Source organism: Microtus oregoni, unplaced genomic scaffold (assembly GCF_018167655.1).
Source record: "Microtus oregoni isolate MIOR12 unplaced genomic scaffold, Mior012 000002F_ref0000024, whole genome shotgun sequence".
In the NCBI taxonomy this organism is placed as follows: domain Eukaryota; kingdom Metazoa; phylum Chordata; class Mammalia; order Rodentia; family Cricetidae; genus Microtus; species Microtus oregoni.
This window is the reverse complement of record NW_024543061.1, coordinates 68,366,906-68,438,994: the sequence shown is the minus strand read 5'-3', so window position 1 is coordinate 68,438,994 and position 72,089 is coordinate 68,366,906. Positions and strand designations below refer to the sequence as shown.

Sequence of the window (72,089 nt, the reverse complement as noted above, 5' to 3'; positions counted from 1 at the left end):
TTGAGTTTTCCTTCCAGTACTTTGTGAAGGGCTGGGTTTGTGACTAGATATTGGTTAAATCTGATTTTGTCATGGAATATCTTGTTTTGTCCTATGGTGAGTGAAAGTTTTACTGGGTAAAAGTAGTCTGGGCTGGCATCCATGGTCTATTAATGTCTGCATAATGCTTGACCAGGACCTCTTGCTTTCATTGTTTCCAAGGAGAAGTCAGGTGTAATTCTGATAGGTCTGCCTTTATATGTTTTTGGCCTTTTTCCTTTGCAGCTCTTAATATTCTTTCTTTATTCTGTATGTTTAGTGTTTTGATTATTATGTGGCAAGGGGACCCGTTTTTTGATACAGTCTATTTGGTGTTCTGTAAGCTTCTTGTATCTTCATAGGAATATCTTTCTTTCAGTTGAGAAAGTTTTCTTCTATGATTTTGTTAAATATATTTTCTGTGCTTTTGAGTTGCACCTCTTCTCCTTCTTCTATACCTATCATTCTTAGGTTTTGTCTTTTCATGGTGTCCCATATTTCCTGGATATTTTGTGTTAAGCTTTTCTTAGATTTAATGTTTTCTTTAACTGATGAGTCTATTGTATCTTCAGCACTTGAGATTCTCTCTTCCATTTCTTGTATTCTGCTGTTCATGCTTGCATTTGTGGTTTCTGATCATTTTCTCATGATTTCTGTTTCTATAATTCCATTGGCTTGTGTTTTCTTTAATTGTCTCTATTTTAGTTTTCAAGTCTTGAATAGTTTTTCACGTTTGATTGCTTTTTCTTGGTTTTCTTTAAGGGATTTGTTGATGTCTTCCAATTTTTTTGTTTGTCTTTTCCGCTATTTCTTTGAGGGAATTTTTTATTTCCTCTTGACGGGCCTCAAACATTCTTCTAAAGATATTTTTTTTAGGTCATTTTCTTCTGCTTCATCTATATTTGGTTGTTCAAGTCTTGCTGTTGGAGGGTCACTAGTTTTTACTGGTGTTGTGTTACTCTTTGCAGTGTTGCATGTGTTCTTACCTTGTCTACCCATCTTTTTCTCTGATTGGTGTAGTTGGGGCTGCCTGTGACTCTGGTGATCAATCTTCCAGGTGCCAGTGGATTCAAGGCTCAGATGGTTGCTCCTCATGATGCAGTCAATGCCATGGTTCCAGTCACCCTGTTGGTCACTCCGTGTCCCTGGAGGTCACTCTGCGCTCCCAGGGTTTGGTCTGATCCTGTGGAGTTTGCTGTCTCGGGCCTGATTCCCTAAATGTCCCTGGTCTGGGTCGGCTCCTGCTCCTGTGGAGTTCGCTGTCTCAGACCTGCTCTGGTCTAGGTTGCTGGCTCAGTACTGCTCCTGTAGAGTTCACTGTCTTATGCCTGCTGTGACATAGGTGTAAGAATCTTAATAAAGCCGGGCGGTGGTGGCACACGCCTTTAATCCCAGCACTTGGGAGGCAGAGGCAGGCGGATCTTTGTGAGTTCGAGACCAGCCTGGTCTACAAGAGCTAGTTCCAGAACATGCTCCAAAACCACAGAGAAACCCTGTCTCAAAAAACCAAAAAAAGTTGATCCCGAATTTCCTGAGAAACCGAAACACCGATTTCCAAAGTGGTTGCACAAGATTGCATTCCCACCAGCAAAGGATGAGGGTACCCCTTCCTCCACAGCCTCTCCAGCAAAGGCTATCCTTGGTGTTTTTTATTTTAGCCAATCTGACAGGTGTAAGATGATATCTCAAAGTTGTTTTGATTTGCATTTCCCTGATTGCTAAGGAGGTTGAGCATGACCTTAAGTGTCTTTTGGCCATTTGAACTTCCTCTGCTGAGAATTCTCTGTTCAGTTCAGTGCCCCATTTTTTAATTGGGTTAATTAGCATTTTAAAGTCCAGTTTCCTGAGTTCTCTATATATTTTGGAGATCAGTGAGGAGCAGAAGGAGGGAGAACATGAGCAAAGAAGTCAGGACCACGAGGGGAGCACCCACCCTCTGAGACAGTGGAGTTGATCTATTGGGAGCTCACCAAGGCCAGCTGGACTGTGACTGAAAAAGCATGGGATAAAACTGGACTCTCTGAGCATGGCGAACAATGAGGGCTGATGAGAACCCAAAGACAATGGCACGGGGTTTTGAACCTACGTAATGTGCTGGCTTTGTGGGAGCCCAGCCAGTTTGGATGTTTACCTTCCTAGAAATGGACAGAGGGGGTAGGACCTAGGACTTACCACAGGGCAGGGAACCCTGACTGCTCTTTGGGCTGGAGAGGGAAGGGGAAAGGAGTGGGGAGAGGGGGAGAAGGGTGGGAGGAGGGGGAGGGAAAAGGGAGGCTGGGAGGAGGAGGAAATTTGTTTTTTTTTTCTCCTTTTCTCAATAAAAAAAAGTTAAAAAAAAAAACCAAAAAAAAAAATCTTAATAAAGCTGCAGGATCGCTGCTTTACTCCCAAAGAATAACGCCTAGAGTTCTAGAAGTGAAACCTTTTGTGGAAAAGTCATATAGAAACTTACTATTTTATGGACTAATTAAAAATATACTTATAAATCAGGCGGTGGTGGCACATGCCTTTAATCCCAGCACTCAGGAGGCAGAGGCAGGCGGATCTCTGTGAGGTAGAGGCCAGCCTGGTCTACAGGAGCTAGTTCCAGGATAGGCTCCAAAAGCTACAGAGAAACCCTGTATATATGTGAGATTGGAATGGAGGAACCCTGCATTACCCAGAGTCGTGATTTTTAAAATTAAAATCCCATTGTCATATGCAAGACACCACCCTGCGAATTGTTGGCCTCAGGGGGTCCTCAAATAATACCAGCTAGTGTCCTGACTCTTGATTGGCCCCCAGAATTAGATGGTAGTCCCTGTTGCTGAAGATACCAAATACTTTGGTTACAGGCTACAGAGAAATCTACCTGGAACAAACCTAGAAACTCCTTCCCTTCCAGTGACTATACATCGTGCCAGAAGGTACTGCGCAGACTCCTACTGGAAAAGCAGCCTCATGATGATCTTACCCAGCTGTAGACACAGCGTGATACAATATTGACTTGCCAGGCAAGAAATGTCCACTGGTGCGATAAGGACATGAGTGTTTCGGGGATAAGCAACTGCTCTCCAATTGGATTTGAGGCCTCCACACGGGAAAGCACACAGGCATTGTTAGTATCCAGGCAACTGCACTGGCCTGCCCTTGGGGTCCTCACAGGATAGCCCTCAGCTGCAGCCACTGAGAGCACCTGCTGTGCACATTCCCTCTGTTCCCTTTAAAAGGGCCCTGCCCACCTCATCCCTCTCTCTTTCTCTCTGTTGGTCTGCTTCTGTGTGTGTGTGTGTGTGTGTGTGTGTGTGTGTGTGTGTGTGTGTGCGTGTGCGCGCTCCTCTGATATCTTTCTGTCTCTCCCCCTTCTCTCTCTCTCTCTCTCTCCCTCTCTCTTCTGCTACTCCTGTCCCCAGGGACTGGTCTTCCCCCTCCCCTCCCCTCTTTTTATGTTCCCTTTCCTCCTAATAGAAAACCCCTCCATGTGAGCTCTGTCGCCTGGCGTCCTTCTCTCATGGAGCTTGTTTTAAAATCACAACATGCATGATACTGTTAGCCTTGCCAAAATGGTAAACAGATATATTGTCAAACTGCCTTCTGTTATACCCATAGACTGGTGTAGCTTTCAGCCTTGAGAGAGGATTTCCTTTTTGCAGCAGGCAATGACTCTTGCAGAAGCTTGTTATCTGGCCAAAGTATTGAGAATAAGTGACAGCTGCATGCTCAGCTGTAATAGGGCAACACAGAAGAAAAAAGCAGGCTGTGGGAACTGGGGTGTGAGCGGACTGCTGTAACCCTGCCATCTGGTTACGCCAGGGCTGTGTTGCTCATGACCTAGCTGCAGCCAAGGGTGACTGCGCAAGATTAGGCCCTTGAACATCCATCATACATGGGGGAGGTGCCATGAGGCCCCACCCTTTTGTGAGGAGTGAATGGCTGCCATCAGAGAGGGTGTCATTTTCTCCAGTGGTGTAACCCTGTAAGTTGCCCAGGCTCCTACAAACAACCCCCTATCCACTGTCTTACAAGCAACCTTAACAAACTTAGTGGGTCAAAGAAAGGAAAAGAAAAAAAGGAGGCACAAAAATAGAAAAATAGAGGGGAAATTAATTAGGTGGAAGATGTAATTCAGAGGAATAAATGATAAGAGAGGGTAATGAAGAGGTACTTGGTCCAAAGATACTTTTGGCTGTCTAATATTAGATATTTTTACACAGTTGGCAAACCATCTTATTGTTTTACTAGTTCATCCTACCAGTCAACTCAGAACAAAATAGTTCTATCTGATGATATTTAGGATGGAGAGTTCTTTTATTATTTCCTTATTCTTTGACAGTTTCATAATACAATATTTTATGATTATATTTAACCCATTTTATTCACTGAAATGCTTAATATTTATTATTTCTAGTGACTCAGGATTGACATTTTGTTGTTTTGAATGAGTAAGAGATGGTGTTGAGGGTCATGAAAAATTGAGTATGTTGTGTTTAGTGTGTAATTCCAGTTAGTGGGGATAATTATTAAGCCAAGAATATGGTTGGAGAGCCATACTCCCATTACAGAATATGAACAAAATGTAATATAAGAGTATTCTGTAACTATAACATAAAGAATATTTGAAAACTAGTGCATATTGACAGTGTTATACTCTTCTTTATTTATTTCATTTGGGTTTTTGAGACAGGGTTGTTCTGTATAGCCTTGGCTGTCCTTGAACCTGTTCTGGAGAGCAGGCTGGCTCAGAGATCTGCCTACCTCTGTCTCCTGAGTGCTGAAATGAAAGGCATCCTCCACCACCACCCTTGGAACACATCTCATATTCTTGGTGTTTAAATTTAATCTAATCTGAAAAGAACAAAGGAAAAACAAGCCCCAAATCATTGTGGGTTCTGCCAAAAGTCAATATGCCCCCTCTTCTCTTTTTTTTCAAAGGAAATATTGACCTAACATGATGAGACTTGTTACAGATACTTCAAAACTATACACAAACTCAGGGTAAAATTATGTTTGGACTTTTGGCTAGAGTTATATTTGATCATGCATTAAAACACTTGAGAAATTTCCAGGGAATCTGCTTTATCCTAAAGTACATAAGCCTTAATTTTATGTGTTTTTAGGATAAATACAGTGGTGGCTATTGATTTAAATTCTTACAAGACCCTGACTGGCTCTGGTTGGCTAATGCTCAGTAACTATATGGCAATAATGCCCAACTACCTCAAATTCATTTTTTTTTCAGAAAGAAAAAAAATGTATTGCTTGTACTGCAAGAGTGTTTCCTAGACTGCTACCTAGAGCCTAAGGCAGTAGGTCTTGTTTTTATGTATTTATTTACTATTGATACCAAGGCTTGAGTAGAAAAGGTTGCTCAGACTCACTGTATAGCCGGAAATAACCCTGAACTCCCCATCCTTCTCCCACCTCCTCAGTGCTGTGCACTGGGGGATCAGGTGTGTTCCGCCATGCCTGGAGAATCCATATCTTCAGGTTTCATGCCTTCGCGACATGTTAGAACAATCCATTCAATTGCCTAGTTGGCTTTGCTATATAATATTTTAAAGGGTGTTTTTATTTTATGCATAATGTGAATAAAGTAAGATTCTTAATAATTGGCTCATTAACATGCCATCATATTCATTCAGCACCACAGTCAAGAACAAAGGACTAATTCCGTACTCCTGACCTTTCTTCCAGAGGACCTGAGTTCAGTTGCCAGCATCCATATATCAGCTCACAACCATCTATCTGTGTGATGCCTAGTCTTGCTTGTTAACTTGATTACATCTGGAAAGAACTACAATCCAGAAATGGAAGGCACACCTGTGAGAGATTTTTTGGCTTGGTTTGAAGTGGGTGAATCTACTTCTAGTCCAGACCTTAGAGGTAGGAAGATACATGCTTTTAATCCAGATCCTGGGGCAGGAAGACACATGTTTATTCTGGGCCACGCCTTCTGCTGGAAGTCTATATAAGTACATAAAACAGGAAGCTTTTGCTCTTTGCCTGTTTACCTGCGCTCACGTTGCTAGCACATCTGTTCCTTCACTGGCATGAGAGCCTACTTCTTCGGACTCCAGCATATACTAAAGACCAGTTGAGACATCCAGCTTTGTGGACTGAGCAACTTCTGGATTCTTGGATTTTCCATTCACAGCCAGCCATTGCTGGATTAGCTGGACTGCAGCCTGTAAGTCATTCCAAAAAAAAAAAATCCCCTTAATATAATTAGAGAATGATTCATTCTATACATTCTGTTACTGTAGAGAACCCTGGCTAATGCAATCTGTAACTCCAATCCCACAGCATCTGACGCCATCTTCTGGTCTCCATGGGCATTGCAAGCATGTGGTACACAGACATACATACATACATATATATATATATATATGAACATCATAAAAATACAATTAAAAAGGATTTAAAAGCTGTTTTTACTAAAGTAAAGTGGTTACTTTAAAGATAAACTTTAATCATAGCTAGTAATTGAATAATTCACATTTGGTCAGTTTCTCCATAATATTAATATAAATAGCCATTTGTGTAAAAATGCATACCGAGCAATTGTCCTATGCTTAGAAACAGAAACAGAAGCAGAAAAAGACAGGTTTTGCTCTCTGCTATTAAATAGAAAAAAACAAATAATGAATTAGCAATGTCAAAAGCAATGTAGATGAAAACAAAACAACAAACAGCAACAATAATAATAACAAACACATTTTTGTTAAAAGACAATTAAGTGGAATTCCATTTACACACCTCTGGCTCACACTTTTGCTTGAGTACTGAATGACACAACCAATGCCAATTCTGAATTGATCAGGGCTGGTCAGGACTTGCTGACCCTGAATGAGGTCTGTGGAGTTAATGGAAGTCCCACTTCAGAACAAGCAGAAGGGGGCCTCGTGAGGGTCCTGAAGAGCGGGTGGTCTGCCTTCCAAGGGCTCTGTTCACATGGCTTTGGAGTAGTGCACAATTTCCATTTAAATATTTAAAGGGATCACAAGTCAGTGAAAAAAGGGAAGCTAGACACAGTTCAGATCATAAAAGGCTAACGAAGACATTAGCCTAATGTGGACTCACTAATATTTTCTAATCCCAAAATAAGAAATTCCTTATTTATACTGAAAGAAAATGCCTGGTCTTTGAAAGATCTGAATGACACGTAGACTTTGGGTTGGATGGGTTGGGGTTGTTGTAGGGGTTTTGTCTTGTTTTGTTTTTTCAGTCTCCACATCCCCCCCCTTTCAAGCTTCTGAGTCCTGGAAGAAGCGGGGGTGGGGGGGGGGGACATGGAGGCAACGCCTCTTTGTTGGGTTGGGTTGAACTAACCAAACATTGTTGTAATCGTTTGCACAGTGGCAGATCAATTAGGCAGAGTCCAGGGCCCAGCAAAATATTTATGATCCTTCTTCTTCCTGGAACAATGCTCACCACTGCCTGGCAGCCAACTAGCAACTGCTCTTCTAAGCAAACTGACCTTTTCTTTGGCTAGAAATATCAGTTAAGCTAACCATAGACTAGGCTGTCTAAACATGTATGGAACCATAGAGACAGAACATTGTGCAGTGGCCACATCCTACAGCAGCAAAAAGACCACCACGTACAAGGTTGGCTTAGGCACAAAATCTCTACCAATTCATCAGTCTTAATATTTATTGAGTTCTTGTAACAGGCCAAGCATTATCCTAAATATTTTGTCTTTAATGATTCATTCAATCTTTATTTAAAACCCATGTTGTGGGTATTGTTGCTTTTCTCATTTGACAGAAAGAAACACCAATTCTTTAAGATGTTTCAACTTGCCCAATGACACTTAGTTTTACCCCTAAAATGAGCAGCAAATATTTCTTTAAATTTCATGCTATAGCATCCTATCATCTTTTCTAGTGAATAAATACTAACAAATTTTAATTTGCAATGCGTTATACGCCCCCCCCACTTGAGACAGTTATAAAACTCCAACTTCTTATTTGAATTTTTCAAGATGACCTTCTCCACTGCCAGTACAGAAGGCCTCAATATGGTAAACTAAGGAACCCATGGAAAGGGAATATTCAGGCAGTCAGAGTCAGAGTTAGACTTGTGAAGTTATAATCTGGAAATACAATTCCCCAAACAGCAATGGAAAATATAACAGAAACTGTTGCTGTTTAAGATACAGATAGATCAATGCATGCCTAGAAAACTCAGAATACTTGCAAATACTTCAATGCAATCTAGCAGGGAGATATGGAGAGAATATTCAGATTTTGGACAGACAAGTGGAGCCTAAGCAAAATGCACTCCCTATGTCCTTTGCCTCTGTCCCCTAGAGTCCGTGTCTTCTGTGCTAGAATTCATGGACCAGGCAGACTAACTAACTCATGAAGGATAACTCAGACTAACTTGCATGAGAGATAAAAATCTGATCATTTGTAGTTTTAAGATCTATGGAAATGAGATGCCCACAGTGGCACGGCTTCCTGGATGAGAAAGACCTACCCGTGGGCCAGAGTGGGAGGCATAGGAAGACTTCCCGGTGTCTCTGGTGAAAGTTGTCACCCAGCAGTAGGTAGAAGTGCCAGGTGGTGGGGACAAAGATGCCCTCCATCGAAGGACCTGTTAGTGAGGCCAAGATGAAAGATGTACAATTGAAACCCATTTCCTAAATGGTGCCTTGGTTTTTGCTTTTCTTTCCAAACTTTGAGCAGCTTTACGATGCAGGAAAATCACTCTTAACCTTATTGATGTAGGTGGTCAGTACTGTGTGTGCGTCTATCTTAAAAAGACAATCGTTTATAAAGGCAGATCAAAGAAGTAGCATTTAAAATAAATAAATACATACATGCATATAGACATACATACATAAAATAATCCTTCAAGCACCTAGAGAAAATGACAACTGAAAACAAATCCCTTCCGTTTTTTTTCCTTCTCATATTCCCTTTTTATCCCTTTTGTGTCACTGAAAGAGAAAGAAATCTCCCTCAGTATGGGAGACATCAGAATCTGTGTGTACAGAGGGGACCTGGGGGAATCCTCCTGGAAGCAGGCAGGGTGCTGAAGCAGGGGAGAAGAGCTAGGCAGGAGCACAGTCAAGGGAGGAGGGGACCTGCAGATGGAAAGATGTAGGAACACAGTCGGGGGAGGGGACCTGCAGATGGAGATATGAGGAGCACAGTTGGGAGGAGGGGGACTTGCAGATGGAGAGATGTCTTGGGGAAGTTTGAAGATTTATCAGATCACACAAACTAAATTGTTTGAGTCAATAAATAAAGGCATTGTTGATAATGAGAGCCGTTTTAATGGGAAAAAAAAACATTTGTAAATATGTCAAGTCAGAAGTCCAGAATACTCCTAAAGTATTAGATTAGAATCAGTGTGAACCAGAGATCCAGAGAGGTATGTCCTTACCTTTACTTGCTATCCTTTGTTTTTTGAGACAGGCTGACCTAGAATTCCCCAGGCAGCCCAGGTGGACCTCAGACTCACAGCAATCCTCCTGCTTTAGTCTTTGAAGTGCTAAGATAACACGTGTGAGCTATTATACTGCATTGGCTTTTTCTTCCCCACTCCTCACTTCATCCTTTCTTTGAGTCTTTCTCTCTTTTTTCCTCTCCTTTCTTCCTTGCTCTCGTTAACCTGCCGTCCAGATAGAAACAATGGTATCCCAGCAGTCCTGACAGCATAAGTCACCCCACGGGTGACTTCCAGCTACTGTCACCTAAAGAACCAATAAACTGAGCTAGAGCACTGGCTGCTCTTCCAGAGGACCCAGGTTTTTGACTCCCAGAACCCACATGGCACTAGTAAGGCTCTGGACTAACAGATCGAGGGGATCTGAGGTCCTTTTCCAGTCTCTGAGACATCCAGCCACACAGCCAGACGCCCATGCGCTAACTTTCTTAAGTTAGCATTTATTTCACTTTTCACTCCAGAGGTTAAAAGGTTTCTTAAACACACATGCACTTCTTTATAACCCCTAGGCCAACCACCATGAAGCAGAGTGGGCAGAGAATGAACAGTGGGGAATAAACAAAAAGTGTCCCTGGCTCACGGGCCCGCATTCTTTGAGAATCACTTTTCAAATAATAACATTGACATTTACTTATTACTTCAACTAATATACACTTATTGCCATCTTATTATGTGTGAGGCATTGTGTCCTTCCCCAGCGCAATGTCCTGGTGATGAACCGTATTGGTTCTGCCCTTGGAGGAAGCACAGCACAGTGAGTAAATGATTGTATTCCAGTATAAATCTCATCAGTGTTTTCTAAAGCAAAATACGAACCTTATAATATAAGCATTGCTGATAAGATACTGGTAGGTGTTTGAAATGCCCCACCGATCCAAGATAGAACCAAGCTCGGAGTCTCTGCCCAGCAGTGGGCCACGTGTCCTTTCAGTTGTGCAGGGTCCAGAAGTAATGTGTGGAGAGCTCATGAAGTCTTGAGGAAATGTGTACAGTTGACATGGGCCCAGCCGTGTCAAGGACCCCAACACCTCAGACCCATGGGAATGGAACATGTACCAGTGTTAACAGTGTGTACAGAAACTGTGGACTACTGCTCCCTTGTCTAGGAATTTTACAGTCTGAGATGGCTCCCCTGCAGAAACCCCCACATACAAAGATTAGTTCAGCCTACCCTTCCATCAGTTGTAAGCAATAAACCCACTTCCTCCACTCAAATGTACAAAATAAGCATACTGAGTTTGTGTGTGTGTGTGTGTGTGTGTGTGTGGTGTGTGTGTGTGTGTGTGTGTGTGTGTGTGTGTGTGTGTGGTGTCTGTCTGTCTGTCTGGTCTGTCTACCCTTACTTCATCCCCTTATCATCCCAGTCAGGTCAATCCCTAAAGCCATGCAGAACAAAGCAGTAATGCCTGCAAGTGTTTCTTGGACCACAGAGAGAAAGGAACGCCACAGTCAATTTAACATGTGTCATGCAGAAAAATGAAAAGCATGGCAATGATATGCAGTAACACAAAGAAAAGCCAAATAAAATAAAATACTGGATCTGGGTTGTTTTTAATAAAGCATTTCATGTGAAAATCATTTTGAATTTTTCCATATTTATGGAATTTTTCCAAATAATCAAATTCTTAAATTGCTTCTTTAATTTTTAAAAAAAAAATTATTTAATTTTAACATGTATGAGTGTTTTACCTCCATCTACACTACATGTGTGCCTGGTGCCTTAAGAGGCCAAGAGAGATCATTGAATCCCCCGGAACTACAGTGGCAGACAGTTGTAAACCACCATGCGGGTGTTGGGACTTGAACCTAGGCCCTCTGGAAGAGCTATCAGTGCTCTTAACTAGTGAGCCCGTCTCTCCAGCTCCTGTTTCTTGAATCTTAAAGAACAAGATACCTAAAATGTCCTGAAATTTGTGATGTCTAAACAAGTTTATTTTGGTAATTTTTAGATCTTGAATTAGAAATTTTCTTTGTCTGAAAGCAGAGTCAAGGGCTGGAAGCTCTAGTAGTTTAGCTAATCAAGGTGAGCACAGAGATCAGACCTTAAATGGCCGTAGCTGTCTATCCAGTCCTTTAGTCTGTGCACAACACTTCCCCTGAAGCTCTTGGCAGATTCTGGTTTCAGAGCTGCAAAGAGGCCTGAGGCCTGAGGCAGTAAGCTTCTCACACACAGCCCAGACTGCAGATCTGGGAACTATAATTTCAATAGAGAATCTACAGCCCATCCAACTAGTAAAAATTAAATAATACTGTATAAATAATACTGTAGGGACAGTGGTCTGACTATTAGTTGATGGAGGAAGGTCATTGGTTAATTAATAAAGAAAATGCTTGGCCTCATAGGTTAAAACATAGGTGGGAGGAGTAAACAGAACAGAATGCTGGGAGGAAGAGGAAGTGAGCTCAGAGGCCATGCTCCCTTCTCCCGGGCAGACACAATGAAGCTCCGACCCAGGATGGACGTAGGCTAGAATCTTCCCGGTAAGCGCACCTTGGGGTGCTACACACATTATTAGAAATGGGTTAGTCCAGGTGCAAGAGTTAGCCGAGAAGAGGCTAGATATAATGGGCCAAGCAGTGTTTAAAAGAATACAGTTTGTGTGTTGTTATTTTGGGGCATAAGTTAGCCAGGCGACCAGGAGCTGGTGCGGCAGGAACACAGCCCGCAGCTCCTACAACAGAATGGCGCCCAACAAATGACCTTCCTCCATCAATTAGTCCTCAATACTGATCTATGGAATTAAGTCAAATAATTGATTCATTGCTAAGCACATTGAAATGTGGACAATTCGGTGAAAAGGGAGAGTTTTACAACCTCAGAGATTGATTGATTGATTGATTGATTGATTGATTGATGTGCTAGAAATGGGACTCAGGCCTTCTGCATGCTGGACAAGCACTCTGACTCTGAGCTACAACCTCAGCCTTTGGCTTTTTTGACACAGGGTCTTGCTGTGTCAAAACCTGACCTGAGAATGACAGTTACTCTGCCTCAGCTTCATGTGCTGGTGTTGCATGTAAGAGTCGCCAAGGTGGGCTAAAAATTTTAAAATCATCTATTATAGCACAAATAAATGGAATGAACATAAAAGACTTTAAAAGGTAACTGTATTCTTGCACTGAGAAAGCTTGGCTAGTAAATAATAAATAGAAATACTAGATTAAGAAACATTGACTGTGTGTGTGTGTGCGTGTGTGTGTGTGTGTGTGTGTGTGTGTGTGTGTGTGTGTGTGTGTGTTGAGGTGGGATACTAGGGCTCAAACTCTGGACCTTTGATGTGCAAGACAAACCTGGCAAGTTCTGCCTCAATTCTGGTTCAACAGTACATCACTATGTAACACAGATTGGCCTCAAACTCTGCACCTTCTGGCTTTGTCTTCCACTGGGGATGAAATAGCCTCACACATGCCAGAAAGCATTCTACCTCTTGGCTGCAGCCCTAGCCCTTGGCAGGATTACAGGTGTGTTAACCATGCCCGACCTTCATCGATGTTTCAATTACAGAAAATACAGAAATAAAAATCAATGCTAGCAGAACATTTAAAACATCAAGAAGAGAAAATAAGTGTGTTTATTATTAAATAAAAAAATAAATGAAATAAATTGACCCAAAAACTATGCCTCTTCTCTCCTGAACAAGCTATATGTTTTGGCCTCAATCTCTGAAAGAAAATATTCTTGGTGCTGGGGATGCTCAGCAGTTAAGAACACTGGTTGCTCTTCCAGAGGACCCAGGTTAATTCCTGGCATCCACGTGGTGACTCACAACTGTCTGTAACTACAGTTTCAAGGAACTGGACACCTACACAGGCAAAGCACATAAAATAAATAAATATTTAAAAGAAAAAAGAACATTTTCTTTCTTCACAAGAAGATGGACAGCAGCCTTGGCTCCATGAACCTCTTGAAGGGCATTCTCTGGGCTTCTGATGCTCACTTTTACAACCTGGCTACGTTGTTAAGACAAAGAGCCCCTCTACCCAGTCAAAGGCCCCAGACTTGTCCGTGTGTTGATAGTCACTCTGTTTTTGAAGCGTCACCTTGCTTTTGAAGCGTCTTTTGAGCTGTCTCGTGAAACCACTCTTGACCGTGAGGGATTGTTAGAGGCCTTGGGTCTGTTCTCCATGAGCAAACAAGTTTTTCCAAGGCATCAATCCAAGGAATAAGCAAATGTTTGTACAGTGAAGATACTGGAAGGAGGGAGTGGCTGCACAAACATAAGACTCGGGACAGCGAAGGTGTGGCTCAACCATCCAAGCCAAGAACCGCATTTTCATATTCTGTCCAAGTTCTTAGAGAGCTTAGATGTGGCGGCTTGACACTGGCCAGACTCCTTCATGTAACATGAACGGGGGTGGGCTTGCTTGTTTGTTGGGGTTTTTGTCCTGCCCGGTACCCCACAATGCCCTGTACCCCACAACTGTTTAGCCCCAAAGAAAATCACACATAGATCTCCATAAATTATAAGCTGATTGGCCCATTTTTCTGATCTGTTAGCCATGTGGCTCAGTACCTATTTTTAGCTGGCAGCTCCCATCCTGCTGCTTAGGTGGTCTGGGCAGGAGTGGGAGGAATCCACTTCCTCCTTCCCAGAATTTTCCTGTTCTCATTACATCATTTCTACTTCCTGTCTGGTTTTCCTGCCTATATTTCCTGCCTGGCCAATCAGCGTTTATTTATAACATGATTGACAAATTACAGACAATTCTCCCGCACCACCTTCACGTGTCTGAACGCTCTTGCCCTCGTTTCTGGGGTGCATTGGTCACCTAAAGAACTGGCACATTCTTTGCTTCAAATTATATTGTAGACTATTAGAAGCTGATACTCTAAATTTTTTAAAAGGGAAAATTTTGAACAGTATGAAGAGTATGAAAACCACAAGGTGTTCATTTACTGAGAAGATAAACTAAATTTTCCTTTTAGGTGTTCTACAGAAATTATATCACTTCATTAGTCTCACCTTAAAAGAAAATTAGTGTAATTAATTCATTGTCATTCTTTGGACACTAAATAACCCCACAGTTTTGTATACCTAAAACCCTACTGCTAGAAATGCTTTAATTTTGACTTCCATGTATTTTCAATATTTACTTATTTATGTTAAAATGCATTTAACTATCAAAGAGCTGACATGTTGGCCATTATGATCAGGTCAATTCACAAACAACTGAACGAGGACCTTTAGAGGGCTATAGAATGGAATTATGAGGTTCAAGGTCAGACACTGCTATTTCCCATTAAATCAGAAATAGCCGGGTATTTCTTTCAGCATGTAAGGGCATTTCTTTTTTGGAGCAATAGTTTTGAAATTATCTCTAAGATAATTGCATGATATAATAATATGACATAAAAGCTGGGCTATCAACAAAAGATGCCTAACTTCTAGTTTCCCCAAGTTAAGAAAAAAATCTTTTAAAGAAAAGCCAGGGAGATGGCTGAATGGGTAAAGTGCTTGTCATTGGGACACAGGGAGAGAAGATGGGACTTTCCTATAGGGGATGTGAGCTTCTGCTTCATTCTGGGTAAGGAAAAGATTTCAACTGGTAGCTAAACAAAGCCAACACTGCCTGCCTTTTGGAGGGGGAGGCCACTTGTTAGTTCCTGGCTGCTCAGCCCCAAAATAATCACACAGAAACTATATTATTTAAATCACTGCTTGGCCCATTGGCTCTAGCTTCTTATTGGCTAACTCTTACATCTTAATTTAACCCATCTCCATTAATCTGTGCATTGCCACAAGGCTGTGGCTTACGGTGTCTGTGTCCAGCGGGGCTACATGGTTTGTCTCTTACTCTGCCTCCTTCCTCCCAGCATTAAATTTAGTTTTCTCTGCCTAACTAATTTCTACCTGGCTATAGTTCAAGCCAGTTTCTTTATTAACCAATTGTGTTCACAGCATACAGAGGGAAATTCCATATCACCTGCCCCTCCCTCCATGTATGTGGGCCACATCCAATCAACTGGAGACCCAACAGAGGAAAAAGGCCAAGTTCTGCTTGACTTTTGAGCCTCGTGACACATCAGGTTGTGTCAGCTTTGCTCTTGGACCAAAGCATCACTCTCTTTGGTGCTGGAATCAGAACTGGAAACCACACCATCAGCTGCCATGCTCCTCAGGTCACTGAGCTTGAAATGGGACCCTGCACCAGTTCCCCTGGCGCTCCAGCTTTCCGGCTGCAGATCTTGACACTAACCCTCTTAGTCCTCCTTTCAAATAAGTAAAATAAATAACAGAGAAGGCGTTGCTGTCCCTCTCATACCTAAAAACCCTTTGATGGAGTCACGTTGCTATTCGTATGAAGTGAAAAGAAAGTGTCCCACCATTTGGCTTCTCTGTTTACCCACGGCATCTTGCTCAGTCTGCATGCTAGCCACTTTAGCTATTTGGATTCCTTGCACTTGAGAGACTTGCTAATCAAAATCTGTGCACTCACTCACCTCCGCTATCTTCTTCCCCTACAGCTGTCCCTGCTGGTATCAACTCACACCCACCCTGCTCCACGCCTGGCATTTTAAAATGCCTCGTGTTAGGTTGGAAAAACCTCAGTGTGGGAATAATATTTGTCCTGTCAATTAATGATTGAACATTCACTACCTTTGACAATGAATGGCAAATGACTGTACAGGAAGTATTCTGCTAGGTTTTATCCTTGCCCAGTTAATTATCTGATGGCCTTTCAAAGCAATATGTATGTGATAGGTATTGACAAGAAGCCAAAGACAAGAGGAATGAGTGACAGTGTTATCAGGACTTCATGATCAACAACAAAAGGGTTGTAGAGCCAATGAGAATGATTGCAAATCATGTCATATCTTACACTGCACACTGTCCCAACGGTCTGTCTGAAGATATTTGGTATTTACCGTCACAGGAAAAATGTCAGAATCGGGTGGATCAGGCTGAGCGAGAGAGTGTGTCCCCCTACACACACTGTGCCACAGTGGCATGACACGGAGTGGCAGAAAGTGTGGTGAGTTCAACACAAGTCACAGTTAAACATAACCTTCCAAATATCACTGCAGAAATCGCAGTGAACTTAGTACCCAGGCTGGACTGGTGTTCAGGCCAGTTTGTGATTGCCCAAACCTTAGTGGATAGGCCAGACCCACCCAGCTAAGAACATTTCAATTCATTTTAGTTTTTCTTTATGTAGCAGGACAAAGAAAACATATACAGAAAATAGGACACAACTTTTCAGTGCTTCTCCCGTCCTTCGAAGTATTAAAACATAGTCACATAATCGAGGAATTGATATGGAAAGAATCTAATTCAGGGGAGCTCGCTTTCATTTGATGTAGAGAGAGAAAAGCCACACCTTCTCCCTTAAAGTGACACACAGGCTTCAATGAGTTCAGCTCTTTTTTTGGCCTAACAGCTTCGTTATAGTATTTGCCTTGTTTCTACCCAATCTCAACTCCTGAAATTCCTATCTCTAAACATTTTTGAGTAAACAAATAAATCTGTGTTGAGTGGGTGGTATCAGCCGAAGGTGTGTTTTGTTGAATCTGTGTTTCCGCCAATCAAGTTTGCAGCTTCCTGTAGAAAGACGGTGGTTTGGAAGAAGAGCTGCACACTATAAATGATTCACTGTTTTTTACGGTTCATACATATCATTTCTCCAGTTTGTGTATCTCCTGCTCTAAGCTCCTGGAATTTTCTCTACTGTAAATCCGGAGTTAGAGATTCGAAATATCTCCATTGATGTATTGTTGGTCATTTTTAACAAGATTCCATTCCACGTTTGTCCATCTGCCTGGGTGGAGCAATGCTTGGGATTAGTGGATCCTTGGGTGGATTAAAAACTCAAACTTTGTTTATGACAGAAAACAGATGGCTCTGGAGCAGCCAGGTGGATGGATCATCTTGACTGCCTCAGAAGCACCCGTTTCTCCCCCAATTACCTCTGCCAATCACTCGTCCAGTTTCCCATCATGTGGAGATTTCTTGTCAGCAATGACAAAGTGACACAGGAGCTAAGTGTCTGAGAACAAAGGGGCCCCTCGACTTGTAAAACAGCTTATTGTTCAAGGAGGAAAAGACAAGTTCCCTTCCAAAGGGTTGCCACACCGGGAACTGAATAGTTCTGTTGAGTTTGAAGCATAATTAGAGACCTATAGGTTACTGGTCTTGAGTAATACTTTAGTTGTGTTGACTTTAGCATTTCATGAAGGGGAACTTGAAATTCAAGACGTTCTCAGGAATGCCAGGATAAACTTAACATTTATTTCCACCCTTAAAATGGACTATGATGAATCATACTGCTAGGAACACCAACAAATGTTTTAAAGCAGGTAATTCCAGGACCACTTTTGTGGTACGTTGCCCACATTCACGGTGGACAGGGAAACACACACATGCTGCCCCAGGCCTGCAGCTCTCACCAGTCAGCTCTCACTGGCAACGCAGACTTCCCGTTCTCTCTTCCTTTTCTGGTTGCTTTATGCAATTATATCAATGCCCGCGATGCTAGTATCACCCACATGTTATAACAATTCCTGAATTTCTGTCTACATCTCTAACTGTTCCCACGCATGTATCTTGTAATTCAAGTGGCCTATTGATAATAAATTCCCCTCCTACTTCCTATTATAAGGACCCTAAATCCTCCCTGTCTATTTTGGTACTCGTTTTGTTTCACTAACTACAGCAGCATTCAACCTCAGTGCCAGCCTGACTTTCTCCCCTCTTCTGTCCCTATCTGAACAGCTTCAATCCTAAGAAGTAGGCTGAAAACCAAGGTCTCTTGAAGGGCTACTGCCAGTGTCCAGGTTCTTGATCTTGCAAGCCAGGATTGCCTTTGAGAAGTTTCTGTGGCTTGGGTCCCTCCACCCCACCATTCCAAGTCCACCTTCCGGTTTTCTGTGGAATATAAGAATTATTACACGCAAGCCAGGCGGTGGTGGTGCATGCCTTTAATCCCAGCACTCGGGAGGCAGAGGCAGGTGGATCTCTGTGAGTTCGAGGCCAGTCTGGTCTACAAGAGCTAGTTCCAGGACAGGAACAAAAAAAAAAAAATAACCACAACTACAGAGAAACCCTGTCTCGAAAAATCCAAAAGAAAAAAAGAATTATTACACTCATGACTCTTTTTTTCTTAACGTGGTCTTGCTGTGTATCCTGGGTTGGTCTGGATTTTCTTTCCTGCCTGAAAATTTCTAATCACTCCGACATTTCCTATCCCCAAAGCACCTGCTTATTAAACTGTTTGGAAATGTTTTCCTTCACAGTGTTGCTGTGATCCCACAGAACACCGATCGTAGCTCCAAAATAAATGACTGCTTGTATCAATTGGCATTGACATCTGTGTTTGCATACGCCTCTGAATAGACAGCGAATTATTCTTGGTATTGTTCGTGGTGTTGTTACAATAACTTGGTACAGCCCTAAGATGCATTCTCTCTCACCCTGTGGTTATTTCTCAACTGCACCCCTTATACTGGCTGCAATAGGGATGCGTGTGTTTGGCTATTAAATCTTTGTCTTCCGCTTCAGTCACTCCCATTTCCCTATTCATGTCTACCACCTACCATTACACTAGCGTACATTCAATAAGAAGCACCCTGAGTAAGCACAGCCGCAAACACCAACGACCCACATGGTATGAATCTGTCAGGTGATTGATTATAGGGACAGAAATTCGTAATGCTCTCCTCACGGATAAGAGAGTCACACCCAACGCTTCTAAAACAAAACACACGCTGAGAAGAAACACACACGACAGGCTTATTGAATGAAAGCTTAATATGACATGAAAGAACTCAGAAATGGACACACAAAGGCCCTGAACTGTCCACTTTAATGCTTAGATACGATGAGCAATACACACAGACGTGTGGCTGGACCAAATGGATGACCTTGTGCCAACAGAGGCGATCACGCAGCAAGGCTGTGTTGGTTCTTTTGTTTGTTTGGTTTTTGACGCTGTGTGTGGTATTCCCAGCTCCTGAGAACAAAGCAAGATTGCTGGAATGGAATCCTTAGATTTACTACCAGTTGAGGTGAATCAGAGAACTTTCTATAGCCAAAGATTGGTCAGATTTGCATCACTACCAAAAATTACCCAAGCAGCGAATTTTATAAGGAAAAAGGGTTCATTTCGTTCTTAAGAGTCTCAAAGTCCGTTGGTTCGATCATTGGTGACAGCGTTGGATACTCAGCACACCTAGGCTGAGGTGTTTATGTGTAAAAGATCTTAGATGTTCAAACAGGAAATCAAAGAGAGAAATTGGTATTTCACAATCTCTTCTGAGGGGCATCTCCCAAAACCAGAAGGCGGGCCCACTGAGTGGTACCCAGCTAAGGTCTGCCATCTCCCAACAGCACCATCTTGAGGACCAAACATTGGTTACAATGGCCCCTTGGAAGACTGTTCACATTCAAACAAAGCAGCCCGCTCTGAAAGTATGTCTCAGGCTTCAGGGATTGCCTTTGGGGAAGAGGAGCTCTCATTTCTATGATTCCCTCAAGATACAGGAGCCCTTAGATTTTAGAGCCCTCCTTGGTGAGGAAAGGGAGCAAGAAAATGGAAGGCCACATTTGAGGGCCTGTGATGTCCGAAATGCAGTCATTCGGTACAGATTCCTGAGATTCAATGTGAATATGTGTATCTGAATTTGTTCTTTTTCTTGTATATCCCGAGGCTCAACAGAACCCACTGAGAATACAAGCATGTGGCATTTGGCCTTTCTTATGTTTATTTTAGGTATCATAAATACTTTATGTTAACTGAAAGTAAGAAGAGCTCCTGATGTTTTGATGTGGTATAAAAGGCCATTAACTCAGGAGTAAATTCCTGATGGAAATACCTCCCTAAGTCCCTCTTCTTTTGTTCCTTCCTTCCTTTCCCCCTTTCTTATTTCTTTTCACCTCCTCTTCCTCTCTCCACTCTTTCTTTTTTTCTACCTTTATTTCTTTCTTAGTATTTGCTTCATTAATGCCTTTAAGTACAGAAAATTGAACCCTACTTATAAGTGATTTTCTTTACTTTATAAGATTATAAAAGAATAGCTTAGCACATTCAGTTACCCGTAAAGTACTTCTGTCTTAAGATGTGTGATCCATGAACACATTTTCCTGTTGACACTGTACTGAGACTGTGCTTTGCAGAGCTGTTTCCTTCCGAGCGGTACTCCCTCGTAGCGCTGCGTTGCTGCTGCTGTCAGCCCCGTGTGGAGCACGAGAATAGTGTGAACGCCTGTGTGTCACACAGCTGCTTTCTTTGTTTTTTGTCTTCTTCCTGCCCAGCTTGCACTGCCGACTCCAAGCAGGCCAACACCCAGCGAACTTTAACAGGAAGTTACACATAAACCGATACCCCCTGGCGAGGTAATAGGAGAGGCAATGTAAAGGGATCAGGCTCATGATCCTTGCTCCAAAACGTAATTGATCTTCTATTCTGTGCGACTATAAAGGCAACGGCAAGGCTGACACAAAGGGAAGGAAAGAAAGCGGCGCACCTAGGTAGCTGACTTCTGGTGAGAGGAGGAGAGGGTGCTTCTTCTGAAGTTAACCGTCAAGCGCCGGGACAAAATGACACCTGCCATTTTGTTCACCTCTCTTCTGCTTCCTCTCACTCATGCTGTGACTTCAGAACCGTAAGGGAATTCTAAACTCTCTGTATCAAAATATTGGCAGTGCCACCGATTAAATGGATTCCATGTTAAAATCTGGTTGGTTCATTGTTCTATTTCAACTTCAGCCAGTGAGGGTTTGCCCTTTAAGTATTGAGAAAATATCAGGAGAATGGATGCCCTTAAGAGTATCCAGTTTATCATAGTCCTGCCTGGAAAGATGTGCAGTTTGGGAAATCTTTCCATAACTCAAGTTTGCTGTTTGTGGAGGGTTTCTAGACCTGTTGACAGAGTGCTGGTGTTCTCTTTGCACAGGCGATACATCCTGTGGGTTTCTTCGGTGGTACAGCGCTTTTCCCCAGAAAAAGCCTGTCTTCATTTTTTAAACCTCAACGAGTCTGTGTCCTTGAGCGTAATCCTGGAATACGATGGATCCAATACTACTATCTTTGACCAGTCTGTGGAGGCTGGGAACTTCTACGCTTGCACCAGTTTCCAGGTGATGCAGCAGGAGCCCAAGTGGGAACAGGAACCTCTTCTCGTAAAGCTGCTTTTCAGTAACTAATCTTGATTTGGAGTGACTTGCAAAATCTGGCCCCGGGCAGGGGGTGAGGGTGGCGTAAACTTCAAGAGAAGCAAAAAACAAAAGGAAAAATTTTAATGCATATCCTATATTGCTGCTGTCGTTGGCGATTTCCTATCATAGGAAATGATGGGACAATTGCTATTTTAGAGAGTGAACGTGTGTCATGGAGTCTAAAAGGAAAATGTAGTCTCAAGGGTGGAAGGATTTGGTTCAGAACAACACAAAAAGAAAATAGACAACAAGAAAATAGGGACCTGGATTTATTAAAAGTGAGAGAGAGAGAGAGAGAGAGAGAGAGAGAGAGAGAGAGAGAAGACCCTTATACTGAGTTGAGCAATTTCAACAGGTGATCAGGGAGTCTTTTGTCAGGCAGTGAGGGGTTTGCAAGGCTTTACCTGTCTGAACATCTAAATTAAGACTTGTGATCTTCCCCTCTCTGCTCTTCTACATAAACAGGTGTCTCAGACATCCTCGGAGCAGTTGGCCTTTGTGACCTTCCTTGCTCAGGGAAACACTCTGAAAATCTCTGAAAGGAGAGTGGTGGCCATCGCTGCTGAGGAAAACGCAACTTTTGTACAGACAGATACGCCCATCTACAAACCTGGAGACACAGGTAATTCACTGTAAAGACACAGTCTCCAAACTGACATGTAGAACTTAGGAAAGCTTGTCTTTCTTATCATTGACGACTGCATTCCCGTCATCCCTACAGCTAGGAGACGGTGTCCTTAGATCGGGAGCTGATGTCCATAAGACCCTGTCCCGTCCTTCCACTGTGTACAAATCCCCCTGACACGGCTCCATGGTGCGGTGGTTTCCAGCATAGAACGCAACGTGTAATTGTTTGATCTAAACCACTGATCCATAACATGCCTGTTTGGCAAGCTCATTAATTCTCTTTCTCAAGCCAATTATTTCATACTTGGATTAGAGATAATGAAAGTTTCTTTTGACTTTCAAGGGAGAAATGAGAGTCATTGTACAAACAGTGCCAATCACAACAAAGATCTCACCGGCAACATTGAGGGATTCTATTGTTGTATTTTTATTTTCATTGTGATAACACATGGAAATCAGATGGAGCCTTTCTGCTTTCTGCACTGTTGTCCCAAGCAGATTGTGGCAGACAGAACACCAGGCTATAAGTCAAAACAACTTGCTTTGAATCTCAGCTCTGTTAATCAATGAGAGACTTTGAACAAGTAAATTCTGATCTTCGAGATTTAATTTCTTCATTTGTAAAATTAATGGTTTTGAGATGAAACCACCTGTCCTGATTAATAGTACACATTTCTATGTTTTTTTAAGGAGCTGAAAATAGGCTTTATTCTGGCTTAAACAACAAACATTTACTCCTGGCAGTTGAGGAACCTGCCGATGTGACATGTCAGGGGTGGTTTCCTACAGCCACTCTCTGACTGATGTGGTGGAGTCGGGGGCAGGGGAGTTCCTCCAAGGAGTCTCCGCTGTGCTCTGAATGGCCAGCTTATGTAGGCTTCTTTTCATTTTTCTTCTATAATTAATTTTAAGTCATCACAAAAGACTGTGGATTCCATTATGACATTTTCACATACAATATAGCAAAGATAATTCTTTTTTTTTTTTTTTTTTTTTTTTTGGTTTTTCGAGACAGGGTTTCTCTGTGGTTTTTGGAGCCTGTCCTGGAACTAGCTCTTGTAGACCAGGCTGGTCTCGAACTCACAGAGATCCGCCTGCCTCTGCCTCCCAAGTGCTGGGATTAAAGGCGTGCGCCACCACCGCCCGGCCTAGCAAAGATAATTCTTAAAGAGAGACTTTTGTTTTCTGATTTTCCCTTTTACTGCTCCTACTAAAATATTAGAATGAGTGGCACAAAGAGCCAACATCTTTCCTTTGTAGTTCTGCTAAAAATAACTTAATTTTTCTAACATCATATTCAAAAAAAATAAATGTTTCACAGTTGTGCTCCTATGAATAATCTGTCACTAATTCTGGTTCAAGATGTCCCAGTCTTTCATCTCATGGCCAACAGGGTAAATGTTTCTAATGGTAGCTGGTGTCAGCACTGGGAACAACAGGAATCATTAACAAAGGGACGATAAATACAGTGAGAGGTTTTCCCCAATGAACTCCTAACCTCAAAGGTCAAATGAGAGCGAGGGAGAGGGGATATGGGAAAGCAATTAACTATGTATATATTAACAGTCATAGCTGTAAGGTGGGAATCACGAGAGAAACACTTTGTGACCCTGTCCCCATTCTTTCAGTTCACTTTCGCATCGTGACATTGAACGCCTGGCTCAAACCTGTCGATGACTCGGTGAGTTCACGATTCCTAACGGCACAATTTCCTAATGGTACAATGGAACTTAAATCCAGCAATCAAATCCATTGCTATACAAAGCACCTTTCGGGAATGTAAGTCAGTATACTTCAGATACCTGCACATCCATGCTTATTCTTACACTATTCACAATAGCCAAGGTGTGGAACTGGCCTTGGTGTCCATCAGCAGATGGATGCATAAAGTGTACATGGTGTGTGTATATGACTGAGTTTTATTCAGCCATAAAGAATAGAATTATGCCATTTGCACAAAAATTAATAGAACTAGAATTCATTGTGTTAGGTTAAATTAGCCAGACTCAAAAGATAAATATCATGTTTTCTTTCATGTGTATAATTATACCCAAACACACAAACACATACATGTGCACACACGCATGAACACACATGCACACACACATGGAACATGAAAATAAAAGGGATACCATGAAGGTAGAGAAACAGTTCTAAAGGGAGAAGGGACAGAGAGGGTAGTGAGAGAGAAAGAGAAAATACCATGATTTCTGTCATATGTTGGATTTAGACTTAGCTATTTATACACACACAAGCAAAGGGGGAGGTGGGGCAGACAGGAGAGGGTGATATGAAGTGAACCCAAGCATGATGCAATATGTGTGAAAATATCATAACAAAGCCCATTGTTTTATACACTCACTAAAAGAATTAATTAAAAAATAAACCTTGGGCCCGGCAGTGGTGGCACACACCTTTAATACCAGCACTTGGGAGGCAAAGACAGGTGGATCTCTGTGAGTTCAAGGCCAGCCTGGTCTCCAGAGCAAGAGCCAGGACAGGCTCCAAAGCTACACAGAGAAACCCTTGGGAGCAAAGCTATTTGGCAAAAGAATGTCTCACTAAAATGCCATTCTGTGTTTTTTCCTTCAGTACCCTTCAATCGCCGTTCAGGTAAGACATCTACTTTCCATTTCCAGTTTTAAAACATTCAGATTGGGAGTGGCATGCTTCCAGTTTTTCCATTTTATATAACTAAAATTTAAGACGATTGAAACAAATGGTTAGAAAGTAGGCTTAAGATACAAGTTTGAAAACTCTGAAGGTGCCTAGGAACAATGTTTTCTTGTCCATGAATCCCCAAGAGTATTGTGCCTGGAATTTAAAGACAGAAACATGTTTATTTTCCCCTCTGTATAATTCTAAATCTCATCATCATTGGTGACTAAACATATTTCGTTGACTTTTTTTAATAGATGTCTTGCAGTTGCCATGTAATTAGCTGGGTCTCTCAGCTTGCTCATAAATAGCGATCCGTCCCTATATTCATTTTCCCTGCACGCGGCATGTGCTCCATCATGAGCTAACCCTGGGGGTCGGGGTCTAGGCTCCTAATCCACAGTTATGGGCAAACTCACACATGCACAAACTTCCAACTGGCCTGTCTAATAGTGCGATGAGCTCTTCGTATGGGTGACTTAAGGTGACATGAATTCCAGGTGAGCCAGTCAACACTTGGCTTTCACACCTGCTGTGTTCTGCTGAGAGGAAACAAAAGCTTCGATGAGGAGACGTTCACCAGTCACAAGTCACACGGTGTCGGTGTGGGCACCCAGAGCATCACAGTGGCGTTCGCCGAGCATGGTGTTTTAGCCTCGATGCACACGACGCCTGGTTCTTTTGGAAATAGTTCACTCTGCTCTGTGACACTCACTCACATCTAAGCCAGTGTGGGCTCTCATGGTCTAGGATATCGAATACTCCAAACTTGAAAGTAGAGGAAAAGAAATCATCAAAACCTTTGAAACCACAGTTTTGCTTCCTTACACAATCTGTTCAATGAGGTCTCTTTAAAGAAGTCTTTTAAACATGACTGCTTCAATCAGAGCCAGGAAGTGTAAAATAGTTGTGGAAGTAAACGTGTGTGTGGCCACGTGCTGAAAACAAATAAAGAAGGTTGCTTTCGGATAACTGTCCCTGATTTTTATTATCACAGAAATTCCACATTGTTATTTTTGGATAATCCATGGCCAACTTAGGCAGAGACCAGGTGGAAATCTGTGTCAAAATCGTTTTCAATTTTATTCTTAATTAATTAAAAATAACACTTTAATCAAACTAATTAAAACTGAGGGTTAATAAAGTTAGTAATTAATAATATGTTGATTATTATACCTGGGTATTTTGCCTATGTCTATTGGCACCACATGCATGCAGTACCTGCAGAGGCCAGAAGATGGCGTCAAATCCCCTGGAACTGGAGTCACAGATGGTTATGAACCACCGGGAAGGTGCTGGAAATAGAACCTAGGTGTGCAATCAGTGCTTTTAACCACTGAGCCATCTCTCCAGCCCCTGTGATGATCATTTTAATCATTTTAAATGTTTGCTATGATTGGTGTCCCTTTATATACTTATTGGCTATGAGTTCACTCTGCTTTGGGGATTACTATTCTGGACTAAGTATCCTGAATTTCTATTTTTTTTAACTATATTACTTTGGAAAGATAAAAGTCAAAGGTGTCAGTTATAAATTATTTTTCATATGAATTTTAGTTTTAAGAGAAAGAAACATCAATTGAATTTGAATATGTTGGAGTAGTTACGTTGTATCAGGGACTTGAGGTCCTTAGTCAAACATTACAGTAGTTCACCCTTTGCTTCCAATAACTATGGAGAACACTCACGGTAAGGAAAACGTAATTTTCACACACAACCTCTGATCATCCTTCTTTATTCACCGTTCTCGAGGATCCCGAAAGCAATGTGATTTTCCAGTGGAAAAACGTAACCACTTTCAGAAACATCACCCAGCTGGCATTCCATCTGACTCCAGAGCCCATGTTTGGGGATTACACAATTGCCGTAAGAAAACTATCGGGAACGACAGTGGTGCACCAGTTCACTGTTAATCGGGATGGTAAGCAAGTACTGGTTGTGATTCTCCTGCCGACGAGTTCGAAGCAACACAACAAAACTTTCTAGACCCTGGGAAAAGCACTGGAGCCAGGCTGGGCCTCTGCTGTCTGCTTTTCTGTGGCCTCCCCGGTCCTCCCTTTGCCTCGCTCCCGGCCCACACCTTCCTCTGATCCTTGCCCACCCCTCCCCTCACCGAAGAAATACGTCATTTTTCTGAGATTCAGATGCTCTCCTAAAAAAGATCTAACAGAAACCAAACAAACAGTCAGCATGTCTTCATCAAGAGTTGAATTAAGTTCCTGTGGAATCTATTTACACAAGAGAGTTCTAGCAGCAAGGAAGATCTAAAATTAGGAAAGCTGCATAGGAACTTGTTCTTTGGACTTCTTTTTTGTAGTTGTTTTTTGAAACAGGGTTTCTCTGTGTAGCTTTGAAGTCTGTGCTGGAACTTTCTCTGTAGACCAGGCCAATTTCGAACTCACAGAAATGCATGTGCCTCTGCCTCCCGAGTGCTGGGATTAAAGGCATGCACCACCAGCACCTGGCTCTTCATAATTCTTAATAAGCAGGTTGTTTGTATATGTGTATGTATGTATGCATGCATGCACATGTGTATGTATTATGTGTGTACATATATATTTATTGGTGTTAGGGATGGAACCTAGGACTTGGCTTTTTGAGACAGGATTTCTCTGTATACTAGCCCTGGCTGTTCTGGAACTCATTTTGTAGACCAGGCTGGCCTCGAACTCTCAGAGATGTGCCTTCCTCTGCCTCCCAAGTGCTGGGATTAAATGTGTGTGCCACCATGGCCTAGTTAATGCTGGCTACTCTTTATGCCAACTTGATGCAAGCTAGGATCATTTGGGAAGAAGGATCTTAATGGATAAAAGACCCCACCAGATCAGCGTGTGGACAATCCTGTGGCATGTCTTCTTAGTCGTTGATTAATGTGGGAGACCCAGCTCACTGTGGGCCATGCCACCCCTGGATGGGTTTCTCCTGGATGGTCTAAGAAAACAGGTTGAGCAAGCCAGTAGGCATTGCTCCTTCATGGCCTCTACTTCAGTTCCTACCTCCAGGTTCCTGCCTTGAGTTCCTATTCTGACTTCCCTGCATGATAGACTAGAAGCTGGAAGATGTAATAAACACTTTCTTACCCCCCCCAAAAAAGAAAAAAAAGATCTAACAGTTAAAACATAAAAAAAGAGTGAATTTTCGAGGCTAGACAAAAATAATAGATAAAAATAAACAAGCCACCAACAGCAAAAATCAAAACAAGCAAACTACGGAATAGTTGCTCTTTAATGAGGCACCAGCCAGACCTGGGTGCAGTGCAGGGCTCGTGGAGGACAACGGCAGGCACCAACACGGTCTGCTCTCTAGGGACTCTCGGCTGAAGCGTGTTCCTTTGTTTTCAGTACTGCCCAGGTTTGAAGTTGAGGTCAGGGCACCGGAGACAATAACGATTGCGGACCATCAATTTCAAATGGTTGCATGTGCAAAGTAAGTACACTAATCCATCCCAAGAGGGTAAATTAAATCTAATTATAAAATGCCATCTATATACTTACATTAAAATTATTTTAGAAAATTGTGAATGCTTGATAAATATAAAAAAAGCAGACTACAGTGTGCTCTACCAATTGCTAGCACAAAATAGCTGATTTTCCTCTAATACTTTGTGAAATTTTTCCCTAGTTATATTTATTCTTTTCTTTCCGTTTTATCTAATATTTTAAAGACACACATCTCCGTATTTTGCTAGTCTTTCTGTCTCTTCCAACTCCTTGCCCTGTAAGCATATCTTCATATGCAGATAGCAGTTTTGCCTAATTATTGTTCTACTATGTAACATGTAACCTATTGCACTGTGTTTTCTAGTAATTTATGCATTGGTAGTGGATGTCTTCTGAAAAGTCTGATTTAGAACTGAAAATTGTTTGCTTAAGAAAGATTTCACTAAAGGTAATTGCCGAGTCAACATGTATAATATTCTTTTAGTTATAAATGTCAAGTTGCTCACCTAACTCCAGCTACTGGTGTGAAAGTCCTGGTTACACTGAATCTTTACCTTCATTTGAGGGTTTTTAGAAAGGGAGGAAGGGAGGGAGAGGGGGAGGGAGGGAGGGAGGGAGGGAGGAGTGAGAGAGGGAGAGAGGGAAGTGAGTTATCAAAAGTTCATAGAAATAAGGAAGTTTATAATTTAGTTTGAATTTATTTGAGTTCCCTAACATCACCCTATCTGCTCTTAGGAACATTTATCCCCTATATGGGGAAAAATATTTCTGATGCCCTTCACCCTTTTTTGTGGTATCTTTTTTCAAATTTATAACAATAATGCAAAACAGCTGGTATTTATTGGGTGGCAGCTAGAGAAATTATTCCCTCAGTGTCATAAGCTGGGAGTTGTCATCATCTCAACTTTATAAATCAAGATAAGCCATGAGAACCAGGATAGCCTCGGCTTTGGGAGTGTTCTGATGGCCGAGAGTTACACCTGCGCAGTTTAATGCCACCATCATTCTGTCGTTTGATAACTATGCCATCCTATGAGCAGATGCCTGGTGAGAGAGGCGCTGAATGCTCTAACAGCTGGCATCAAACACTAATTTTTGTATATTTTTCAATATATTGAAGCTGCAGTCTGGAAAGGGCTACCTGCTGAAGACATAAAGGGGGTCTTCATACTCTCCCCAGGAATCTTGGAGTCCATCTGTGTCTCTCAGAGAAGGATCAAGACATTTCTCTGAGCTTCCGTGCAGAGTATCTGCTCACTTTCCAATACTTCTGTCAGATTAAATATATTTAAATTTTTTACTCATTAAGTTTTTCTTCGCTGATATTTTAGATCATCTAAAAATATTTTTGTTTGTTTGCTGTCTGGAAAACCAGCCAGGTCCTCTTCATAAATTATTTTTGCCTAAATTCTGTGGCAGAAAATAACCACAAAGCCGGGCGGTGGTGGCGCACGCCTTTAATCCCAGCACTCGGGAGGCAGAGGCAGGCGGATCTCTGTGAGTTCGAGACCAGCCTGGTCTACAAGAGCTAGTTCCAGGACAGGCTCCAAAACCACAGAGAAACCCTGTCTCGAAAAAAAACCAAAAAGAAAAAAGAAAATAACCACAAAGGTGTTCAGATGGAATCGCTCAGTCTCAAGACTTCATATATGATTTCTGATGAAGCACATACATGCCACTCTGGTACTGCCCATCTGTGATCATGGATGCACCTTCTCCCACTAGGTACACCTACGGCCAGTCTGTGCAGGGAAAAGCCCAGATCCGGGTGTGCAGAGAGTTTTCCTCCTCTGGGTATTGTGAGAGCGATAATAATGAAATATGCGAGCAGTTCACTGCGCAGGTACAGATCCCGGGCTTGCTCCAGAGGGACATCCCCACTCCCTTCTCTTAGTGATTTTATTCCTTTACAAAAGGATTCCTAGCACTGTCATTGTGCGGCTAGCAGATGTTAGAGCTCAGTGAGTTGAAGAACATGGAGATATCACAGGTTTAAAATAACGCCTTGTATGTTTCCCCTATTTCTAATAATAGACCGTTACAGGTATTGGCATCCTTCATTTAAGGGGTGTTGGCCTGTCGTTGCTAGTGCTTCTCCCAGGGGTGTTTATTACTCTTGGGATATCATTAACTGCATTCTCATCCTTTAACTCTTTCTTGCCTACGTTACTTCCAGGAGAACGGCCTTGAATCTGTAAAGTGCAGATATGTCCCTTCTCTTGATGTATGTCTTCTCCCACTTCATCTTCCTGCTTTAACTCTCTTTATCGGTTCAGTGACTTCGTGGGGAGACCTGGGCACACAGGGGTGGGATGCATCTGTGCTAAAATTCCATGCGACTCTTGGATCCCTAACTTCTTCATTATACCTCTGTTTATTTTTCAGCTGAAAGATGGCTGTGTTTCTCAAACTGTCAACACGAAAGTCTTCCAACTATACCGCTCTGGATTTTTTATGACATTTAATGTGAATGTACTGGTTACAGAATTTGGAACAGGTAATGACTGTTTTATGAACAAATTGGGAATGCATGGTGACCCACTGAGAAAGAAAACCCATACAGAGTTAGAAACATCGTGTATTAATTATTAATTACTGCTCAAAGGGGTAAAGAAACATCTTTAAAGGTGGCTTTCGTGGGGAATGGAAGTACTGAACCCATGGCCCTCACACATGCTTAGGCAGCAAGCTTCTGCCACTGAGATACAAGCCCCCCCCCTCACGGGTTTTGTTCAAATGATTAATCCCTTCCTGATGCTAGGTTTCGTTATTTCTTCAGGTGTGCAGATCAGTAAAACACACCCTGTTTTTATCACTTCGGTGCTTGGCAGCGTGAGTTTTGAGAACATGGACTCTTTCTACAGGAGAGGGATCGCTTACTCTGGGACTGTAGGTTTGACAAGATGTTTAAGAGGACCTTGTTTAGTTTTCTTTGTTTGCCGATTATCACTTGAAATTTCCTAGACACTTTTTTCTAGGTTCACAATCCACTTTTAACATTGCTATGTCTGATACGTTTGGAAAGTTCTAGGCAAAAAGAAAGCAACGTATAAAATGATAGCCAGCTTCTCCTGTTTTATGTGTAAACATAATTAGCAGAATGGATATTTCTATTTGTTGAAATTTCTGTTAAGTGGTCGCTCTCATGAACTCAGAATTCCCTGTAGGCGTGTGAAGTCCATGTCGTAAAAGGGTTAACATTTCTGTTTTTGTACAGCTTAGATTTTCTGGTTCCAATAACACACCGATGGTGAGCAAGCTTTTGCAACTGGAGCTCAATGGCAAATTTCTAGGAAATTATACCACAGATGGGAACGGGGAAGCGCAGTTTTCCATCAACACTTCAGAGATCTTCGATGCACAGATCAGACTGAAAGTAAGACATCCAAGGGTGGATGGAGACTGAGGAATCCCGCAGAGGCCCAGTGCTAGGGGCTTGGAGCATGAGAAGGCTCATTCGGTGCACAGAGGGAGAGATGCTGTGAGATCTCTTCTGAAACATCTACAGATGTTTGCAGTTAAACTGTTTGTCATGGTTCACATGCAGGTGAAGGATACAGAACTTAAATCTAGTTCTCTGGCTGTAATTAAAAGTAAAAAGTCAGAGCATGGTAGTTATGCCCGTAATTCTAGCACCTAAGATGCTGAGTCAGGAGGATCTTGAGCTGCAGGCAAGATTGGGCTACATAGTCAACCACCCCCTGACCATCCCCACCAACAAACACACACACACACACACACACACACACACACAGAGAGAGAGAGAGAGAGAGAGAGAGAGAGAGAGAGAGAGAGAACATAACAGTTCACTGTTAGTTCAATTAGACAGTCCTATAACCACGGTCATTTTTTTATATACAGGAAAGAGAATGGCACTATTATTATCTCATTTTCTATGAGTCAGTTCTTTCCTTCCACCACAGCAGGGCCCAGAGTCAAGTTTGGGTGGACAGGCCTGGTGGCAAGTGTCCTTACATGCTGAGCCATCTTGCCAGACTCCCCAGTAACAGCTACCAGTCAGCTTCCTCCCTGCTCTGAAGAGACGAGAAGCCTTGTGTTCTGAAGCGTTCCCTCTCTGGAAGTGCCCATCATTCTAACATCTTTCCTTTGTTTTTTCTGTCATGTCAGGCCGTATATGTCCGACCCGGAGTCTGCCATCGTCCCAGCTGGTTGAACCCTGAGTATCTGGATGCCTACTTCACAGTCTCTCGCTTTTACTCCCAAACCAACAGCTTCCTGAAGATCGTTCCTGAGCCAAAGCAGCTTCCCTGTAATCAAGAGAAGATGATTTCAGTACTTTACTCCCTAAACCCTGAGGCCTACAAGGATGACTCAGGAGTGAACTTCTTCTATTTGGTAAGTCTCAGCTGACAGATCTGTCTACTCAGCACAACCCGGTTTAGGAGGTGTCATCTCTTAGGACTTGGCTACCTGAGTGAACTCTGTCTACCCACTTTGCTGTTGAATAGCCCTGGCTCCATTAAGGACACAGGAGCCGGCTTGCAAAATAATCCCCGGCAATCTGAGTTCCCGTGAGACTGAAACACTTGCCTCCTCAGTCAGTCCTTTATACTTCCTATCAATGTTTATGAGCATGTGAGAGGGTAAGCAACATGGAAAGCTCGGAATGATGAGCAGTAAAGGAGGCTTCTCTCATTCCCTCTCATCAAGGCTTCCTGGAAAGGGAAAACACACGCGGAAATTAAGACACTCCTACTTCTTCCCCCCCCCTCCCACCCCGACTCTCTCCTAGTTGTTAAGCATGTGTGTCCACCTTGGGCACCTTGTTCAGACTCTCAAACCCTGGAGTTCTCACTGTATATTCCTAACTGGAAACGATAAAGGAATTAATTAGACTCACCAACTACAATAGTAGGCTTGAGGCACTGTCAAAGAGTTTCATGTGTGTCAAGCCACCTGGTCAGCCTCATGGGGACTCCATGTCACAGCATGGAACAGAGGCAAATGGATAGACAGTGGACAGGCAAAGCCGCCAGCTTCTGCATGCATTGGATGGCTTCACAAGTTTTCTGGTGTTTTCTCTGTTCCTGCCCAACCTGTATGAAGTTCCCTTTTAGTGTTCAGTAGTGGAAGCTATCTTGTTACAGGTCACTAGATCAGCCCACGTTGACACGATACAATGCTAGCTGCAGCACTCACACAAGGTCAGTCCACGATGACATGATGCAATGGTCACTGCCCTGCTCACACAGGGTCAGTCAGTCCACGATGACACAATTCGATGCTAGCTGCAGTACTCACACAGGATTTTCTTTGTCTGTCTCAGGTGATGGCGAGAGGAAGCATCTTCCTCAGTGGACAGAAGGAAGTCAGAAGCAAAGGTGGATACGATGCACTTGCTTTGAAATACGCACCTTATCGTCACGCTTTTGTCCACAAATTAGGGCGGGCACTTGTTTCCACTTGCAGTTGGAGGGTTGAAGATAGCATAGCCTGAGGTAACATACAGAATAGTTTAAACAAGGAGATTGCTACCTTTCTGTCAATGTTCTGGTTGGCTTTTTGTGTGATAAACACTGGCCAAAAGCAACTTGGAGAGGAAAGGGTTTATTTCGTCCAATATGTCCATCATGGAGGGAAATTGGGGCAGGAACCTGGAGGCAGGAATTGGAGCAGAGACCTTGGGAGAATGCTGCTTACTGACTTTCCCAGCCTGCTTTCTTATACCCCCCAGGTTCACCTGTCCAGGATTGGCACAAGCCAGAGTGGTCTGGGCCCTTCCACATCAATCTTTATTTAGTCAAGAAAATGCTCCTATAGGCATGCCCACAGGGCAATCAGATGGAGTCAATTCCTTAATTGGGTTCCTCTTCCCAGGTGATTCAAGTTTGTATCAAGTTGACAAAAATTAGTTGGTACCATTACTATCAGTTAATCACGCATCTTATAGAAGAGGAATGGATGTCTAAGACATTCCTATTGTAATATCATCCTCATCCGTGTATAAGTCCCAGCTTTTTATTTGTGTTTAAATAAGGCCCCGTTTACCTTTTCTGTCCTCAAACAATTCTCCCTAATCCAAACAAACTCACATATAAGTTAGAGCCAGCCCATGTGGTCTGTGAACTGCCTGTTTCCACAGCCTGGAACGGAAACTTCTCGTTCCCCATCAGCATCGGTGCTGATCTGGCACCAGTGGCTGCCCTCTTTGTCTACACCCTCCACCCCAGTGGGGAAATCATTGCGGACAGTGTCAAGCTCCAGATTGACAAGTGCTTTAAAAACCAGGTAATGTTTCTTCTAGCAGCAGGTCAGCATTTTGCTTCCTGCCACTTCCTTTTTAAAATTTGTTTTACTTAGTGTGTGTGTCCGCGCGTGCGCATGTGTTTGCACACGCGCATGTGTGTGCGTGCGTGCATACACACATGTATGTGTGCCCATGAAGTGAGTGCATGAAGATCAGGGGACAGTCTGCAGGACTTCATTCTCTCCTTTCCCCATGTGGCTTCCAGGGATTAACCTCAAGCTGTTAGCCATGGTAGCAAGCCCTCTTACCCATTGAGCTATCTCGACAGCCCTCATAATCTTTACCCAGTAATCTCCTAGTTAAAAGGATAAAGAATGGTAATCATGAATAGTTAGTCATCTTGAAGATGCCTGATCATGGGGAGCTAGGGCATGGAGAAAGGAGATATTTCAAAAGGGAACTGAGAATGGACAGGAAAATGTATGTACAGAAATCCGTCAGGATTTGTTTGGAAAAGACAAGATTTATTCAAATTCTCTTCCTGTGTCGTTATCTCCACCCTCATTGGTTGCCTTTCTCTGCTTCAGGTTAGCGTGAAGTTCTCAAAGGAGCAGGACCTGCCCGGCTCCACCACCAGTCTATGTCTTCAAGCAGCCCCGGACTCCTTCTGTGCCCTGAGAGCGGTGGACAAAAGTGTCCTTCTGCTGAAACCCGAACAAGAACTGTCTCCTGAAAATGTAAGTCCCCTCCCTCCCTCCCTTCCTCCCTCCCTCCTCCCTTCCTCCTCTCCCTCCCTCCCTTCTCTCCCTCCCTTCCTCCCTTCCTCCCTTCCTCCCTCCCTTCTCTCCCTCCCTTCCTCCCTCCCTTTCTTCCTCCCTCCCTCCCTCCCTTCCTTCCTCTCTTCCTCTCTTCCTCCCTCCTTCCTACCTCTTACCCTTCCTCCCTCTCTCCCTCCCTTTCTTCCCTCTCATCCCAAGCCTCCTGCCTGATTCCAGCACAGTATGACATCCTGAGGACAGCAGCATCCTTCCCTTGTTCTTGCCTTAATAGAAACCACAGGAACATGAGTTCCTTCTGGCTCATGTATGACAGTCTCTCGACAACTTTCTATGTTCATTTTATAAAAGTTGTCCCATTTAAATATTGTCTCTCAGTTGGTGCTAGTTTGTCTCATTTCTTAAGCGATTAAGATAAAAATATTTATTATTTTATTGTATGAATATGTTGTCTGCATATACATCTCTGCATGCTGGAAATCAGACCCAGGTTCTCTGAGGCACAGCCAGTGCTTCTAACCACTGAGCCATCTCTCCCAACCCTAGAGTAAGAATTTCATGGAAATTTCCAAATTCATTTTGTTGAAAATTAAGGAAGTCCTTATGACCTAAGAGCTATGCTCTCTGTGTCAACAGTTATGTTTCTTTATGCTTTATTATATTTTTATGCTTATACTTTTTCCCTTATTTATTTTTTTTGCTAAGTTATCAACTGAATGTAAAGTGGTTTTTATGGGTGTTTGCTTAGTTTGGGTTTGATGCTCTGCCCCATTATTCTTACATTTTGTCGTTGTTGTTTTTAGTAGTATCTTAAAAATTTATCGCAAATTAATATAGTTAAACAGGTTAGAGGTCTTGGCATTTTTCTCTGATATCATTGGCTGTCTGTTGTTTGCTGTGGTGGTGGGATTGGAGCCAGGACTCATGTGTGCAAAGCAAGGACTTTGTCACTAAACTCTGTTCCTAGCCCTGCTCCCGCCTTCACACTCCCCCGTAGACGCCAATGTCTAGTGATTGCTCCATTTCTGGTTTTCAGAATTTTTCTTCTGATTGAAGTTACCCCTTTATGCCAAAAATTCAATACTGAGACTTTTTTAATTATATTAAAAGACAGTTTGTCGTGGTTTACTCAGTTATTTTGGGTTATTCTGCTTTATGGTCAGTGATATTTCTATTTTATAAAGCCCTCTGGTGTGTTGATGTGCTCAGATGTGGGTTTTGAAATGTTTATGCATGCTAAGAAGATGTAGTTCCTGTTTTTAACTTATGTTATAGCTATTAAATCTGATTACATATGTGTATGTATATATGTATGTATACATATATGTGTGTATATAAAAGTTGCGTCTTTCCTTCCTTGGAGAACACATCAGGCTTACCCTTGTGTTTCTCCCTTATTCCCTGAGCCGTCTTTTGGTTACCTGAATCGTATCCTCTGCTGGCTTCCTCAGAAGGACACATGGTTTCCATGACACTTTCCTCCCAGAGGCATTTTCCTAAAGCCTTGACTTAGAAGCTGGGCATGGTGGTAGACCCCTGTAACCTCACCACTTGGAAGGTGGAGGCAGGAGGATCAGGAGATGACGGCCAATGAGACATGAAACCTGTCTGAAAAAACAAAGCAAACAGCAAACATAACCTTTTAATAATAAAGAACAATACCTTGATCCATGAAAGATGGATTAAGTGACCATGTGCTTTTCTTTAGATTTCTTGAGAACCCTGCTCCCCTCTACCTCGCTGTGAACATTATTTTAAGGAATTGTGCTGTCAGGTGAACTTATTTTCCATGGTAGGTTATTTGATCTTCTTCCCTGGAGGCCTTGGAGGGTTTTTCCCCCTTTATATTTAAACTAAACATTTTAGTAAAATGTCACTTAGGATTTATTGTGTGGGGGAAAATCCAAAGCTGACCCTGAATTGTAACTTAAAATTTAAGTTTTTTTATTTCTTCCCTGTCTTGAAATTTTTCATTCATGTGTTAGCTGTTTTGCACATGCTCTCAAGCTCTCATGTTTGCCTGTGACCTGCTTTAGTTCTTTCTTTTTTTCTCTTGTTTTCTGTGTCTCTCTTCTGTAAGCTTGGTGTGCTGGCCGTGGTGTGCACATCTGTAGCCTCTTTACTTGGGAGACAGACACAGGAGACTCAGGAGGGAAAAGTCACATGATCTGGCCTTAGAAAACAAGAAGCAAATAAGCAATGGATGGTTTCTGTCAGTCAATTTTTCTTGGGGTCTTTACTCAACATTTCTGATATTTTTGTGATTTCTGAGTTCATTCTCAATTATTTCTCCCTTGGTTTCACCCATTTTTATCCTTCCTTTGTTTAATTTCTGATTCATAATCTTTTTAAGTAGTTTTAAGTAGTTTTCATGCCAATTTGGGAATATTTCCTTTACTATGAAATATTTGAGGAATGCTTTTCTCTCTTAGTTAATTGTTGGGGCTGAGCAGTTCCATTAGCCGCAGTGTGTCCTCTCCTGTCACATCCTCCCCTGCTCAAGCACCCTCTCCAAGGGTCAGTCCTCTCCCCTGCTCACACCGCCCTGTCCATCAGTTATACCCCCTGATAGCTGCCACCCACGTGAGTCATGCATCTCAGTGAGAGGAAGTTGCCCCTGCCTCTCAAGCCCTTCCCTGGGAGCTGTTGTGTCCAGGGAAGATGATTCATACTCTGACACGAGCGGCTGGAGTATTTTTATCTGGGACTAATTTGGTGTGTGTTTCTTCTCATTTTTTTGGGTCACTCTCCCTTCGTGCACGTAGTTTCTTGAGCTTTCCTTCAGCTTCACATACCCTCAATTTTTTTTTGCAGTCTTTGAGAACATGTCTTGCATAGTTCCGCCAACGATTAGAAGGCTACAGCAACAGTCACCCTCCCTCGTAATGGCGAAAGCACAAGTCTTTGACCTCACTCCTTGTTGGCGTTTTTTATGGGCACACATTCACTGCACACAGCACTGGGCTTCACAAGAACATTTTCCTGCAATTGTATAAAGTACTTGGACTCTTTGTTTATTACTTGGTGCTGTATTTTATCTGGGGGGGGGTTACTATGTTAATACTTAGATTCAAGCAGCTGACATCATCCTCCGGTCTGAAAACTTACTATTAACTTCAGGCCGTTGTCTGTGTGCTAGACTTTGAAACAACCGAGTGTTCTCCGTGACCTTTTTCCTCTTTGCTATCCTGAATCCTGCACTTTCAGCCTGAAAAGTTTACCAATAACGTTGACTACATAAAACAAAATTGGTCTCCTCCTTTGACCTTTTGGAAAGTTGACTCAGAAATAAACAGTTATGACACAAAAATTTCCAATCTTATAATTTTGCAAGGAGGGCTTAAAGTCACCAAAGACCATATCTTCCTGTCCTAGATATACAGCCTGCTCCCGAATATCCAACAATATGGTTATTTCTACCATGGTCTCAACCTGGATGATGCTACAGTAGACCCATGCATCCCTCAGACAGATTTGTTCCACAATGGACTGTATTATACACCTGCAAGCAATGCTTGGGATGGAGACATTGCCAGTCTTCTCAGGGTAAGGGCACAAATGAGTCTCGAAAACATTCCCTGTTGTAGGTTTAGTGGTCTTGACCCCCCATCTATGTCTCTCTTCTGTTAAACCAAAAAGATAACTTTGCAGTCTGTTCTCCACATAAACAGAGACGGTCAGCTCCATATGCTCAGGGATCAAGCAAGAGCTTTATGATCAGAGTCATAGCGGTTTAGAAGAGGATACTGAGTCAGACAGCCTTTAGCTCAAGTCCCAGTCTGCTGTTTACCGTGTACACTGTGTGTAGACATGCATGTGGGCATGCGTGTTTGCTGTTAAGACAATAGTGGTGCTGATTTCTTGTTTTCCCTTAAGCATACATGGGAAAAACATGAAAATATTAGCACAATAATAAAAATATAGTGATGACTGGTTTTCTTCCTAATTGTGAATTTTTCTGTCAGTCGAATAAGGAGACTTGATTTCTATGGTACTGGATCATGGCTAACACAGAAAATGTTATATTTATTGTCTGTTTATTGTGACTGTAGACCTTTCGTGGTTTTCTCAGGAAAGGAATGTGTAACTTTTTGTTTCTCTCTCTGAAAGGACATGGGTCTGAAAGTCTTTACTAACTTCCGGTACCGGAAGCCAGAGGTGTGTGCATCCCAGGAAAGCCTGCACTTACTGAGGTCGTTTGATAGCCCAGAAGGACGGATGATGATGTTCGGCGCTCCAGCTGCTTCTGCCTGTGGGTAGTCCAGAACCTCCTGGTGGAGTATCAGTCAGCAGAATTCTTTGGGCTGGGCGTATGTAAGACAAAGCCATATCAAACGCAGGTCTTGCGGATGGTTGATGATGACGTGGAGCAAAAGCTAGAAACCCTACAGTTCAACGAGACAGGCTAGAAATAGCTTTGGCCACGAGGAATAAGTAGCTTCTGATACAGGAAGAAGTCCAGGTTTTGATTTCTGTCTTTCATTATCTTTCTAAATTTTTGTTTGCTTCTTAAGATAGGGTCCTTGTCTGTAGCTCAGACTGGCCTCAAAACAGATGTGAAGACAACTATACAGGATAATGTAGGCAGCAACCCAGCATGGTGTAAGACAACTCAACGAGACTTGCTTGTTTTTTTTTTTTTTGGTTTTTTTTTTAATTTATTTATTTATTAAGGATTTCTGCCTCCGCCCCGCAACCGCTTCCCATTTCCCTCCCCCTCCCCCGATCAAGTCCCCCTCCCTCATCTGCTCGAACAGCAATCAGGGTTCCCTGACCTGTGGGAAGCCCAAGGACCGCCCACCTCTATCCAGGTCTAGTAAGGTGAGCATCCAAACTGCCTAGGCTCCCACAAAGCCAGTACATGCAGTAGGATCAAAAACCCATTGCCATTGTTCTTGAGTTCTCAGTAGTCCTCATTGTCCACTATGTTCAGCTAGTCCGGATTTATCCCATGCTTTTTCAGTCCTAGGCCAGCTGGCCTTGGTGAGTTCCCGATAGAAATCCCCATTGTCTCAGTGTGTGGGTGCACCCCTTGTGGTCCTGAGTTCCTTGCTCGTGCTCCGTCTCCTTCTGCTCCTGATTTGGACCTTGAGATTTCTGTCCGGTGCTCCCATGTGTGTCTCTGTCTCTGTCTCCTTTCATTGCCTGATGAAGGTTAATATTCATGAGGATGCCTATGTGTTTGTCTTTGGGTTCACCTTCTTTTCAAATGGCCAAAAGACACTTAAGGTCATGCTCAACTTCCTTAGCGATCAGGGAAATGCAAATCAAGACTACTTTAAGATACCATCTTACACCTGTCAGAATGGCTAAAATAAAAAACACCAATGATAGCCTTTGCTGGAGAGGTTGTGGAGAAAGGGGTACACTCACCCATTGCTGGTGGGAATGCAAACTTGTGCAACCACTCTGGAAAGCAGTGTTTCGGTTTCTCAGGAAATTCGGGATCAACCTACCCCTGGACCCAGCAATACCACTCTTGGGAATATACCCAAGAGACTTGCTTGTTTATATTGAGAAAGGGTCTCACATAGCACAGGCTGGCCTTAAACTTGTTATGTAGTCAAGGGCAACCTTAAACTTCTGATTCTCCTGACTCCACCTCTCAAATCCTGGAGTTTGCAAGCATACACCACCATGCCCAGCGCCATAGTTATAACTTTCATGCAGAAACACTGACGAAATGCATCCTACGCAGACTACAGGCCACTCCTGTAAAGGACAGTGTTCTGGAGGATTAGAAATAGTAACGCCACTGAAAACTTCAGCAAGAATAATATCAGTGGGCAAAGTTGGCAGGTACTGGCGTGTCAGCCAAGAGTCAGGGCAGAGATTTAATCCATCCAGATTTGGCTGCAGGTGATTTGTTGTTTATTTGTTGTAGCTTTTTTTAAAGGCTTTTTGTATTCTTATTTTTAAAAGATTTTTGTTGTTGTTGTTAAAATCCTTTATGCTAGCACAAAATTTCATATTGATTATTGCCAAGTTCTCTTTGTTTGTGTATGATGGGAGAATGGTCTCTTTACATGTTAAAATGGTGCTTGAATATGCCTTGTTGTTTTTTTTTAATTTATTTATTTATTAAGGATTTCTGCCTCCTCCCCACCTCCGCCTCCCATTTCCCTCCCCCTCCCCCGATTAAGTCCCCCTCCCTCATCTGCTCGAAGAGCAATCAGGGTTCCCTGATCTGTGGGAAGTCCAAGGACCGCCTGCACCCACACACTGAGACAATGGGGATGTTCTATCGGGAACTCACCAAGGCCAGCTGGCCTGGGTCTGAAAAAGCATGGGATAAATGCGGACTAGCTGAACATAGCGGACAATGAGGAATACTGAGAACTCAAGAACAATGGCAGTGGGTTTTTGATTCTACTGCATGTACTGGCTTTGTGGGAGCCTAGGCAGTTTGGATGCTCACCTTATTTTTAAAAGATTTTATTTAATTATGTATACAACATTCTGCCTCCATGTATGCCCGCATGCCAGAAGAGGGCACCAGATCTCATTACAGATGGTTGTGAGTCACCATGTGGTTGCTGGGAATTGAACTCAGGACCTCTGGAAGAGCAGCAGTCAGTGCTCTTAACCACTGAGCCATCTCTCCAGTCCTATTTGTAGTAACTTTTAAACAAACAGGAATTTGAGCATAAAATCGTAACACCCAGATTGAGATTTGAACTTATCAGTGTTAAGCCCTAGAAGCGAATTTCTGTATCACCTCATGCTAAGACATACTAGGCCCGATATAGTCAAGAGCTCAACTCAAGGGCCTGGAAGATGGTTCAGTGGGTAAATTGTTTGCTGTGCAGTCATGAGGACCTGAGTTCACATCCCTAGCACCCACATAAACGCCAGGCATTTCAGTGCACATCTGTCACCCTAGTGCTCAGGAGCAGAGACGGGTGGGTAGTCTACAGGGATTAGTGACCCACTAGTCTAGCTGACTCGAGGTGTTCAGTGAGACACTACCTCAGAAATCAAGACAGAAAAGCAAGTGAGGAAATCAACCTGTCCACTAGTATGTTCACAGAGGGTCATACATCACTCTCTCTCTCTCTCTCACACACACACACACACACACACACACAAACTCGCACACATGCACTAGTGCACACACAAACACACATGCACAAATGCACATACGCACACACACAGAGCTTAGTGAGGCCTGTGGCACTGAAGCACAGCACGCACTTTTGCTATTTCTACATGGGACGTTTCTTTGCCCTCCTCCTTTCTCATTTTAGTTCATGACATCACAGATGGCATCAACCAGGCAGAACAGGCCATCAAAGAGACAGTCAGGACGCACTTCCCCAAGACCTGGATATGGGACCTCATCAGTGTGGAGTGAGTTTTACTTTTCTGCTACTTCTTAGGTTTTTTTCTAAAACAGAGTTCTCCCCTGTATATCTCCATTTCTATTTTTCTTCTTTTGATTTGTTAACTTTTATTCCTGGGCAATAAAGTAATAAAGTATTTGTAAAAAAAATCATTCACTTGTACATCCTGATCATGAATGTTTGATGATTTGTTTGTTTATTTGTTCTGTAAAACTTTACTTTTCCACCAAACCTTCACTCCTATAAATTTCATGCAGGTAGGTATATGCTACCTCAGTTCTTTAAAAAAGATGTTTATAGAAATATGGCATTTCTAAGGTTCGCTTCTACAGACACTCAGACCAGGGATCTGTAACAATGCCTTACCTAACTCCTGAAGTCACTGCCTTTGTGCGTGTTCTGCCTAAACTTGGGTTCCCATTTAGAGGACATAGGTTACCCACAGCTTGTCTTTTCAGTTCCTCAGGTTCAGCAAATGTCTCATTCCTTGTTCCCGATACTATAACCCAATGGGAGGCCAGCGCCTTCTGTGTGAATGGTGAAGCTGGGTTTGGCATCTCACCCAAAGCGTATCTACAGAGCTCCCAGCCCTTCTTCGTTGAAATTGCCTCACCCTTCTCTGTCGTTCGGCATGAGCAGAGTGACGTGGCTGTCAGTGTCTTCAGCTACCTGAGCACGTGTGTAGAGGTAAGTCACCCCCTTGATCTGGAAACAAAAATCCAGCCAGCTAAATTATTCACTAGTCTTTTCATTAAATATCACCATAGTCTATTTACAAATAAAAAATTGTACTATAAGGAAGTCATTTCTTTCCATAATCTTTAGGAATCATTATTTACAGTTTTAATTTTATTTTCTGAGTATGATTGCATGGTCTACATGTATGCAAGGTCAGAAAAAAAAAACATCAGAGCCCCTTGAATTGACGTTATTGGCTGCGGTGAGCTGCCTCATAGATGCTAAGAACTGGACCCAGCTCCTCTTTAAGAGTAGCAAGTGCTCTTGACTGCTGGGTGACCTCTACAGCCCCAGAAATAATTGTTTTGCATCACAACAATGACTTGAAATTTTAGTGAGGATGTCATTTTGTGATGATACACACTCTACTATTTTGTGAACTTGTGAATGAATCCTTGGGCATCTTTTCATTTTCCTAAGTTAAAATAAGAAAATCTTCTTAAGATGAAAAATGCCAAGTTCTCGGGAGACATTGAAGAAATCATTGTGTGATAAACTGTAGAATTTCAAGCAAAGGTGAGAGAATTTAAATCCATGGCCATTGTTCTGTTTTTAGATTTCTGTTCAGTTAGAAGCATCTGAGAATTATGAAGCAAATAGCAACACCATGAGTAACAACGGCAGTGATGTTCTCCAGGCTGGAGAACGAAAAACTTATGTCTGGACCATTGTACCAAAGACACTGGGTAAGCAGCAATCTTTTGCGGATTGACCCAGATCCTTATCAACCTCTGCTTTTCTTAGATTTCCTGAAGAAACATGATTTTTTTTCTTCAGCATCATATTTTTTAATTTCCTTTATTCATTTCCCTATATTCAAAATTCTTATAATTTCCTTGTTGAAAAGTCTGTGTGTATGTATGTGTCTGCGTGTATGTATGTGCACCACGTGCATGCAATGCCTGGGGAATTGAGGACAGGGTGTTCCTTTAGAACTCGATGGTTGTGAGTTGTCTTATGTGAGTGCTGGAACAAGCCCAGGTCTTCTGCAAGAGCAGCAAGTGCTCCAGCACTGAGCCCTCTCTCCAGCCCTATAACCTACTTAGTACTCTGCAGAACAAAACCCCATTCATTCACACAAAAAGTTTAATAAGATTAAAATATGGCGCAAACGCTAATGTGCATGATTTATCAAGTCCACATAACATATCCCAAATAAAAACCAGATCTCTCCAATGCTACTGTGATTCTGGCATTTGCTGCTTTACCCAACATTCACATAAAATGTCACTTTTACAAAAATTTCTCCTCAGGAGGCTGGAGAGATGGCTCAGAGGTTAAGAGCATTGCCTGCTCTTCCAAAGGTCCTGAGTTCAATTCCCAGCAACCACATGGTGGCTCACAGCCATCTGTAATGGGGTCCGGTGCCCTCTTCTGGCCTGCAGGCATACACACAGACAGAATATTGTATACATAATAAATAAATAAATATTAAAAAAAAAACAATAGGCTTATGAAAGGAGAGCTTCTTTTAAAAAAAAAATTCTCCTCAGACAAAACCATCAATTGTGAGAGTCACTGGGATTTTTCTAAACTAAATGTAACAGCTCACCAGATACAATAAACCCAACCATTGGATTGAATACTGAGAACTTTGTTCTAGTGCCTGGCAGTTTAGAAAAGTGTCTGCGGAAGTCTCTTGCTGATGATACCAGGGAAGGAAAAGTTTAAAAGTTTAGTGAACCAAAACTGCTAAATGTAGATGATTCTTAGTTTGAGAAAATCTTTTTTAAATTATGTCATTAAAATTCTTTTATTCCATGTCTTGTATTTATTACATCAGGAGAGAATATGTTTTTGATTCATCTGTGATATTGATTCACCTCAGACCTTTTTTCTATTTAGATTTAAACTTATTAATCCTTATACTATGTAAGATCTTCAAATATCTCATTCCGGAAAGGGAGACAGAATACTTCACACGCTATGTCTTGGTGATGCTCAAGGGCTGTGCAAAGCACAGAAAGAAATGTGCAAAATTCACACAAAGACAGAGAAACAATATGTTGGTTATGTCTACAGCACACAGGCGATGTTAAGTCTTATAAGCTTTCCCAATCCTCCTCTCTATAAACAAGGATACTGGAGATCAGTTTTGATTGCATACTGTGATACCACAGAAATTAAATCGACAGATTTCTTGCCAGCACTCTGTTTAAATCTGGTGGCCCTTGTGCTGTATCAGATCTTACTGGTTTTCTTTGGTCTTAGAAAACATCAGAAGCAGCAGTTATTACTAGGTGTGGTGGCATTTTTCTTTGATCCTGGGAAACATTAGAAACCCTGGTTACTGCCAGGAAGGGTGGTGCACGCCTTTAGTCCCAGCCCTCGGGAGGAAGAGGTGGGTAGATCTCTGTGAATTCTAGGCTTGGTCTATGTAGGGAGCTCCAGGTCAGCCAGGACTACATGGTGAGACCCTATCTCCAAAAAAAAGGAAGGAAGGAAGAGAAGCCCCAGATATCTGATGTTATATTGTCCAATCTCAAGGTGTTAGCACAGGTTCATAGAATGTTATCTTTCTTAAAACTTTGTAAGTTGGCCGTTGGCTGTTGCTGCGTCAGGGTCCGTTGCGAGGTCGGCGTTCGGGGTTCCATTGTTGGCTGGCATCTTGGCCGTTACCACTCCTCCCACTGGGGCGACCATGTCGGGGCTCGCAGCGCTAGTACGGAAAACTGGAGATTATGTGAAGACCCAGGAGTTCCGGGATTACATAACCAGCACCCACTTCTGGGGTCCTGTGGCCAACTGGGGCCTTCCGTTGGCCGCCTTCAAGGATATGAAGGCTCCTCCCGACATCATCAGTGGCCGCATGACGACGGCGCTCATGTTCTACTCCATGGCTTTCATGCGCTTTGCCTACCGGGTCCAGCCTCGAAATTACCTGCTAATGGCGTGCCATTTCACCAACGTGGTGGCCCAGAGCATGCAGGCCAGCCGCTATGTGATGCACCACTACGGTGGTGGGGTCAAGGCCAGAAACCCTCCGGCCAAATAAACTTGGTGACTGGGGGATGGGAGGGGTAGCCTGACCCGGACTTTGTGGCTTGCAAACCCTGGACTCTATTCCTCCTAAAGAAAGGCCAAGGAAAACTTTGGTTTGGACCCTAAAACAGTGCAAACCCAATTTAAATAAAAAAACCTGCAATTTGGTTAATTAAAAAGGCATCAGATTGGAAAAAAAATACTTTGTAAATTCTAAGGGAATAAATAAGTAACTTACTACAGAGAATCTTGAAATATGTAGAACAAGAAAGACATATTGCCTTCTCTCCAGGCAGGAGAAGAAGCTGGTAGTCTAAACTGTTGTGAGATTATAAGAGTTTGGTTCATCCTATTCAAGATGATTGATAAACTTGAAGCATGCCCCATTGGAGAAGGTGTCAGTATTCTTTATCTTATTCTTGGCAATATTTTCCAGGTAAAGTGAATGTTACTGTAGTGGCTACATCCAAACAAAGTAGTGCCTGCCCAAATGATGCCAGCAAGCAGCAAGATGTCAACTGGAAAGACACGGTGGTCAAAGGCTTCCTGGTAGAGGTATGTACCTATGAAATACCAAGTTCTCCATGAAGGGAAACAGAGTCTAAGAGGTTAACTGGGACATTCTCTTTGAAAATGCTTAATTGACCAAAGTTACTTTTGACACAAACCTTCTGCTTTGAACAAATTATAGTACTATACATCCATCCTTTCTTAAGCCAACACCTCGGCCTTCACTGAGTATATGTCTCAGTGGGAAAAGACTTGCCTAGCTGTGCGAGACCCTAGGTTCTATTCCCAACATCTGCCAATCAACCAACAGAGCCTCACCAAGGATGGTGAGGACCCTTGAAACCTGCTTTGTGGTTTCTTGTCTCCCTTCTTGATGTGAAGCAGCCTTTAGATCTTCTCCCCAACCCTCTTTTTTTTAATTGATTTTTATTGAGCTCTACATTTCTCTCTGTTCCCCTCCCTGTCTCTCCTCTCCCCACTTCAACCCTCCCGCAAGGTCCTCATGCTCCCAATTGACGCAGGAGGTCTTGTCTTTTTCTACTACCCATGTAGACTAGATCTATATGTCTCTCTTAGGGATCTCATTTTTGTCTAGGTTCCCTGGGATAGTGATTTGTGGGCTGGTTTCCTTTGCTTTATGTTTAAAAACAACTTATAAGTGAGTACATGTGATAATTGTCTTTCTGGGTTTGGGTTACCGCACTCAAAATGATGTTTTCTAGCTCCATCCATTTGCCTGCAAAATTCAAGATGCCATTATTTTTTTCTGCTGTGTAGTATTCCATTGTGTAAATGTACAACATTTTCCTTATCCATTCTTCGGTTGAGGGGCATTTAGGTTGTTTCCAGGTTCTGGCTATGACAAACAATGCTGCTATGGACATAGTTGAGCACATGTCCTTGTGGCACAATTGGGCATCCTTTGGATATATACCCCCAAAGTGGTATTACTGGGTCATGAGGAAGGTTGTTTTCTAATTTTCTGAGAAATCGCCACACTGACATCCAATGTACCAGCTTGCATTCCCACCAGCAATACAGAAGTGTTCCCTTTACCCGACAGCCTCTCCAACATAAGTTGTCATCAGTGTTTTTGATCTTGGCCATTCTTATAGGTGTAAGATGGAATCTCAGAGTTGTTTTGATTTGCATCTTTCTGATGACTAAGGATGCTGAGCATTTCCTTAAGTGTCTTTCAGCCATTTTAGATTCCTCTGTTGATAGTTCTCTGTTTAGGTGTGTACCCCATTTTTTTATTGGATTATGTGTTCTTTTGATGACCAATTTCTTGAGTTCTTTGTATATTTTGGAGATCAGACCTCTGTCTGATGTGGGGTTAGTGAAGATCTTTTCCCATTCTGTAGGCTGTCATTTTGTCTTGTTGACCATGTCCTTTGTTTTACAGAAGCTTTTCAGTTTCAGGAGGTCCCATTTATTAATTCTCCAACCTTCTTATTAACTGATCCTAAAGTCCAAGAGATGAAACCATTGTCTCTATGTTTATGAGCAGTTCCTTTTATCCTCAAAAAAAAATCAACAGAGCAGTTGAAAGTGTCACTCAGTGACACAGGGTTATCTTTGCACAACCTATGGGAGTCGCGGGTCTAGAGGGGTGTTGGTACTGTCCATAAACTTTCACATAATAAGGTCAGGGACAACCCTGATCCAGTCATGCCTCTGGGAACTGATGTTTGGTCTCCTTTCCTTCAGCTAAAAGTGGTTCAACTTATTATCCTGTTCTTGTTTTTGTTTACTGTCTAACAGCCTGAAGGTATAGAAAAAGAAACAAGCCAGAGTTTCCTTATCTGCACAGAAGGTAAGAGGGCTCTCCACGTGGTCAGCTGGTCCTAGAGCACAGCAGGTTTACCTCCTCAGCCTGTGCACAAGCCACAAGTCAAGAACCCACTTAGCATCTGGATGCATTATAAGTTTCTCTTGGGGGTGTTACTTTATTTCATGTTTTATTGTTGGGGTCTGGTGCTAGCCTGGACCATAAATTATTTCTCTACCAGACTGCAACATAAACTATCTCTCTCTGGACCATCGTGGAGGAGATGGGAATAAAGACACTACTCACATGGTTTCATTGGGAGGGAAATTCTCAGAGATCCCTCATGATATCCTGAATTCACATCCTGAAAATTTTTTTCTCATTTATTCTCCAAACAGCCTTTATACCAAAACTTAATTTAGGGGAAATACATTAGCATTCTGTCTCCTAGGTAACCAGGTGAATGGCTTTTCCTCACGTCCACAACTACCTGTCTGCTCTGTATGCTAGCTGTCACATAGGCTTGGAATCAGCATCTCTCTAAGGCATCCTCCAAATTACAAAGAAAGGAGCAAAACATCCTGACCTTTTGTTAGGTTAGGGACAGCCTGCCTGGCAGGATATGTGACCCATCTCAAGTGTGGTCTATGGCTTGATGGCTTGGCTGCCATGTCATATAGAAATATGGGCCTACATTTCATCTTCATTGATAGATAATTTTTAGTAAGCCAAATGTGCATTACTGAGTGACATTTACTTGTTTGTCTGATAAGATTAGTCTCCATATGGATTATTATGATGGTCTCATGGTCTTGATGAATGGACTTTCACTAGCATAGTGGTTACTTTTATATTCTTGGTACGAAATCATCTGTAAATTCATTACTGGCCCTCAGTTACCTTATTTGTGGCCATCGTGAGTATCATTTTAGCTGGTGAAATCTGATTTTAATGTCTACTCTGTCTTTAAGCATTCCTTCTATGAGCTGAGTCTTATATCTTTCATTTTTTCCATAAACAGTTTAAGTACTGAACTGATAGAAAATGGAGACCACTGTTTAAGACAAAGTATGCATTTTTTTTTGGATGTTTTGCTGTTCTAAACTAGCTCAAATTCTCAGCTTATTTAAAAAGAGCTTTTATTACCTTTATTTGTGTGTACAATGTGTGTGTGTGTGCATGCACGTATGTGAGTGTTCATTGCAAGTCGCTGGGAGTGTGCAAGTGAGAGGACAACTTGCAGGAGTTCCTTCTCTCCTCCTACCCGTGGGTCCCAGGGCTCGAACTCAGATCATCAGGCTTGGTGGCACGTGCCATCACCCTCTGAGCCATCTCACGTCCCAAATTCACAATTTTATTTTTTCCAAAGGCAAAACTAGCCAATGGCCTTTTCTTCCTAATACAGCTGTTCCAAAATTCTGCTGCCATGACTTGTAGAGGGAAGTCTTTGCAGTGTTTGTATGGGTATTTTCTTTCAGGTACTAAAGTCTCAAAGAGAATACTTCTGGAATTGCCAAGCGATGTAGTGGAAGGGTCAGCCAGATCCTTTGTCACCATCATGGGTGAGTTTATCAAATTCTGTGTCATGGTGATTTGAAAATATTGATTGAGGTAGTCTGGAAAATAAGTTCTTCAATAATAGAATGGAGATACTTTCTCAAGCTATCAGGGCAGGAATGGTGTTCAGACCACCCCTTCTGCCTGTTTCCATGTGGGGTCTGAAAGCATGGCGTTTCCGGACCTGCATCTCTAGGAAGCACTCCCGCAGGTCGGTAATGGTAGATGCTCAGGAAACGGGAGATCCTGGTATGACCTGTACATATGAATGTAGTGAGAACCGCAGGCAGGCCAGCGCCAATCTGTAGAGGGTGCAGCAGGCTGCGTTCCTGCCACCTGGCTCCCGGCCGCCTGGCTAGCTTATGCCCTGAAATAACAACACACAAATTGTAGTCTTTTTTTTCTTTTTACAAATTGTATTCTTTTAAACACTGCCTGGCCCATTAACTCTAGCCTCTTACTGGGTAATTCTCACATCTTGCTTAACCCATTTCTAATAATCTGTGTAGCACCACGAGGTGGTGGCTTACCGGGAAAGATCTTAACCTGCATCCATCTCAGAGAGGAGAGTCATGGCGACTGCCTGAATCTGCTTCTTTCTCCCAGCATTCTGTTCTGTCTACTCCGCCTGTCTAAGCTGCTGTCCTATCAAAGGGCCAAGGCAGTTTCTTTATTAACCAATAAAAGTAACACATAGACAGAAGACCCTCCTCCATCATATGAATGCTAAATTAGCCTCTTGGAGATTATGATATGTTGTGATGCTGAGATTTTCTTGGTTAAAAAAAAAGAGGTATGTTTCCTAAAAGTAGTTATTCATCTATCGTCAGCATTGAAGTCTGTAGGAGAGGGGTGGGTTATAGCTTGTATTTCATCAGTATCTAAAACCACAAATGAAAAGCAAGCCAGCAAGGGGCCCACTTCCTGAGCATCCTCCTTTCGGTGGGAAGGAGACCTTCAGGAACGTTTCATACCAGAAACCCCTCTATTCCTCAATTGAACCACCTCCCTTAGATTCCCTCTAGGAAACTTTGGCTTGTTTATACATTTTGTTTATTTTAAATTACATGTGCAGAGGGCTGTATGTGCACGTGAGTGCAGGGCCCAAGATGGCCAGAGGTGTTGGTTCCCCTGGAAGGGAAGTTAGAGGCAGATGGGAGCCACCCAATATGGGTACTGGGAGCTGAATTCAGGCATGCGTCCAGAGCAGCAAGGTGTAAATGCAGACTCCACTTTCATTTCCCGGATGCCCAGACCCAAATAACCACACAGAAACTATAATAATTAGAACATTGTTTGGCCAGTGGCTCAGGTGTATCCCTAAATTAACCCATTTCTATCAATCTGTGTATCACCATGAGGTTGTGGCTTGCTGATAATGTTCTGGCATCTTTCTCCTTTGGTAGTTACATGGTGTCTTCGACTTCACCTACTCTCTCTATATCACCTGTTCAGATTACCCACCTGGATTTACTCTGCTAAGCTATTGACCAAAAAAGCTTTATTAATCAACCAACAAAAGCAACGCATATATAGAAGGGCATCCCACATCAGCAAGGGCTCTTAACAGTTAAGTCACCTCTCCGGCCTCCCATTTACACAGTTTAGAGCCAACTTTAAATGTTTTATGCTCCCACCATGCATTAATAGCCACAGGTTCTAATGCCGAGGCAGAAGCACAGCATTAACATAAGTGCATAACTCTCCTTTCTGTCTTTAGGAGACATTCTAGGCGTCTCGATGCAGAATCTAGATAGCCTTCTCCGCACGCCCTATGGGTGTGGCGAGCAGAACATAGCCCAGCTAGCATCTGACACTTACATACTTGACTACCTGAGAGCAACCCAGCAGCTGACGGAAGAAGTAAAATCCAGGGCTCTACTTCTCTTAACTAATGGTAAGAGGGGATAAGTAGTTTCTGCCAACAAAGGTGAAGCCAATTGCAACTGATAGCAAATGTGATCAGTCTTACTCTGTGGTCCCCGACTGAGACAAATGTGAACCCTTGAGGTACTCTGGGTCCTAGCTGTGTGCTCCTTTTGACTTTAAAATCTGTGTCCATCACTTAACCTGATGTTGTATAACTATAGTTTCAAATTGTGAACTCATTTTTATTTTAAATTTTCTTTATTCATACATACATGCATATAATAAAATAGGATCATGTCCACCTCTATGTCTACCCTTCAGCTCCCACCTCGCCCTCCACAACATGCTCCCTCCCAACCTTGTGTCCTTTTTTTATAACCCACCAAGTCCAGTTAGCACAGCCCATATGTGCATGGGCATAGGGACCCACCCACCTGTGACCACACCCTCAATAAAGAATGAGTCTCCCACCTGCAGCAAAACTCACTGTCAATAGCTCCTTAATACAGAACTGCATCTGGAGGCCACTACCCCATCTATGCCAGGATTTTGACTGCTGTTGTGTTTTAGGTTACCAGAAGCTCTTGTCTTTCAAAAACTCCGATGGTTCATATGACATGTTCTGCCAGAGCAATCAGAAAGGAAGCATATGGTGAGAGATAAAAGCTTTGTTCTCACTATTATAGGGATTTTTCCTAAGCATGACTTGCAAGAAGGTGAGAGCAGCTAGTGCTCAGATTTACAGAGAATAAATCAAAACCCCAAAATTGTTCAGTTCTGATGCAACAATATCCCCATAGTCTCATGCAACTTGCTCTGCTGTGTGATAATTTAATGATGGCTTTCTGTGGTGTCACAGCTCATCAGCTCCATGGTAACTATCACATCTTACTCTGTGCCTCTCAGTCTCATTTACATTCAGGGAAAAGAAACTAGAAGGCCCATGGCATCAAAATGGCATACCATTTCTGCTTCAGGGTTTATGCAATCAAATGGACTCCACAGTCAGATCTTTGGGTGGCTAAAATCCACCTGCTCTAATTTCTAGAGATTTGCTGATCATCATATTTACTGACTCCAATGAAAGGGCTACTGTCAATCAAGACTAGTAACTGTCAACACTGGACAAGTTGTATGAATGCATTACCCAAAGGGAACAACACTGATGAACCTGTTGAGCGGCTGACATCATCTTTCCCTTTAACTTTTGCTTTGTTGATCCCCATTACAGGCTCAGTGCCCTTGCTTTCAAGACATTTGAGAAAATGAAGGAATATATTTTCGTTGAAGAGTCAGTCCCCAAACAGACCTTAATCTGGCTTTCGAGAAAACAGAGACCGAACGGGTGCTTTGGGAGGGATGACAAGCTTGTCAACAATGCTTGGGAGGTAAGGGACCCACAGTGAGGCGTCCTTTCCCTGTTTCCCTGGGTCATCTGTCTCTGTTGTCCTCCCTCATCGGGAGTGCTCCCTCCTTGGGAATGCTACACCTTTTGAGTCTGCGGAAGTCACGGGTCCCCTGCGTCCTTTCCATGGGCATCAGCGCTGCTTCACGGATGTTTAACCAGAGCCTAGACATATCCCTGCATGAGTCTTCCCTTCACCTTCTTCAGACTCTGTCTTTCTACAGTCAGGATTCTGTAATCATCAAACTGGGAAGAGGAGAAAAGAGGGACTCAGCTGAGAAAGCTCCTGGGAATTTGGAGTCAGACAGGAGCAGGTCTTGAATGTGTGAGGAGTTCTTTTCTGTGCCTTAGTCCTGACGTTTAAGTCATGGCCACAGGCTGGGGATGCGGCTCGGCTGGTAGAGCATGTTAACCCAAAAACCCAGCTCTTGCCTCAAAAAGAATAGGAGAAAATTTATTCTGAAGCCCAGCATGAGTGACCATGGTCCAGGAACACAGATTTAGATAACCCCAAATTCCGTGTTCCAACTTTGCAACAATTTGATTGAGTTTTTATGTAACAGAGCAAAGAAAGTCATGACTCAGAAAACTTTTCAAATGCATTGGTGGAAATGCTGGCGAGGTGGTCACAGCAAAGCAGGGAGACTCGGCCCCAGGACTCAGAGGATGTCTGAAGACATGCTTAGGGGTTCATTGGTGGGAGCTAGGGATTGGTTAAGTTCATATTCCAAAACGGTTTTATCTCTTGGTCACAGGTTGTTAGGTAGGACACAGAGGTGGGCAACTCATAGAGGAAAACATTTAACTGAGGTGGCTTACAGTTTCAGAGGTTTAGTCCACGATCATCATGGCAGCATACAGGCAGACATGATGCTGGAGAAGGAGCTGCGAGTTTTACATCTTGATGCACAGGCATCAGGAAGTGAGCTGTCTACACTGAACATAGCTTGAGCATAGGAGACCTCCAAGCCCACCCCACAGTGACACACTTCTTCCAACAAGGCCACACATACTCCAACAAAGCCAAGCCTTTTATAGTACCACTACCTATGAGCTTATGGGGACCAATTGTGTGCAAATGTTATGGTGTTCCCCACAGAGGTAAAGCCCTGAGTAAGACACCATTGTAACTGCCGCTTGGGCAGGAGTTTCCATGAAATCTATCATTTCTCTGTCTCACCCCATCGGCAAAATGTTTCTTTGCTTTCTTCAAATTATACAAAACAGCCATGTGAGCCATTGCTCAGAATTCAGGCCAGACACCAGGCCACATAATGCTATACACTTATGTACAATCAAGTAAGCTTAAAATTCTTATGTTTTATTTCACAGTTTTATTGAGTGTCAATGGAAACTCGCCCAGATAGCACAACTACTATTTCCCTAACTTAAAAACCACAGGTTAGCAAGTTTTCGTGAATAGAAATGTTTGTTCAAGCATTTTTTTCCTGGTGAGTCTCAGTTCAGAAGCAGCTGCACTTTCGTGGTCTGTGATCCTGTATGCTGCGACCCTGTACTGCTCACTGTCTCTCTGTTTCAGGGCAGCGATGAAGAGGATGTTGCGCTCACTGCACACGTCGTTGGGGCGTTCCTTGAAGTTGGATTCGATTCCAGTGTATGAATTCCCATCGTCTCTGGCTTCGCTTAATTGAAAGAACCTTAGATAGAACCTGCTTTCCGAATGGCTTGAAATTCTTAGACAGGAAAATATACCAAAACAATTCACCCATTACCATCCTTTAAACCAGTGATGTTCAAAATTCTTTTGGTTCACCAGTAGGACTGAGGTTTGCCCAGGTTGGATACACTCATGAAAAAAAATTTTTTCCATAAGATCTCAGGTACTTATATGTTCCCTGAATGCAGCCATAAACTTCAGATAATGGACCTCTGTTGTAGCGGGCATGAGGGCACACACCAGCGTTCAGTGGTAACTCCAGTGTTTATCAAATCAAGGCAAAAGATCATGACATTTGAGGCCAGCCTTGTCTATGCAGCAAGACCCAGAATCAAAAACAAAGTCAGTTATTAATGAAGAAGAATGCTCTCAGGGAAGTTTGTTCTCATGTCTCTGAAGCATTTCAGAATGGTCTCAGTCCACACACTCCTCATTTACCAAATCTGTTCCCAAAGGAGATACTGTGTGTTTTCAAGGCTGTTAGTGTATCTTGAAACCAAACCTCTATTTAAAGCATGAGAGTAAAACACTTTAGGTCTAAAAGTCCTGTGTGTGATCTGGGGAGATGGCTCAGTTAGGAACATATTTGCCTCACATGCATGAGAAGAATCTGAGTTCTGTTCCTAGAACCTGTGTATAAATGCAGGTTAACATGGCGGTACATGCCTGTAATCCTATGTCTGAGGAGACAGAGAGTGGAGGATCCGTGGGGCCCTCTGGCAAGGAAGGCTAATATAATTCCTGAGCCCCAGCCAAAGAGGGGCATTGTCCCAAATGAGGTAATTGGTGGTCTTCAAGTTGGCACCCAGACCCATCCTCTGAGCACTGTGCCACATACACTTACACATGGATACACACCCATCCACACACATACAATTGTATGTTTTGCGACATGGAAGAAGTTTATATTATAGGTAAAATATTAAAACTCATTTTATGCATTAAACTTTATTTCCCCCATACCAAAAATAGTCCAAATTATTTTTCTGATGCTTTAAAAATAGATCATGTGAGGCCTGGAGAGATGGCTCAGAGGTTAAGAGCACTGGCTGCTCTTCCAGAGGTCCTGAGTTCAATTCTCAGCAACCACATGGTGACTCACAACCATCCATAATGAGATCTGGCGCCCTCTTCTGACCTGCAGGCATACATGCAGGCAGAACACTATATACATAATAAAAATAGATCATGTGAATATATATGATAGCTTGTATGTAAAAATAGAGTATATGAATATATATGATAGATTTGTACACATAATGTGTTTTGGAGATGTATCGTGTACATTGTAAAGTGCATTACAAGAGTGCTTAGCTTTCATATTTAGCAAACTCATGCAATGTTCAGAGTCTCTTACAAGTGTTTCTTCCTCCCCACTAGTTTCCTGCCCTCCGCAATGGTCTCTATTGTCTGGAGGAGGCATACACAAAGGGCGTCACCAACGGCCACACTCAAGCTATCCTGGCTTACGTGTTTGCCTTGGCTGGAAAAGAACAGCAAGTGAAATCCTTACTCTCGATCCTGGATCAATCGGCTACAAAAATAAGTAAGTCTTACTATCATCTGCCTTTGCGAGAAGAGAAACTCCTGAAAACCAGGTGTGGCTCTCATTGAGGGGTAGGATCAGAGCCCGCCTCCACCAAGGAGCTCCTGCTTCTCCTACAGATCACGTCATGTCTTAAAGAGTATCAGATATTTAATCTCCCTCTTTCTCTTTGCCACTGAATTTTTTCTCAAACAAAGTAAAGGAAATTGAGCATGCCACAGACAATAATAATTACTCCTGAAACTGCTTATGACCCCAAGGAGACGCCATATTTATTTTCCAGGGTCTGTATGGAAAATTGCCACAGACTTGCTAACTTAAACCTCAGAACACTTTTTTTCTCTAGAGGGTAAAAGTCTAATATCCGAACAGGAGGAAGTGTGGGGACTTTGCCCTTTGCCCTCATGTGGTGTTTCCTCTGTGTGTGGACAGCCTTGGTGCCCTTTTGTAAGTCCATATCTCACCATCAAACTGGACTGTGTGGCCCCTTAGAAAACTCATCTTAGCTATAGCAACCCTCTAAAGAACCTATCCAAAAATTCAGTCACATTCTGAGCTCAAGGCTTCAAATATGATTTTATAAAATTCAGGCCACAAGAGGAATCCAAAGAATAGAACCTGTGTACCTTATAGGAGCTTGTTTTTAGGACCGTGAAAATTCTTTTTATAGAGACTGGCTTCTCCCTGTTTTTTCAGATAATGTGATATATTGGGGAAAAGAAGAGAAACATCAAGCAGAAGGCTCTCCATCTTTCATTCCTCCGGCACTTTCTGGCGAGACTGAGATGACATGCTATGTGCTGTTGACTGTCATTTCTCAGGTCACTCGGGACCTTGATTATGCCAGTAAGATTGTGCAGTGGCTTGCCCAGCAGATGAATTCCCATGGAGGCTTCTCTGCCACACAGGTGATTAGCCTGATATGAGGTGAATGTGTTTAATGCCGAAGATACCAGTCTAGATGACAGCAATCATGGTCATAAAAACATGGATTCTGGGGTGGAGAATACTTGATATTCTTTTTAAAGATTTATTTTGCTTTGTGCGTAAGAACGTTTTGTATGCATGTGTGTACACCACATACATGCCTGATGGATTACCCTGATCTAGGGTTACAGATGGTTGTGAGCCACCACGTGGGTTCTGGGAATCAAACCTAGGTCCTCTGCAAGAGCTACAGTGCCCTTAACATCTGAGCCATATCTCCAATCCCCACATTTGATATTCTAAATCCGGTTATATTTTGTCATGGGCTCGCCATTGTGTTTCAGACACTCTCACAAGGAGACTTTATTTTAGATGATAAATGAGTTTTAAGGAATTCAGGTTTTCTGTGTCTCCGTTGCACACTGGAAAGCAGAATGTAAGTCTAGAAGAGATTTTCTCTGTAAGAGCAGAGTCTTGGTACAGTAGCTATCTTCTGACACAATGGTCAAACCACATGTCAGTGAAGAACAAAGATTTCCCTCTGCTTCTGTCAGCTCCACATCAGAGAAAGCAAAGGCTGGGGAACAGAAAACAAGAAAATAAATGGCCATGAAGTAATGAAGGATTCCTTCCCTAGCAGGAAAAAATGAAAGTCAGGGGAATTTCATTTAACAAAGACAATGTCCCTTTCTCTCCTCCTATAAGGCCTAGTCCCCATAAGATGGCAGGTTGTTGAATTGCCAGAGACCCTCTTCTGGCTTTTGTCCCTCTTTGAAGATGAGGGGACAGAGGTGCAGTCGTCACACTTAGCACACCTTCACTTTCTAATGAGATTTCTCATGATTTTCAGCGTGGGGGTGATTATTTTTAGAAAATTAAAAAGCAAATTAAGATTTGCTAAAGAATACAAATTGGCAACAACTCACACCTGTGAACATTCTCTGTTTCCCCGGGCATTGTTTCTTTGTTTTTTGTTTTTTGTTTTTTTGTTTTTTTTTGGTTTTTTGGTTTTTTGTTGTTGTTGTTGTTGTTTCTTATCCCATCACCAGCTTCAGGAATGTTTGCAGAAACGGGCTGAAAGTCCATGGTCAACAGTGCCTGACCTTGCACCCCTGTTCCATGCAGGACACCACAGTGTGCCTTCTCGCCCTAACCCAATACATGAAGTTAACTGGCTCTAACTCTCAAAACACTGTCACCTTGAGCACTGAAGACTCTGAGGAGGTTTTCCCTGTCAACAACAATAACCGCCTTCTGGTACAGCGCTCGAAATTATCCGCAAGGCATGGGCAATACGCTGTTGACGTAGAAGGAGAAGGCTGTGCGTTCATCCAGGTAACGGATACCCTCCACAGAGGGAGAGCTGAGCTTGCCTGTGAGAGTTCAGACCAGTTACATGTGAAGAGTTTTGTCATTTGACTCTCACTGTGATTGTTTCTACTTCCCTCACAGTTTTGTAATCTGTAGCAGAAAATGCAGGATATATTACACTGAGGTTATTCACATTTTTATTAATTGCAAAGTTAACACACAGGGACTAGAGAGATGATTCAGTGATTAAGAGTACTGGCTACTCCTCTAGAGGACCTGGGTTTGATTCTCAGCACCCACATGGTGGTTGCAATGCCAGTTACAGAGGATCTGACACCCTCTTCTGGCCTCCTTGGGCACTGCACACATGAAGTGCATACATGCAGGCAAAACACCCATACACATAAAATAAAATACTTCTTTAAAAAAGGAATAAAGTTGGCATGGAGAGTAATAGGATTCATGATAGCATTTTCACAATGTCTTGTTGTTTATCTTTCTCCCCTTTCATGTCACCTGCAACCCTTTATCCCCTCCCAAATAATAGTTCTGCTTTCCATTTCATGATCCCCTGTCTAGCTTTTCTCTCTCTCTCTCTCTCTCTCTCTCTCTCTCTCTCTCTCTCTCTCCTCTCTCCATACAATGCATACTCATACAAGTGCAGATATACAAATTAAAGCTTTTTATAATTAAATTTGCCCTTCGACAGTTTTGCATGAGCATATCTGGCAGCCAGAGTTTCTTGAGGAATGCTGCTGGTAAGAAGTGTTCTAGCAGACAATAATCAACTTTATATGGAAAAACAAAAAACCCAGGATAGCCAAAACAATCTTATACAATAAAGGATTGTCTGGAGGCATTACCATCCCTGACTTCAAACTCTATTACAGAGCTACAGTATTGAAAACAGCTTGGTATTGGCATAAAAACAGAGAAGTCGACCAATGGAATCAAATAGAAGACCCTGACTTTAACCCACAAACCTATGAACACCTGATTTTCGATAAAGGAGCTAAAAGTATACAATGGAAAAAAGAGAGCATCTGCAACAAATTGTGCTGGCAAAACTGGATGTCAATCTGTAGAAGAATGAAAATAGATCCATATCGATCACCATGCACAAAACTCAAGTCCAAATGGATTAAAGACTTCAATATCAGGGCTGGAGAAATGGCTCAGTGGTTAAGAGCACTGGCTGCTCTTCCGAAGGTCCTGAGTTCAATTCCCAGCAACCACATGGTGGCTCACAACCATCTGTAATGAGATCTGGCGCCCTCTTCATGCAGGCAGAATGTTGTATACATAATAAATAAATAAAATCTTTTTTAAAAAAAAAAAAAGACTTCAATATCAGTCCAAACACACTGAACCTGATAGAAGAGAAAGTGGGAAGTACTCTACAACACATGGGCACAGGAGACCACTTCCTACGTATAACCCCAGCAGCACAGACATTAAGGGCCTCATTGAATAAATGGGACCTCCTGAGACTGAGAAGCTTCTGTAAAGCAAAGGACACTGTCACTAAGACAAAAAGGAAACCCACTTACTGGGAGAAGATCTTCACCAACCCCGCAACTGACAAAGGTCTGATCTCCAAAATATATAAAGAACTCAAGAAACTAGACCATAAAAGGCTAATCAACCCAACTATAAAATGGGGCACTGAGCTGAACAGAGAATTCTCAACAGAAGAACTTCAAATGGCCAAAAGACACTTAAGGTCATGCTCAACTTCCTTAGCGATCAGGGAAATGCAAATCAAGACAACTTTAAGATACCATCTTACACCTGTCAGAATGGCTAAAATAAAAAACACCAATGATAGCCTCTGCTGGAGAGGTTGTGGAGAAAGGGGTACACTCATCCATTGCTGGTGGGAATGCAAACTTGTGCAACCACTCTGGAAAGCAGTGTGGCGGTTTCTCAGGAAATTCGGGATCAACCTACCCCTGGACCCAGCAATACCACTCTTGAAAATATACCCAAGAGAGGCCCTATCATACCACAAAAGTATATGCTCAACTATGTTCATAGCAGCATTGTTTGTAATAGCCAGAACCTGGAAACAACCTAGATGCCCTTCAACGAAAGAATGCATGAAGAAAGTATGAAATATATACATATTAAGAGTATTACTCAGCAGTAAAAAACAAGGACTTCTTGAATTTTGCATACAAATGGATGGAAATAGAAAACACTATCGTGAGTGAGGTAAGCCAGACCCAAAAAGAGGAACATGGGATGTACTCACTCATATTTGGTTTCTAGCCATAAATAAAGGACATTGAGCTTATAATTCATGTTCCAAGAGAAGCTAAATAAGAAGGTGAATCCAAAGACAAACACATAGGCATCCTCCTGAATATTAACCTTCATCAGGCGATGAAAGGAGACAAAGACAGAGACCCACACTGGAGCACCGGACAGAAATCTCAAGGTCCAAATCAGGAGCAGAAGGAGAGGGAGCACGAGCAAGGAACTCAGGACCGCGAGGGGTGCACCCACACACTGAGACAATGAGGATGTTCTATCAGGAACTCACAAGGCCAGCTGGCCTGGGTCTGAAAAAGCATGGGATAAAACCGGACTTGCTGAACATAGTGGACAATGAGGACTACTGAGAACTCAAGAACAATGGCAATGGGTTTTTGATCCTACTGCACGTACTGGCTTTGGGGGAGCCTAGGCAGTTTGGATGCTCACCTTACTAGACCTGGATAGAGGTGGGCGGTCCTTGGGCTTCCCACAGGTCAGGGAACCCTGATTGCTCTTCAAGCAGATGAAGGAAGGGGACTTGATCGGGGGAGGGGGAGGGAAATGGGAGGCGGTGGCGGGGAGGAGGCAGAAATCCTTAATAAATAAATAAATTTAAAAAAATAAAAAAGAAGTGTTCTAGCCTAGTCAGAAATCATCACCACGCTGTCTCATGTTCTAGCCTAGTCAGATTACATCACCACGCTGTGTCTCATGGAAACTACCTTAGTTTATCCTGGTTCCCTGATGACAATGACGGACAGCACATTGGTGGTGGAGCATAGACGATGGGTCCTTCAGTTCTTGCTACAGGGTGATTTTCATGGTGTTCTCCTTTCTAGGCCACCCTCAGGTACAATGTGCCACTTCCTAAGAAGGCATCAGGATTTTCTCTTTCCGTGGGAATGGAGGAAAGCAACTCTTCGGATGTATTCCAGACGAAGTTTAACCTCACAGTGACCCTCATGTAAGGGTAACATTTTGCTATCCACTCCTGGGGTAGAGAATTATATATAAGAATTATTTCAGCTAGGAATGAAAAAAAGCAGGTTTGAGTGATGGTGACTATGGTGAGGCACATGTTGAAGGCTGATATTCTACCCCACAGGCGCGTCCCATGTTGAAGGCTGATATTCTACCCGACAGGCGCGTCCCGTGTTGAAGGCTGATATTCTACCCCACAGGCGCGTCCCGTGTTGAAGGCTGATATTCTACCCCACAGGCATGTACCGTGTTGAAGGCTGATATTCTACCCCACAGGCATGTACCGTGTTGAAGGCTGATATTCTACCCCACAGGCGCGTCCCGTGTTGAAGGCTGATATTCTACCCGACAGGCGCGTCCCGTGTTGAAGGCTGATATTCTACCCCACAGGCGCGTCCCGTGTTGAAGGCTGATATTCTACCCCACAGGCATGTACCGTGTTGAAGGCTGATATTCTACCCCACAGGCATGTACCGTGTTGAAGGCTGATATTCTACCCCACAGGCGCGTCCCGTGTTGAAGGCTGATATTCTACCCCACAGGCGCGTTCCGTGTTGAAGGCTGATATTCTACCCCACAGGCGCGTCCCGTGTTGAAGGCTGATATTCTACCCGACAGGCGCGTCCCGTGTTGAAGGCTGATATTCTACCCCACAGGCATGTACCGTGTTGAAGGCTGATATTCTACCCCACAGGCGCGTCCCGTGTTGAAGGCTGATATTCTACCCCACAGGCGCGTTCCGTGTTGAAGGCTGATATTCTACCCCACAGGCGCGTCCCGTGTTGAAGGCTGATATTCTACCCCACAGGCATGTACCGTGTTGAAGGCTGATATTCTACCCCACAGGCATGTACCGTGTTGAAGACTGATATTCTACCCCACAGGCATGTACCGTGTTGAAGGCTGATATTCTACCCCACAGGCATGTACCGTGTTGAAGGCTGATATTCTACCCCACAGGCATGTACCGTGTTGAAGACTGATATTCTACCCCACAGGCATGTACCGTGTTGAAGGCTGATATTCTACCCCACAGGCATGTCACTACCCTTTCAGAACCTGGTTTAGCAGCTAGACCTTGCTGTATACATGTATGGTTCATGTTCCTCAGGTATAACCCGTGAGCTGTTGCCTTGCTGACAGATAACAATGAGGAAGACCTCCCTGGTGCTGGCAAACCTAAGGCTAACAGGAACTTACCTAACATAAAGGCATTTTGTCTGACTTTGTGAGACTAGGGAGACTTTGCGTCCACAGATTTCGTCATCTGCACCAGCTAATGTCATGTTGTACACTGTGACTCGGTTGTGATTATTCTTTGACATTCAAGAATGAAGTTTTCCAGACCCTTCCCTTCCAACATTTGCCAGATCTCCAGACCTGAGCTTATTGGTGCATCTGTCCACCTGCCATCCTTGCTGAGAGAGCTCATGTTTCTAAATCCATGTAGAAATAAGGTTTGCTTTTTCATTTCAGGTATACGGGGACTCACGAAAGCTCTGGTATGGTCCTTGTGGATGTAAAGATGCTCTCTGGGTTTACTCCTGCCCTCTCATCCATCAAGGAGGTAAAGAGGAATGGCCCTGTTCCCTGGCATAGACATAATGAGAATGCATTAAAAAAATCAAACTAAATAATGGAATTCTTCATCTGAGCATACTTCTTCAGATGTCGTGTTTGGAGGAATTCTATTCCTACTCTGCAGCAGCACAGTCATCATGTCCATTGCTCAGTGTGTATTTCTTTACCCAGTTCCCTTGTATACTCACAGAAACCCTGCGGTACAAAGGACATTGTCCTAAATAGAAGGCACAGTGCTCGTTTCTAGAAGGGATTCTTGGGAATTCTAATGCCTGATCCTCATCCCTTCCTGTCAATTTCTTCAAAGCTTAAATACAATGGCCAAGTAATGAAGACAGACATAAAGAAGGGCCACGTTCTTTTCTACTTGAAAAATGTAAGTCCAGCAACAATAGTTTTTTCTTCATGCTTTGTTTCACAGCTTTGTTTTCTGAAGGGTGTTTGAAAGCTTCTATTTATTGTATATGTGTGTGTGAAAGAGCTTATTATTTTAATGAGACACTGAATATAATCAGTGTTCTGCCTCGCTAATCATATCATTTATATTAACAAGCTATTTTGTGTAAGTCATGGTTACCTGACTAGATAGTTCTTGTGTTTACAGGCATCTTCATTCCTTAATGCATGTAATGTAGTCATTTTCAGAGATGAATAATTAATCTTCCACAGCTTGAACACCAATGAAGGATAACCTGACTATTGTTTAAACTGTGTATATATAAGTGTATACTGTGACATTTTTATATACATATGCACTGAAAGTTATTATAAACAAACTAACAATACTCACCATATAATTACCTTTTTAGTATAATATTTTAAAATTTCTTCTGAGTTTTGTACATGTATATGACATATTTTGATCATAGTTACTCTTTATTCCCCCACACTTCCTTCCAGGAACCCCACCCACACACCCACACACCCACACACCCTCTCAATTCCATGTCCTCTTTTTAATAACTCACTGGGTCTAATTAGTGCTACCCCTATGCACACGGGTATGGAACCATCCCCTGTTGCATGGCCAACCTACCAGAGACCACACCCAGAAGGAAACTGACTCTCCCTGTCCTCACAGACTTCCACTGTTGATGCTGGAAGACATCCTCCTTCTAAAAGGCCCAATAATTTCCTGCTGTTACCATACCACAGTTTCTGTCTCCATCAACACGGGTTATTTCGAGTTAGTTCTGTACCTTTGCTATTGTGACCAATGTATAAGTGAGCATGGCAGTGCCTTTTCAAGATAATAACATGATTTGTCTTGGATGCGTACTCACGAGTAGGCCTTCTGAATCATACAATAGTTCACAATTCTCTAACATGTTCAGCTAAGCAGTGTGACTTAAGTGTTTACATGATTTAACATCAGCTGACTATTTTGCTATTTTATTTTTTTATTTTATTTTGCTATTATATAAGATAGTGGTGGGCTCTGCTTTCTGTTTTAATCAGGTAGATGACATGCTTGTGGGGTAAGTTTCCCAGTGATTTTCTTTTTTCAGACCTACTAGGACTTGATGATCATTCGTGTCTTCATAGGTTTCCAAGGCACCAACCAGCTTCACCTTCTCTGTTGAGCAAACAAACATTGTGTCCAACATACAGCCTGCCCCAGTCACGGTCTACAGTTACGAGAAAAGTAAGCAACCACTTCCCAGCCTTGATTGTTGCTGTAGCTCACACTCTGAGCCACTGAATTCCCCCAAATCATCACTCTGTCTTCAAAAAGTGATCAAGTGATGGGTTTTTTTTATTATTACATGATGTGAGTTCTGACTGTGCCAGTTCCCAAGATATCCTAACACTTAAAATCTCTTTGATGAATTGTGAAAAGACTCATCCTTAACTTGAAATATAAATGGTGCTAACCTTCCAAGCCTTTTTCATTTTTGTCATTACCAAATCAAAGATTTACTATTCGATGCTGCTTCTATGGTTTTGACTTAAGAACTGAAGGGAAAACCCTTATAGGACAAATATAATGGATTATGTTTCAAAACAGTGTGTTGTGGGGACCGTGACACGCCCCCTGGAGGGTGAGCTCATGAAAATCCATCAAGGAGTAGATGAACAGTCTGTCCTTACTAATTAAAGCATTCCATCACGTGGCTTACTTTAGTAGAATATTTAAGGATTGATAAAATACATGAGTGATTACTTTTCTTGGAAAATTATTGGAAAGATAATATTTAATATTTAATCATTAAATAGTCTTTGTATGGCCCACCACAGTCTAGTTACACACAGTTGGAGGTTTTGGTTTTTTTTTGTTTTTTTGGGGGGGGGGATTTTTGAGACAGGGTTTCTCCGTAGTTTTTTGGTTCCTGTCCTGGAACTAACTCTTGTAGACTAGGCTGGCCTCAAACTCACAGAGATCCGCCTGCCTCTGCCTCCCGAGTGCTGGGATTAAAGGTGTGCACCACCACCGCCCGGCCAGTTGAAGATTTTTAAAGACAACTGTTTTTCTTATTTTTCAGATGAATACGCCCTTGATTCTTACAGCATCAATAGTGTTTTGGATTCCCAATAAGACAGCAGAGCATAAAGAAAAGTAAGGACATTGCATTGACGCCTTCACATATGCTTCTTAAAGTCTCTCTTTTTATTAGTAATTTAACATGTTATAAATATATTTGTACACATACTTACACATCAGCAGGCATGTTACATTTACAGATTTGGGTATATATATGTATATAAGGAGAAATATACACATGTGTATTTATTGTTTAAACTATGTCTTAAATCTCAGGAAACTATTTCTTTGAATAAACTGTTCCTCTGGTCACCATCCTAACAAGAAGCCATGACCAACCAACTGCCTGACATCCTGAAGAGTCTTCAATCACAATGACTTTTTGACAGCTTCACTTCCTTTCTTCTCATTAAACGACATTATTTCAAGTCTGAGGTCATTGTTTTCTATTTATTCTTCCTAGTTTTCATTATAGAAATCTTAGAGCTTTGTTTAAGTGCAAGTAAATAATTTGCTTCATTTTTTCCACCTTTAAACTCAAATTTGGGCACCTAAACCATAACTAGAATCCTCCAAAACCAAAGAGGGAGAGAAACAGGTGGAAGTGGAGGCAGGGAAACTAGGTTAAAGTTAACAAGGGCTCTGTCAACTCGACACAGAAACACACTCAATGGAACGTTCTCAGGGAATGATCAGAAATCGGAGGAGATAGGAAGCAGAAAAGAGTCCTGAATTAGTAATAGATTTATTGAGTACACAATTGAGAGGCTAACTGAGGGGCATTTTGTCATTCTCAACCTGTTTGCTGCCTCAAGCCTAGCACTTGTACCAGGAAAGCAATAATGCTATATACTCTTTGGTCTGGCTTAGTGTTCCTGCTGTGGTAATGAATTTGAATTGAGGACAAAAAGGTGGGAAGAAGCTGGAGAAAAATGATAGAAACGGAAAGTTTCTGCATCAACTTTCACATGGGCTGCTGGGTTTGCTAAGATTCTTTACAGGCAAGAAAAACTACCCAGTTCTCCACTTGTGCAGTTAAAGAATTTGGAACCAAGATCTTCTAGACCAGTGGTTCTCAACCTTCCTAATACTGTGCCCCTTTAATACAGTTCCTCATGTTGTGGTGACCCCAACCATAAAATTATTTTCATTGTTACTTTGTAACATAACCGTTTGCTACGGTCATGAATCATAATGTAAATATCTGTGTTTTCTTGTTTCTATAAAGATTCTCTTTTCCTCTGTTTTTGTGTTTTCCAAGACAGGCTTTCTCTGTGTCACTGTGACTGTCTTGAACCTTTCTCTGTAGACCAGGCTAAGCTCAAACTCAAAGATATCCCCCTGCCTCTACCTTCCAAGTGCTGCAACTAAAGGCATGTGCCACCATGTCCAGCTAATATCTGTGTTTTCTGATAGACAACCTGTATGAAAGGGTAACGGTCACCCTCCAGGGGGCCATGACCCACAAGTTAAGAACAGTTTTCCTGCCAGGATACAGCAAAATTTGAAAATATCCAGCATTTGAGTGGTGAGATCTGCTTCTTCCTCAAATGGTTCCTCTGCTCAGGGTGTCATTTTCACAGTCCCTACGCACATTGAACCAGTTACCCTTGTGATTGGTGGGAAAGGCACAGTACCTTTATAAGATAATCAAACAATGTACACAGACATAATGGATGAACATAATATGAGAACCAAGAAGGTGATAAATGTGGGAGCTGTAAGGACTAGAGAAGGGTCAGGGGGCCGGGCGGTGTTGGCGCAGGCCTTTAATCCCAGCACCCGGGAGGCAGAGGCAGGCGGATCTCTGGGAGTTCGAGGCCAGGGACAGGCACCAAAGCTACAGAGAAACCCTGTCTCGAAAAAAATAAATAAATAAAATAAATAAGAGGGTTTTTTTAAAAAATAAAGAGAGAGAGAGAGAGAGAGAGAGAGAGAGAGAGAGAGAGAGAGAAGGGTCAGGGGATCCAGAACACGATGCTGGGGACAGGAAGGATTGAAAGGATAATCTCATGCAGCAGTGACATTTAAGCAAAGGCCTGAAGTATAAGAGGGAGCTCATGACATAAATGTCTCGACAAGGGAAAAAAAAAGACTCATAAGGTAGAGATGTGCTGTGTGATCAGGAAGAGCAACTAAGTGTGACTAGAGCAACAGAGGCAATCAAGGATGGGCACCAGATGCCAGACCTGGTAGGGGACTGAGTCGTTACTGACACTTTAGCTTTCTCTCCGTAACTCATTACAGGGTTTTAGGTAGCAACTGACTGGTTGTTCTGATGGGATCACCTGACTAGAGTTAGTGAGGACAACCTGTAGGATCATAACAACTGGAGGGAATGTTACCTACACATTGTGTGTGTGTGTGTGTGTGTGTGTGTGAGAATATGTCCAATATTTATGAACAAATCTAACCAAGAATATGAAAGACATGTACAATGAAACCTTGAGGACAGTGTACTACATGACATTTTCCTTCTCCAAACTGAAACATTCTTCCAGTATAGAAAAGAAGGCGCATGAGCCTCTGGAGGGAAACAAAAGGTCATATATCCATCCAAGAGAGTAAAAACTTAAAAGATTTACAAGGCCCCTACCCAACAGTACAAAAGGAATAAACAATTTCCAGGGGCGGAAACTCAACCACCTGTGAAAAGCAAAGATGTTACCACCACAGTCAGCGAAGATGTTACGACCACGCCTGCAGGTGGTGTGGAAAGCAAAGATGTTACGACCACGCCTGCAGGTGGTGTAGAAAGCTCCAGGGATCCAGCTTTCAGTAGTCACCTCGGGGTAACCTTTCTGGAGATGTAGCTGCTTTAAATTATCCCTGCTCCCTCTAAGTAACCCCTCACCTGTGTTCCTGTTAGTAACCCCAGTAAAAACTCTTTTGTGATAATGTCCCCTTACAGGCTAATATATTAGAAAACTTAGCCGGGCGGTGGTGGCGCACGCCTTTAATCCCAGCACTCGGGAGGCAGAGGCAGGCGGATCTCTGTGAGTTCGAGACCATCCTGGTCTACAAGAGCTAGTTCCAGGACAGGCTCCAAAACCACAGAGAAATCCTGTCTCGAAAAACCAAAAAAAAAAAGAAAAGAAAAGAAAACTTAGTCAGCAGGAGTGGAACTCTTTGATAGAACTAAAAGGATTACGACTCAAGGCCTTCCTGGAGGAAGTGTGTCACTGGGGGTAGCCTTTAAAGTTTTCAAAAGCTTACACCCCACCCAGCGCTCGCTCGCTCTCTCTCTCTCTCTCTCTCTCTCTCTCTCTCTCTCTCTGTGTGTGTGTGTGTGTGTGTGTGTGTGTGTGTGTGTGCGTGCGCGCGCGCGTGCGTGCCTGCGGATTAGCATGGAGCTCTCTTCTTCTCCAGTGCCATGTATGCTGAGATGCTCCCTACCATGTTGATAACGGACTAAGCCTCTGAAACTGTAAGCAAGCCCCCCAATTAAATGCTTTCCTTTTAGAAGAGTTGCTGTGGTCATGTGTCTCTTCACAGCAATAAAACAGCGACTAACAAAATTTGGTACCAGTGACTGGATGGGGTATTGTTGTGACAAGCCTGACCCTGCTGTTTCATAGGGGGAAATGGAAGACTGTGGGACTAAGGGACTAGAAAAGTGGTTGGAAGCTTTAAGCGAGACTTAATGGGTCATCCTAGTAGGAGGATGGAAGACAGTGCTGAGCATAATCCAAACGTGGGGGTCCAGCTCAAGAGGTTTCACAAAACAGAAGATATTAGTAAATGACCTAGAAACTGCTCTTGTGGTATTTTGCTGAAGAATATGCCTGTTTTCTGCCTCTGCCCCCCAAAATCTGCCTGAGGTTAAATTGAAGAGTTTTAGATTACTGGTGTACAAGGAGATTTCAAGACAGCCAAATATTGACTGTGTTGTGTGGTTATGAGCAATTCGTCTGATGCTGATCTATAGTAAAAAATGAGCAAGTTGGACAAAGAGAAAGACAAGCTGTACAATTTGAAAAGAAACGGAGCACCAGAAAGTGTAATAAAACAAAGTTCAATGTGCAAGATGATAAAAATTTTCAAGAAAAGCCTGATGCTAAATGAAATAAAGGGACCAGTGACCTCGGAGCAAGACCAAACTAAGCTTCCAACTTGTGAAAACAAAGAAAAACTTATGCAATGAAGGAAACCATTGTTTCTGCTGCTGAGATGAAACACCATGACCAAAACAACTTAGGGGGAAAAGAGTTCATTTGCCTTACACTTCCATCTTACTATTCCTCATTGAAGGAAATCAGACAGGAACTCAAACAGGGCAGGAACCTAGAGGAAGGAGCTGATGCAGAGGCCGTGGAGAGGTGTTGATCTGGTAAGGAGACACCTTATGTCTCAGAGAAGGCAAGGCTGGGAACACAGCATTGGTACTAAACCGTAGGCTTGATTTGCATTAGCATCTAGTTGGTTGAGTTAAAAGGAATAGCTTCTGGGAACCTTGTTTTTGACTCCAGCAGGGTGCCCAAGTGAGAATTTTTCTCTCTGAAGCTAGTTTTAGCAACTCAGGCCTTTTTCCTGTATAAACAGTTAATTTCCTGGGCCATATGTTCTTATGTTAGTTGAAACCAAGATGACAAGTAAATACAGAATATTAGTAGCCTGTTATGTCAGAGCAGAAGACCAGTAAATTCCACCTTCCTGAATCTGTGTTAGAGCAGACATATTACCTCCTGTATGAGGCGCCTTTCTCATCAGTGACTACTGTCAATAAAGAAAATTTGTGGGGAACTATATATAGATAGTGGCTGTGAGAACAAGAACTTGACTGAATCCTTTTCACGCCATGGCTTCATGGTGTGGGGAAGGTATCTGGTTGCCCTACAGGAAAAGTCAGATTTATACACTGCTGGGATACTACAGAAGGGAGAAATGCCATGATTTCACGAATTTTTATAGAATTGACAGTGACTTATCCAAAGAACAAGTGTGCCCGTAGCTCTGCAAAAATGGGTTACTCCAGGTGGAGTGTATGTATACACTTCCCGTGGATAGTCCAATAGATCTGTCGGCTGTACATTTACTGTATAATACTTGTGGGCTCACCACAGGAAAGACCTCCCACAATCACAGATCAGTAGAATTACTTTGTAAAAATGGCCATCCCACTAAAAGCAACCTACAGATGTAGTGCGATCCCCATCAAAATTCCAATGCAACTCTTCATAGAAATTAAACAAAATAATCTTGAACTTAAGATAGAAGCACAAAAGCCCATGATAGTCAAAACAATCCTGAACAACAACAAAGCTGGTGAAAATTTCCCCATCCTAGATTTCAAGTTACACTACTCTACTATAGTAATTAAGACAGCATGGGAATCGCATAAAAATTGACACATACCCAGGTTTGGTAGCTGACACTTTTAATCCCAGCACTCAGGAGACAAAGAGAGGCGGATCTCTGTGAGTTCAAGACCAGTCTGTTCTATAGAGCCAGTTCCAGGACAGCCAAAGCTACACAAGGAAAGCTCTTCTAAGAAAAAAAAGGGGGGGGGGGCATTGATCAGTGGAATAGGATTGCAACCTGACATAATCACACACTTCTGAAGACCCCTTATTTCTGTCAAAGAGGGCAACAGCACACAGTGAAGAAAAGACAGACCCTTCAACAGATGGTGTAGGAAAATGAAACGATTTTTATATCTCATCCCGCCCAAAACTCAATTCCACATGGATCAAAACCTCAGCATAAGACCTGGACCCCAATTGTTTTTTTTTAATTTATTTATTTATTAAAGATTTCTGTCTCTTCCCTGCCACCGCCTCCCATTTCCCTCCCCTTCCCCCAATCAAGTCCCCCTCCCTCCTCAGCCCTAAGAGC

At 42.6% G+C, this 72,089-nt stretch overlaps 2 protein-coding genes across 2 annotated transcripts; both read left to right on the top strand.

The window, feature by feature from the left end:
• Positions 1–20,922: 20,922 nt before the first annotated feature.
• LOC121441208 (ovostatin homolog) lies at positions 20,923–66,658 on the top strand. Its single transcript, XM_041642362.1, has 36 exons — positions 20,923–21,052; positions 21,344–21,527; positions 22,071–22,227; positions 23,861–23,913; positions 24,825–24,845; positions 26,643–26,811; positions 28,232–28,316; positions 30,056–30,173; positions 30,716–30,827; positions 31,110–31,219; positions 31,548–31,706; positions 32,459–32,686; positions 33,618–33,672; positions 34,434–34,579; positions 35,126–35,275; positions 38,690–38,860; positions 39,425–39,566; positions 42,562–42,664; positions 43,116–43,344; positions 43,952–44,081; positions 46,814–46,932; positions 48,652–48,703; positions 50,137–50,220; positions 51,936–52,112; positions 52,655–52,736; positions 53,316–53,472; positions 55,030–55,104; positions 56,548–56,713; positions 57,410–57,621; positions 58,766–58,975; positions 62,050–62,174; positions 63,668–63,758; positions 64,080–64,148; positions 65,318–65,417; positions 66,256–66,329; positions 66,531–66,658. The coding sequence occupies exons 1-35, from the start codon at positions 20,988–20,990 to the stop codon at positions 66,306–66,308; spliced, it is 4,359 nt and encodes a 1,452-aa protein (XP_041498296.1). The 5' UTR covers positions 20,923–20,987; the 3' UTR covers positions 66,309–66,329; positions 66,531–66,658.
• Positions 46,037–46,390, top strand: LOC121441214 (mitochondrial pyruvate carrier-like protein). The gene has a single exon (XM_041642372.1). It carries the CDS (start codon positions 46,037–46,039, stop codon positions 46,388–46,390), a length of 354 nt encoding a protein of 117 aa, XP_041498306.1.
• Positions 66,659–72,089: the final 5,431 nt, after the last annotated feature.

Coding starts and splice junctions, on each gene's coding strand:
- LOC121441214 (XM_041642372.1), top strand. CDS start 46,037: ATGTCGGGGCTCGCAGCGCTAGTACGGAAAACTGGAGATTATGTGAAG.
- LOC121441208 (XM_041642362.1), top strand. CDS start 20,988: ATGACACCTGCCATTTTGTTCACCTCTCTTCTGCTTCCTCTCACTCAT. Junction 62,175..63,667: donor AACCTCACAGTGACCCTCAT/GTAAGGGTAACA, acceptor TTTTCATTTCAG/GTATACGGGGACTCACGAAA. Junction 65,418..66,255: donor GGTCTACAGTTACGAGAAAA/GTAAGCAACCAC, acceptor CTTATTTTTCAG/ATGAATACGCCCTTGATTCT.